Source organism: Plectropomus leopardus, chromosome 8, assembly GCF_008729295.1.
Source record: "Plectropomus leopardus isolate mb chromosome 8, YSFRI_Pleo_2.0, whole genome shotgun sequence".
Taxonomy (NCBI): domain Eukaryota; kingdom Metazoa; phylum Chordata; class Actinopteri; order Perciformes; family Serranidae; genus Plectropomus; species Plectropomus leopardus.
In genome coordinates this window covers 18630871-18692059 of record NC_056470.1, presented here as the reverse complement: position 1 = coordinate 18692059, position 61189 = coordinate 18630871, and the positions used below count along the sequence as shown (strand labels likewise).

The following is a 61189-nucleotide window of genomic DNA, read 5'->3' as shown; positions in this document are numbered from 1 at the left end:
TCTAGTAAATGTATGGAAGTTACCCAGCCACCTGCCTCGAAAAACACCTCTGATGGGGGAGCGTTCAGTCATATTCTTCAAACTGTCCCATATTCAGATGTCTGCCACCACTTCTTTAATTAGTGTAACTCAACAAGATTAATGAGCCTCTGCATATCACTCCCAGTACTACAAATTATATCACAGAGGAGAAGAGAAGCGAAAGCCGTCACCCATGTGACTGGTAACAAGGGAGAAGTGAAGTTCAGCCTACTTGCGTGTTTTGATACATTCAAATCATGAATATTCATACATGAAAATTAATCTCCAGTCAAGTCAGAATGCGCAACCAGAATCTTAAAAATTAACTTTTTGCTATTTGGCTTAATCGCATGTACAGGGAGAGAAAGATTTGAGAGAGAAGGAGAGAAACTAGTTAGGGGGGGCAGGGAGGCAGAGGTATGAAAAAGGCTAAAAACTTGTGAATATGTGACTAGTGGTGTCTTTTATAGGGTGGCTTAAATGGGGAAATGTGCTACAGGCCACAGCATTTTTATTAGGAGAGAACTGCTGCAGCTCCAGAAACTATGTCAATTCAAAAATACACATGAAATACGACAGAAATACAACAACAGAAACATACTGCAAATTAAAAAACACGCTGCAGGAAGCCAAATAAATACATTATCAGCGTGTACGCAACAGATACATGATCAGAAAAAGCAAATGCAAAAGAACAAAGCTGCAAACAGTCAACCCAGCGGAAGTTCTCCAGGCCTCTTGGGGCTGGGTCACCAACTGAGGGTTGCTGACCCCCTCTGGGTCTTCAGAGTCACTGCAGGGGGGCAACAAATTACTGTTTGATCATTTAAGATAAAGATAACTTGGCTTATTCATAAAAAAAAACCATTTAATTTATGGAGCATAACATTATTGATAAGCTACCTGTCACCCGTGAATCCTTGTGCCATCATGTGAGCTCGCTAACTCTAAATCCCTGTGCACGACCTGTTCATGACAGCAAGGTGAACTTGTTTGGTACCAGTTGCACAATTAAACACTGACCAATGAGCTGTATTATTATTACGAGTGTATGGACATTAATGGTAGTCACAATAGATCGTTTGGTAGCTTTTCAAACAAGAGACCCTGAAACACCATCCACCTCAGAAACCACTGACAAAATTGCAGTGTGTGAGGCTACCTGGCAATGCTACAATTGCTGCTGAATTAACGCAAACAAGAGACGACCAGAAGTCAGAATTATCTCAATTATATATGTAGAAGGGGTCCCTGCTCCGTCATTCTTTCAGCTAAGGGGTCTTTGGCATGAAAAATGTTGAAGATCCCTGTACTAAGGGGATTTTCCAGCCAATTGTTTTCTTGTTTCTTTTTGTTTTGCTTTCAACAGGATGAAAAGTAAAGAGGTGAAATTAAAAGGTAGCATTCCTCTTTACATTTGAACTTTAACCATATTTTGCAACAGATATATACAACTAAATCAAGCTACTCAGCACTCCCCCGAGAGGCATGGAGAACATCTGTTGTGTTGACTGAATATGGAGCATTTTGTTGCATTTGTTTTTGTCTGTGTTTTTGACTTTTGCACTGTTTCTGTGTTTGCAGTGCCTTTGCTGTAAATATCTTTATTCTGGCTTTCAGTAGCACATTTTTTTCATTTATTTTTTGAAGCAAGTTACCTTTGTTTTTGTTAGGAAATGTGAATGTCTTTTTTTAATTTGCAATGTTTCTAAAGCTGTAGCGCATTTGTCTTTGTCAGCCACTGTAGTATGTTGAATATGTCACAGTGTAAGTAATAAATGAATGACGGCAATGGGTTTCTACTGTGCATGGGACTGCCAGTCCTCAACTCAAACAATGACTAAAACATCTGCCTCAACTACAAAAATGTTAATAAAATACAGCACTCACAAAGAGAGGAGGGACAAAGCTGGGTGCCCAGAGGCTGCCTGCTCTCCTATGCACACCTCTGCTAAGGGTCTGCATTATGCAGATATATTTACAAAGATCAAGTTCAGTTGAGCAGGACCTTGTTGCTGAGATTTATTTGGCCACACAGAGTAATCCACATTCCCCTTGACAGGATGGACACCACGGCGCCCTGCCGACTGTGTAAAAATCACTTTCCAACAGAGGTGCGTTTAGCCTCGACAGATACATTAACATGCCTTGGCCTTATGCCTCCCTATTAATCTAAAGCTTGTTGGGACACGTTTGGACTGAGCAGCTTCTCCGGGAAACAACCAAGCAGCCACAACAAGAGTCCATATTTGGGCCTCAGAGGTGCTGGATGCTAACTGCACTGTGGAAAGTCATGTTTATCTGGGAAGCAGCGACCTTTATGTTCCACATACCAAAAACACACTTAACAGATATCAGGAGAGATGAAATTAAAACCGCCCATTTCTACACTAGTATAAATTTAGCAGAATGTTTTTCATGACCTCAAAACTGCAGATTTGCAAAAAAAGAACCCATGTTAACGATGCAATTTTGTGGGTCCAAAAAGTATTACAATTTTATATTCAAGTCATACTGCAAACAGCAGAGCAAAGACAGATGATTCTGCAGAAAAGACTGAGGGAAATTGTTAACTCTTTACAGGTATATCTGTCTCAACCTCTTCTAACGCACCGCCAAACTATCCATCATTCTCCTGAGTTCAGAGGGATCATGTCTCCTAAAGATGTAAAACCTGTTTTCTCTCTTACATGGCACATTGTCAGAGGGCATGCTGTGTAACCCCAAGTTATCAAGTTCATGAGAAGGTCTCTGATGAAATTATGCAATCCCACTTGACAAGGCAAGTCCAGGGCTTTCCTCTCTCTCTTCATTTTCCGACAATTTTCCACTTGAGCAGACGACCTCAAGTGTGAAGTGAGAGAGTAAAGAGAGGGATTTGATATCCAAGGGAAACGGAGCATGAATTCACTCGGGGTTGATAGACAGGGCAGGGGCGGCCATGCTTTTTACCCTTAAGAGATTTCCGTAGGTCAAGGCTGTTACAGGGCCGTGCCCGCGTGCCTCTTGATCTTGTCAGGAGAGACTGTCAGGCTGATGAAGAGATAGGCTGCAGATAGATGATGGCGTTGCACGAACGCTGGGGCTGCAGTGAGCAGATACAGTAGTCCCACGTCAAAGTGACTTTGGCAGTTTGCTGCTGTTGATCACATATGAGATATATGCATGATTTACTTGGTCACTTAAGATCTTCTGACCCCCAAAGTCAAGCAAAAACCTGCAGAACATAAGAGATGTGGAAAAAAAGAAGACAAATGCACATTCCCATGCAGGTAGAAAAACCTCAAATTAAAAGCAAGATGTGACTGGAGGCATGCAAACGTGCACAACCTAGCACCTTTGTCTCTCTCTTCGGCATTTAAACATTTATTGTATATTTGTATTGACTTAAAGCATTTGTGAACAGACACTTAGCATTTTATCCTATCACACATTTTTCTGTTCTTCCTCTGTGCTCACAAGAAGGTCTCTTCTCCTCTCATGACGTCAGGACTATTATACTCCAGCGCCACCTCCCTTCGGGGATAAGATTTTACGATTGCAACCTGACACCGTTTCTGTGTCCTATAAGTGACAGAGCTGTAACTCACTTCAAAGGCAGGAGGCATCAAATCACAGCGCACCTATAAATTAACCTGTCAAGTCTTGGCCAATGAGAAGGCAGCATTAAATCTCTGCTGTCACGCTGGCGGCCAATGGAAAGACGATGGCAGTAAATCTGTCAGGCCCGCGTCTGTTAACGGTGTTGTGGTGTGGTTGGGGAATCCATGGGGAGGGAGGGGAGAAAGTGAGAAGGAGCGGATGACAGAGGGAGGAGGGAACAAACTGAGGGTTCAGAGCAATGCAATAGAAAATGCCTTTCTTTGCATTCTCTGATCCTACTGAAAAACTACATGTACACATGCGGTTGTAAAACAGTGGAGGGCTTACAGTGGAGGGCTTGCAGAGGAATTTTTTGTCGTGCAAAACAAGACTAAAAGTGGCCAGGAAAAAAAAACAGGGGAAACAGAGAATATGTTTCCCTGATGGATGCAGAGGGAGTTGAATAACACCAGCAGAAACACTCATAAAGCTTTATGGCCAGAATGGCTGTGTCTGATGTTGACCGTCTACAGTGAAAATGATGGATGGCCGTCCTTTAGCGCTTCTTTTGCATCATCGTGCTGCCAAAACTTTGTCTTTACTGTTTGATTAAAGCAGTAACCCAGTAACCTCTGACTGTCGTGACACAGCACCATCAGTAGCAGCGGCAGGCGCCCGGCTACACGCTGCCCTCTGGATAACAGGCAGGATCCAGTCGAGCCCATCCCCAAACCAGATGTGCCCCAGTTGTGCAGCTTTAGAGGATGATGGAGTTGCCCCTGCGGCACAGCAAACCTGAGCAGCTACGCCTGAGGATTTTATTTTGCCAGCTAAACACAAAGAAACACAACATGCCGCATCTAACCTGCACCACCTTTGACCAAAGAGTATTTCCACATTCACAGTATTTCCACTATCACTCTTCTAAAGCATGCTTTCAGTGGAGAGTAATGCACTGCACTGGCACAAGAGAACTGTGGGGAAAACAGCAGAGGGAAAACACATCAGGTAGAATATTTCCTCCATTAACAATGCCCTTGGTGGTGCACTTTCATTATCCTATCAAAGTTGAACATTTTCATGTAATAAATCTTACAGGTATCATAAAATAACTGGTCTTGCAAAGGCAATGCAACTCCAAACCAAAGAAAAAAGCTTTCCCTTAACAAAGCCCACAATTTTTTCACCAACCTGTAACGACATCCAATAAACCAACCACGTTTGTGGTGACATTTTTATCTTACATCAACAAAAAAAATTAAACATTAGCATCAGAATTTACAGTCATCTTATGTCATTACTATGAATGCTTTTTTTTTGCTTTAGAAACATAAACAGCGTGTTGAGTTATGGCATAAGCAGGCAAGAGTGCAATGGTGGAGGTGTTGTTTTTGGCTGGCTTTTCCTGGAGTGGCCATGATTCTCTGTTCTATGGGAATCCATAAACAGACCCGGAGAGGGCAACCGGGGCCATAAACCACGTCAGGCTGCCGAGATGCTGCTGAGGCAAAAGGGAGCAGGCCTGGGCCCATACCTCCTCCTTTCTGCACGCACACAACCATATGCACACTGAGCAGCCTTTAATGACCTACTTTAAAATGCTGTTTACAGTGATTCTGCGGACATGATGGTGGTTTAGTTTACTTTAAAAACAGAATACAGGGTTCCTATAGCTTAAAGCAAATTGGATTTAAGACTTTTAATGCCACTTGGAATGAAATTTAAGATACATTTTATAATAACCAAAAACTGATGAAAAGAATTCTTTAAAAAATTATAATTTTATATATATATATATATATATATGTATATATATATATATTATTATTACCAGTCACTTTGAGATTATACAATAACAAAATATACAATATCACCAAAAAATCCTAAAATCCTACTGCAAATGACATTTTAATACAAATTAAGGCCTAATTTTTAGATTTATGATTTATTTTAAATGCCTTTGAAGACATTTTAAATGCCAATGAAATAACTTTAAGACCAGTTTTACAATAACACAAACTAAAATATAAATATATAAATTAATTATTTTTGCGTGTGTGTGTAAAAATGTTACCAATTATTTTAAGAAAAATAAAATCATTAAACCCTACTTCCTATGTTTTAATATTTTTGATACTTGAAAGATTGATTTAACATATTTTCATGCTACATGAGGCTTTATTTTTAGATAATGACCTCACTGCCTTTACAGACCTTTTTTGAGGATTTGCAGAAACCCTGAAATAAATGCAGCTCACCAATAAGCACTTGAAGGGCTGATTTCCAAATAAGGTAATTTTACCACATATTACATTAATATTATTGTGTCTTAAGTCTTAAGTATCACCTACTGGATGGTAATGTGAAAGCAGCAGAGGTAAAATGGCCCTGTTAATTTTAATACACCAGGTCATTAAACATCATGTGGGGCTTGGCCTTTGTCCTGCTCAGACAATATAATGACACTTCCTTTAATATGTTTACTGTGTTGCATCCAGCATGCTGTCATTGTTTTCCCCAGTGTTGTTTCTCTTTAGCAGGGCGAGCCATTGGATGGGTGCTCAGGCCCATTGACTATGACATAAAGACTCTGTAAGCTTACAGATGATGATAATTTATTGACCCTAATTCACACAGACCACTCGCACACATACACACAAGAGAAAGAGAGCGACTATTTCACTGTATGCATCGATCAATTACAAGGCTCTCGCCCACACGTCTCTGACAATTTTACTGCATGTTATGTACAGCATGTCAAGCCATGGCGTTTCAAACTGTTATACTCATGCCTGTATAATTAATATAAATTACCTCGCTGGTTTTTTATGATGTGCAACTGTAATTAGCGGATGAAAGCAAGTCCCTGCGCCCCTGATGGTGTTGCAGGGGCTACCTCGATGAAAAGCGACGGTCTGGACAAGCAGCCTGGGTGGGATCTGTTTTAACCCTCTCTCTCTCTCTCCAGCCGTGCCCTCGCTGGGATCTCATCTAATCACATTTACTGCTGTCTACTTCTGCTAACCTTGTCCTCTTTAACCTTCATGTTTCTCCTTCCTCACTGAAACCACACACTGAGACAGAAGCTGTCCTCATTATACCAGCAAACTGGTGCGATAACAGTAAACTGGTGCGATAATGGAGTCCATTTATAATGATTACCCTTTCCCTTTCTCACCGCTCTTTCTCCAGTAAAACACTTAGAAAGCAGCATCAACATAGCCTCCATTCATGCTATCTGTGCAGCCATAAAGAGCCACAGATTCAAGGGCTGAATCAAACTGGAGCAAAGCCAAGACAATAGGTCCACAGGTCACAGCCAATAACAGTTTCATTGACTACACTCCTCTCTGTTATGTGAAAACATCAACCCACATGCTTGGCACAAACACACACACATTCTGTTGCCTTGTTTTGTATCAGCTGCTGTCTGCCAGCAGTTAACTGTGATTGATACACAACATGCAGAGAGCTATTTATTATTTTATGTACCGTAATGTTGAGCTGAAATCAATTAAGTCATCTGGCTCAGAATAATGCAAATGTAATTTACTTATAAAAGAAATACTGCAGTGTATGCATATTAAACTGCAGTATCTCTGTGCATCAGTATACCATGACTGCATTCCTTTGTGCTGTTTTCTGCCCTACATGTTGGTGATTGAGATTTGCAGCTCCCATCAAATTTCACTCAGAGCGCCATAACAGCACAAGTTAACTGTTTATTTGCCAGTGGAAGAGGTGTGAAATTTCCCGGTTGGAAAATAAAAGTGCTCTAATTTACATTCTCCATTCTAACATTATCACTCCGTCTCATCCTTTCCACAAACTGCTCCAGGCCATAGACATCTCTACACCAAGAGTATTCACTTCAGCTGCTTCTCACTTTGATGTCTCCGCCAAATGACTCATTTAGATGCTGATAAGAGAAACTGGAAAAAAGCCAACCTCGTTATACATGTTTGTGAAAAGGCTACAAACAGTAGCTTTATGACCTTTGACCCAGGCTGAGACATGTCCCAGCATGCCAAGTACAGGAGGTGGTGTCTGAATGGACAAGGAGGGAGGACACATAATCTGTAACAATACCAGCTACCAAATGTGGTCCAAATTAAGCATGGTTGGATGTTTGTTGCACACTTAACACAAATCTCTCTAAACAAGAAATACCTTCAAGTGATCATAATGACAACATATGTGGGCGCCTAGCTAAAGGAATGTAGATTGATCATTTCTTCTCCTGTAATATGCATCAGGTACCAACATGATGTAGTGCCCTTTCTCCTAACCGTTTCTCTCGAGTGTATCCTTCATTTGCATTACAATGCGAGTACGAGGTTAGTGTGTGGCGGTGGGGGTGCAAACGTCGAAAGCGCACAATTCATGCTGCATACAGTGGCTCACTGCAGAGCAGAAATGAATCAAGTATGACTCCATAAAACTTATCTGCATGTCACAGCGACACAGTACAGTGTAAGCTCCTGATCATAGCGGCATGAATGAGTCTCCTCCCATCACTACCTTCTTGTCTATAATATTTATGTACCTCAGCCTTGCACTGTGCTGCAGACGCCAGGAGATGGAGCCCTCGCTCTAGTGTCTCTGGCTCTTGCTGAGGTCTTGAAGAACAAAGAGCTCACAGCACGGCAGCTCTGAAATAAGAAAACACTAACTCTTAAAAGCCTGCTACATTTATTGCCAAAAAAATTTGAGAAATCATATCTATACTATAAAAAGCTGGTCTGGAGTTGGCATACCTGGAAAATTTTGTTAAGAATGCATTGTTTAACACATAACATATCGGTGTCAGCAAACATTTATTATAAGTATCTGCATAATGGAAGATCCCCGGACAAAATATTTCCAAAACACACCTCTGTGATCAGTGGTATGACTACAGTACAGGTTGTACACCTTTTTAAATCACAATATTCATGTAAATTAAATGGTAGAGACAGTGCCTCAATACTTTGTACAGTAAGACTACGTAGTGCTGTCAAACGGCACAAATTCTTGTTCAAAAGGACACGTGGAATGTTGCCGGAGGCTATGATGAGGTTTATCAATGTTTTATAAACAGATACACTGGTTTAATAAACACCCAAATAATCGGCTGATACTGGAATGTACACCATATCTTATAATTGTGTTGATTATGTCACACAATGCAAAAAAAGAAAAAAAGGAAAACAAAATGAAACTTTGTGGAGCAGTAGTCCCGGGAGTGTGACTGGATCAGCCAGCGGCACTCCTCACAGCTTTGATTGAAGGAGTAGATATCAGAGGGAAAAGGAGTATATGGATCAGTGCCACAAAGACTGGGCTGGACAGCGGCTCACTGGCAGACTGGAGAAGAAGTGACTATCGTAGAAGCGACCACTTGATCTGTTCTTTGGCAGACTGAAGAACCTGTGGAGGAAAACTCATTTTTTGACCAAGCAGATCACTTCAACAACAAAACCAGAAAATCACTATTTGTGAACAAGAGTCACTCTCCCTCAAAGCCAGAAATCACAGACGTAATGCTGCAATGCGTTGTAGAGCTTCTAATCAATTAATCAATTAGTTAGTCATAAAAAAACTAATGCCTAACTATTCTGATAATTGATTAATTGTTGAAGTAATTATTCCAGCTTGTTCTTGTGAGAATATGCTGTTTGTCTTTGTCATTTATGACAGTAAAATAAAGACTCTTGGGTTTAGGACTCGAATGAACGAAAGAAGAAATCTGAAGGTGTTGCTTGGAGTTCTGGGAAAATCGACAGAATTGGTAGATTAGCTGATAATAAAAGTAATGTTTAGATGCAGCCCTAATCCACTGTACGTGGGACTTGGAAATGAATGACCTCCAACACGAAAAAGTAAACGGAAACGGCCATTAAAGATGGAAATCTTATTTAGAAACACGGTAAAAATCCATGACATTTTCATAAATTATTGTATTTTATGTAGCGTTTGCTTTGGAAAAATGCTGTAACAATGTTGAAGCTGCCAATTCCATTCAGTTGATTTTTGCTTGATAGAATTAATTGTGAGCACGCGTATCTTTGTCCACATAAAAAGGAATGCACACAATTATATTATGCCATTGGCCTTGGCAGCGTACACTATTAAACTCTGCACCCGATTATACAATTTTGAGCTACTGCACGTTCTTTAGTTGAGCAAAGACGAGTACGATATTTTATATGCTGTTTCTTCACGTTAAAGACGTTGTGGTGGTGTTATCGGTCCTCTGTAAATGCTTGTGAGTCTTGACATAAAATCATCAGTTTGCTGTGGTCCTCCATGTTTTCCTGAGCAGATGCACAGTAACACATTTGTATCTCTATATATGTTTCTATAATGTATACATTGTATACCCTGTAACATCACAAGTTTGCGTTTTATTACTCGAGATTTTAGATTTGGGAGAGAGTTGTTCATGTTTACTAATATTTCGGACCATGTTAGGACCTGCACACAAATACAGATATTTTTGGAAACAAATATTTTTGCTCTACATTTTGGCCTCTTGTCCACACACAAACTCAGTTTTAGGTCACTAAAATTGAGATTTTTTTTTAGACATCTTCTAGGTTGTCGGTGAGGAGTGGATGGTAATCTTTTGCATCTCCAGAGCATCACTTGTATCTATGAGTGCGCTCCTTCGTCAATACACTGAATGGGAGTAAAAAGTGATGTGATCTCAAAAAGGTGTTTTGAAGAGACTTTACTGCCTTTGTGATGAAGAGAGGCTGCTGAGGATCGCTAACACTGGTGAGACTTTGGGGTTGTTTTTGCTTTGGATGGATATGTTTTGTAAAACAAAGGTCATGTGGACACAATACATTTTTAAACTAGTAGGAAAAAAAAATTCATATTGAAAAATATATGTAGGGGCGTCGGGTGGTTCAGTGGATAAAGCAGGTGCCCCATATATGAAGGCTGTGTCCTTGCCTTTGCTGCATGTCTACCCCTCTCTCTCCCTTTCCTGCTAGCAATCTCCTGTCCTATCTAATACAGGCAAAAATGAATTTCTTTTTTTTTTTCAAATTAAGAAAAAAAAAGTCTGTATACATCTAAACTGCCCTTTCATCACGGAACTAACATGTATGATTTTTTTAAATTGGTGAAAGAAAACAGACGAAGAAAACAGTATCACATAAAACAAAATGAAAAATTAGTGGCATCTTGCTTAAGAGGTTAAAGGGAAAAATTGTAAAAAATGTACATATAATTGTTTAAAACCAGAACAAAGAAGGGTGAATGAGAATGTAAATGAACAGAAATATGCATGATCTAATTAATCATCTTAATTCATTGAATGAAAGACGAATCATAACCATAAAGTATGGGGATTGGGGACAGCCATTAATCATGGCCAGAGGAGGGATGGCGGTAGCCAGTCTCAGGCCTCTTAAATGACAACATTAATCAAAAGGAGCTCACACGCAGGCAGACTCATGTAAGAACTAAAAGACAGGAACCACCGTTGGCTACCATACCACCTTAAAGCTGAATAATTAGCAATCATGTACACCGTCATGCACAGAAGATAATGCAATATATGACAACCTAGAAGCCGATGACAAAGTAGGAGTAGAGGAGAATGATGCTATAACAATGTCCTTGTATTCATAAGTACTGAAGTAATGAGCTTTAACAGTCAATAAACTAATGGAGCTTTTAAACTTTATAGGAGAGAGAGGAGCAAGGAATGTTTTTCTCACCTGGGTGACTGTCTGCTCTGTCAAAGGCACATCATCCCCCTATAGGAACAGTTAAGTTACGTTTACAGCTGACACAACCAACATCAATATCATAATTATGAATATTTCTGAGAAGAGAGCAGCTTACTCTGAGAGCCACACGGTGCACAACTTGTTGTGGGTCACTCTCCAAGATCACTCTGCAGGAAGCAACAAAGAGACAGACCAACAATTAGTGCTGCATTAATACTGTAGTCTTTCCACAAGACCTGGCATCAAAAGTTTCAAGACATTCAATTCTTACTTACCCTCCATCTACAATCTCATCCACAGCCAGGAAGAGTCCCTCCATATTCTCCAACAAAGCCCGCCTCTCAACATTTTTTCTACAGAGTAACAAAAAAACATATATGTCAGGCGTAAAATCCGAGATATCAAAAAAGATCTGTAAAAAATGAGTTTTGTTGAAGAACTGTAGAATAATAATAGCTGTCGAAACATACCTCAACATCTGACTGAGTGAATCAAACAAGCAGTTTAGAACCGCCATGAGCATAAGCTGTGAGAGTAAAAGAATATATTAGATTCTGTTCATGTCTAATGAGCCCACATTGTGTTTCTGTCATCTGGGAAAAAAAACATCAGAAAATAAAATGTGTGTAATCACTAGTTATGGCTTTTGCAATATTATTTTATGACCTTTAGGCAAATCATTTTTTCCCATTTTCCACCTGAGCCAAACTTGGCATCAGTTGTTGCAGTCTCTGAACTAGTGTTGTCAAAACATATTTTTCTAAATATTTGAAATGGTTTAAATACTCATTTTCCACAGTACAATAATATCAATAACTTTCTTATTCTCTCCTCTCATTTTAATTCAGTTCAATTCAATTTAATTCAGTGGGGCTTTTCAGTATGTATATCTTCAATTACATTGTCAATGTTTGAAATAAAAACTAAAAATATATACTAGTAGAGATAATAAATGAATGTTTTGTGTTGTACTTGCACTTTTTTGCATTTTGAATGTGACAATCTCAGAGGCTTTGAACCAGTGCACTGCTGCATGAATATTCTTTTCATTATTATCAAACAGTTTGACTGTTGTTGAAAAGTTGTTGTTTTCATGGCCTTGTTTTATCCATTTATTTTATTATATGCCTAAACCTAATTTTTCCCCTTTTGTATCAAATATCATTATTTTTCAACATATGATATCAAAGTAATAGGTTCCAGTATTGTGTCAAAACCACTCTTAACTATTGTGGTTATTAATGAAAAACACATGAAGCTTACATAAACATCCCATTTTATAAGGAATGAAGTTACTTTAATAAGTATTTAATCTTTGTAAAAAAAATAGAAAATAAGTAAATTTCTAAAATCCAAATATTGATAATTTACTTCACACTGACACACATTACTACTTTGTTTCTACAGCAACAATTACCAAAATATTGATATACCAAATAATCACAAACTACTGAGTCGTGTGGCAACACTGCTGGTAGTTAAGTCAAAGCCAAAACATCTCTGATCAATTTTAACCAGATCATTATGTTGTTGAAAGATTCATATGAAAAAAAAAGTATGATGGGTCCATCATTTGTTTTTTAACTGAACATTTATCTGTTGTTTACATTCATGTCATCCTGATTTGGAAAAGCCAACAACAAATTAAAAAAAAAAAAACACAGCCACAAATGACTTGTAAAAGTGACATGAAACGGTACTTCAACTCTAAATAGGCAAAAATGCAAATGCACCGTCACAATGAAACGGCAGACCACACAGTGAATTCTAACAGCAAAGTGCAGTTGACAAAAAGTAAGAAAAAAGATTATATGACTGCAAAATGTAAACTGTAAAGACTCAGTTTAAGAGACTGCTCAAGCTTGGTGGTTGGTATTTCAAAATATCATATTACTGTGGTCAAAAATTACTGTCTGATCTGCTATGTCTCAAACCACTGCTCATTGTTTAACGGAAGGTTTACAGATTCTTTCTTGGAATGTTTTATTACAAAATCCTAAAATTAGGCTTACCTCATTTTCATGGGAACTTCCAATCACATAAAAGAAGAGGTCTATATTGCTCTTGTAGACAACAGTGAGGCCCTCAAGTAATGCTATCTCACCTAAGGACACACAAAAAAGAGCCATGCATGTTATTAGACATAAACTAAGACTGAAAAAGTGACTGTCTTTAATGTGGTAAAGATGTCTTACTGTCTGTCCTGTGTGTTTTGTTGAATATGTTCTTCTCAAACGCCTTCTGCTCCTTCACTGTCGGGTATGTATCATCATAATACTGTAAATAAATATAAAGTGAAGTTGTTATAATATATTTATGTGTAAATCTATTATCAGAAGCACATTTTAGTTTGAAGGGAAGTTTAAAGGACAAGGCTGGTAATATATATATATATATATATATATATATATATATATATATATATATATATATATATATTTTTTTTTTTTTTTTTTTAAATTGATAATAAATCCATTACAAAGATTTTTTTAACAACAACAACAACAGTGCATTAATCGATCTCTCAGTACTTTTCAACTTCCCCAGTCAGTCTTCGACTCAAAGCCCAAGCCTGTTCAATCTTACTAAAAAAAAATAATAATAATTTTTACACATTTTTTAAAAATATTAATTGTTTCCTAAAACAACTTGCACTGTTTTTAAAATGTGACTTAATCTGGTGCATTTACTATGGACTTTTATTTAACTGTAAATTTAGTGCACCTGTGAGTAATTACAGCACAGTGAATTTGTATGTGGAACTGACTCCAAATAAACTACAGTGCCCATGTTAGACTTAATTAAAGAGCATGTCACCCTGTGCAACAGTATGACTCGGAATAATTTTTAATAGTTTTGAACGAAAATCGAGGTCTTCGGCACAGAGGAATATACTCTCGGTTTGGCAAAAGAGACTGTGCTTTCGGGGAGCTTAAATGTCTTGGTGGTTTCAGTGTTTGTGTCGGATTTGTTGATAGATATGTAACATCACCAGGCTTATCCTTTCGTGCAGGCGGCTCAGGACCGAGAAGTTTAGCAGGGAGGTTAAGTAATTTTGTTTAACAACTGTCGTCATCATACCTTAGCATAAAGCCTGTCTCCGTCGTTGTCCAGAATCAGGACTGCTTTGACAGTGTACAGCGATGGTTCCTGTAACAGTAGAAGAAATAAAGCACTGACTTTATAAACACAATTATGTGAAATTATCAAACGTATCTCAAAGCCATGATGAGCTAGTGACAAGAAACTCTTACAGGCCGGTGGCGTTGGATAAGCGAACATGAAATGAATTAAAGCAATCCCACCACAGTCACTAATGTCACACAAAAAGTATTTACGACTCCTTATTCCCGGAGTTCAACGAAGACATGACACTTCCACATCACCAACATACACACGAAGCTAAATTATCCGAGGCTAACGTTAGCCGGTTAGCCAACCCGTTTACTTCAGTTAGCTCCCTGTAGCGTTAACTCGTATTTAAATTATCATATTTCGCTACGTTACGAGAAACAACAACAGCATAGAGTTATGTGAAATAGTTGTAACGGGGAGCTTGAATTACATATATACTGTGTCAAAACAACACATATGCTAACATTACCAGTATGGGAGAATCCATCTTCTTTCTTGTTAGCAAACCAGCTAGCAGGCGATCAGCAACGAGCTACGTCATACGTACAGTAAATGAGGCTCTTTCCTATTGGCTGACGCATTGCCTACGTTGTGCGTACAGGGCAAAGGGCAGTTCACTGCAGGGCGCGGAGCCAGACGAGAAAATAGGCCACATCTTATTTCTGTTTCTTGTTCTTTTTTCAGTTTATTGGCCACAAACCCGTTGACATTTCATTTACATCCAGAGTGAACTGATGTGGCCAGTCTCAAAGTACATTCAGACTCATCGGCATCTGCAACAGATTTACAGAGGAAAAGATACAACTTCATAATGTCCCTCAGGTAAAGCCAAACATTGTGATCTTCTCAAACTTTCTGTTACCACAAAAAAAAAAGATGCCTATGCCAAAACAATATTTAAAGGTTATCTTTTCCCAAGTGCATAGGGACTCTTTTCTACATAGTACCATACTTTAAAATTATTTTGGAGGATGTTAAATAAAATTCATGTATAGCCTATCATTTGAATTATACCTAAATAGGGCCTATAATCGTCAGCAAGTGAGATAGTTAACAATGGGTAAATTATACCTACTTTACCTACTAGGCTATTTGTTAACAGAAACAACTGCAACTTAAAAAAAATTAAATATATCCCAAGATATTTATTTGTTTTATTGTATTTATTTAAAATAAACTATGTATAGTTTAAAACATAAATGTTACAATTTGATGCGACGAGATTATAGCAAAGGTCAGAACAAAGACACAGCACAATAGCATAACAATAGAAAGTTGTACAAAAAAAAGAGAAAAAGAACAAAAACCCACACAAGACAAACAATAGCACTCGATATAAAGTGGTACGAATTGGACACAACACAGACAGTGCAACATAAAACTACACAAAAAAGCACATCACACACAAAACACACACAGTGGTGCATCACAAGTGAAAGTTTGTCAAATTAAAACAAGTAATTAAGTCCTGAGTTCCAGGTCAGTGATTACAGAGCTGAGCAGCTTTTAAGCGTCTTTTCAAGGTGGTTTTAAAAGTACTTATAGAGCTGCAGCTCCTCACATCATTAGGCAAAGTATTCCACTGATTTACAGCGTTTACAGAAAAAGCAGTTTGATGAAATGGTATGTTATAGTCTCATTCAAAGTATAATCCTGAGGATCTAATGGAACTTACTGAGCGAGTATACACAAAGTCACATAGTGAGGGAAGGGCCAAACTATTAAGAATTTCATAAACCAGGTGTACATTTTAAAAAATAATCCAAAATTTATCAGTAAATTGTCTTGTGTGTATTATATATATTGTTTAATCCCTGCAGCATTTGCATGTGTAAGTGCCCATGCAGAAAAGCCAAAATTATTTTCATTTGTGGGACTTGAGAGTGTTGAGCTGCATTCAAGCAATACATGTGCCTACATCTCCTAGATCACTCTAATCACTTGAGCATGGTGTGGTCAATTGGTCAAAAAACTGACATAATCAATAGCCTATTGTATCAGGATGTAAGGTGGTACAGTGGTTAGAACTTTTGGCTTAACCCTCACAAGGGTTCTGGGTTCAAACCCACCATCCCAGGGTCTGTGTGGGTTTTCTCCAGGTTCCCCAATTACCTGCGCCAGTCCAAAAACATGCAGGTTAAGATAAATGGTGTCACTAAATTGCCTGCAGGTGTGAATGAGTGTATGTATCTATGTGTCAGCTCTGTGATAGTCTGTCTGTGTCCAGCGCGTACCCGCCTCTCGGCCAATGTCATCTTGGATAGGCTTCAACCCTCCATGCAACCCTGTACTGCAACAAGCAGTTATGGAAAATTGAAATTACATGAGTCGTATTGATTAGGCTACTTATTAAAAAATTCTTTTAGGACCTTTTTCCTCAAGACATGACATGAAATTTAGTCGGACAAAAAGTGCAAAATGTTACCTCACATTTATTGAGTATTATTATTATCATTATTATTATTATTATATATGTTTGTTTTAACAGTGCATTGAGGTTAATGACAGGGTTCAAATCCACAATGTGAAGCCTACAGGAGTCAAACTAAATTATTATTGTGAGCCATTAGAAATTTGGCAACTGAGACAGCTGCTATTTTTTCCATTGTTTTAAAATTGGACGGCATGGTAACAAAATAACAACAAAAAAAACATCATTTACAAGCCACTTTAGCTTGCTTGTACTCATCAACATCTTTTTTCAGGATCCTCCTACATTTAACCAACTCCAATTATCTTAGTTCCCACTTCTGGGAAGCATCTGGAAACCCAGGCTGATGGGGATTTCCCTCTATCTCACTCCGTAAATGACATCACTGCCTGGCCTTACTGTAAGATATTTTTGGGCTTGAGTTTGAAATAATACTGGAATATGTAGCCTCCAGAAAGCAAGTGGTGTACAGCCATTATTTAAATGCAGAAAGTGTATGGTAAAAAGATACAAACTATTCATAACACAACTGCGGGCAACCAAAAAATGTTGCAATACTGCGCTATGTTTACACAATTCAGCCACTAAGATTTCAAAATTACCCTGACTGGAGAGGAAACAGTGTGTTGCCTTGAACTAGCTCTTACTTATAGGTTAAAAGATCAGATGTGATTGCACGCCACATCACGTTAGAAGTCAAACACATTCATACCCTTATATGTATTTAAAAACCATCACAGTGATGATGATGATGACTGACGGAGTTGGTGATGATGATGAGTGAAAGTTGCATAATGAATCAACATGTATGATGAATGAACATGCAAAATGTATATAACGATCATTATATATTTCAGTAGTAACAGTGGACTTCTGATTATGATGGTGCTGGAAACAAACCATCAAAATCATTTTTTTCAAATAAGTTGTACAAAATGTTCAGAGCAACACTTTATAGAAGAATCCTAACGAATAATGCATGAGTGAAGCGTACGGTGATCTCTTCAGAAAATCTTGAAGCGCAACATGAGGTTACGGTTTAGCTGCAGCTTAAACAGGGGCATCATTTTGTGTTGAAAAGTGGTGGAGACATGAGGGCTTTTAAACATTGTCAGCATATACTATTTTATGCATAGAGTAATAGAATAATAGAGTAAATAATTACAGCAGTTTGCCTGAAAACAAGAAAGCCATTTATATCTACATAGGGTGTGGATCCTTGTCTGCAGTGCATCTTTATGTTGCACTGCCATGTTTCTACAATAGTCCAGAACAGACAAACCGAACTGGCTCTAAACAGGGCCGTTCGTGTTTCTGTGTCAGCCACTGTAGTTAGCCGCCCCTCCTTGGAGAGCAACATTGGAGAAACATTGATTTATAATGTGAAACTGCTTTATTCACTGTTTTTACCGGTTTAAATCACCAGATCCGTTTGTTTAGGAGAGGAGACCTCTGTAGATAATTTAGCTGCGGGTGAAAACTTCCTGAATGTCCAGATATTAAGTTGTCAGAGAAAAGGTTGCACACACATTAGCATGTGCTGGGCAAGCTGCCTGTCTCAGACACGTTACACAGCATGCAGAAACAATGGTTTGTAACATGAAACTGCTTCTTTCAGTGTTTTTACCTGTTTTTATCTTGTTTTTTTTTAATGGTCTTGGCTTTAATAACTCATATGTGCTGTCAAGTTCATAGAGAGAAGGATAAACTGTGATAAGAAGAAGAGGAGGTTAGAGGGGACTTTTTTAACCTTACTTTTTTTGGGGAAGTACTTTTTGTAATTTACATTGTATTGTATGTTTTCTTATTTTGCATATAAACGTAAGCTATTTTTCTGAAATTTTCTTACAAACTTAAAAAAGGTCATGATGACGAAATCAGTTATCTCAAAAAGTAGGGGGCACATTTCTGTAATTTCCCCACTGCAGATGACACATATGACCTGAAAGTTCAGCAGACATTAACCCTATAGCACTGTGTTACAACCTGCATAACACCCTGTTTATTGCTCTCAAAGAAGTAGAAAATGAATAACATATCAAAATGAATAACATATCAAAATGAATAACATATCAAAAGAGAGAATGAAGTAATGTGATAGTACTGGCTGCTCCCCATTTTACAGCTTAAGCCAGCAACCACAGCAGTTAGCAGTTCCCTTCCTAAGAACCAAGAGCTCCTTTTATCAGCATTAAGCAGAGCTTCCGCCAGCCAACATCCTCCTTTCCTTACCTTCCCTCTCTGTGTCTTTACTACCAACCAGAAGTGAAGTGCATGGTTATAAACACATTGCTTAATCACATGTATGCAATTGTCTATACACGCATGCATATAAATATACAGCTCCTTAAATAAAAAGTAAGAACGTTTTTTCTGTTCAATTTTTGTTTGTTTGTTCTCTTATTTGTAGCCTATTTCACAACACCAGTTACATAATATGTAAATTTATAAATGTAAACACGAAGGGGAAAATCTGAAAAAAACATTTTAGAAATACAATGCAGCTGTTACAAAACTTTATCTTCACCTAAACATCTTGAGATGGGCGCAGTGACACTCAGAAAAATGATGTTGCATATTCAGGTTCCTCATTTTCAGGTAGTGACAGTGTGTGACCAATCATGATAGACATTTTAAAGGAACAACAGTGGAAAGGTTATCTCTAAATCCCATTTCCATCTGCATCAGTTGCTCTGAGGAGGACTGTGCGCAATAAACATCGTTTTGCAACCTGCTTATATGAGAGATTATAAATGCTCAAAATAGAATATGCATCTTTTAATATCATCCACTAGGATAAGGTAAATACATATCAGATGAACAGTGCACTTATACTGCTGCTGGATCAAATTCACAAAGTTGAGAATAACACAATGACTGATGTTTTACCCTTTTTATTTCCCTTTTTTCAGTGTTATTTTTTTATGAAAATTACAAATTAACAATGGAAAAATAAGTTTAAAAATCCTTAATTTTAAAAAAAAAAATAAATTACCCCTAGTTAGTTTGTTAATATAAGAAAAATAATAATACTCCATCTGCTCTCTCTATTTTTTTTTTCCTTTCCCAGAAGCTGACTCCAAAAATATTCTCATTTTGATACCACAACCCAAAGCAGACACTCATTTTGTTTAGTAGTGAGGTGGTTTTTCCACTCCTGTCTGATACAGCCTTCTGGATGCTCAAACAGAACCAAATATGCCACATTCCTCCATCTTTAATAAACAAATGAAATGCCACGGAAAGACCAGAGAAGGTGGGAAACAACCAAACGGACGAACTTGTCTAACCATTAATTTCACATACAAATTCAACACAGCCTTGTGTAAAACTCAATGATCATTAAGATTATTTAAGTGAGTCAACTGCGGGCAGTTCCCAGCCAACATGTCCAGTCTATTTAAGAAGCAGAGTTGTTCTCTGAGGTGCAGAACAGGAAAAAATCTAACAGCGCTGAGAGGTTCAGGCAAGCTGGAAAGCAGAGATGTCAAAGATTAATTGAAGCAAACAAACACAAACAGGGAAAGTGGGCGTTGACCTGGGAACTGTGTCCAGATTCAAAACCGCTGTGGTCGCAGTAATAACAGGGTGCTCTTTGGCATGCTAGGGCAGTGGTTGAGTCAGGGGCTGGGTGCTAGGAACTTGGGTTGGGAAGTCCCTTCTTTGATTCCTGGTAGACATTCACCTTTCTTGACTCTGTCAGCCACCTACTTTTTTTCCATCTTAGAACAATGACAAAGAAAACATTGAGATTTATGTCTCCGTGGGATGTGATATTGTAATGGACCAGACAAAACCTTCCATGTTCTCATGGTTTTTGGATATACAGTGCCTTACTAAAAGTCTGAGCTCTATTTTTGTTCATTATGAGCACAAAAATGTATGTTTATTTCACAATAAATTGTCAAACTTCTGGTCAGTATACAGAACAAACATTTAAATAAATTTGGCTATCATAAACTTATTTGTTAGCACACTCACACCAGCTTTATCTTTTGATGTTTAAACATAATGCTGCTGTGAATCCCATAGAACATACACTAAGTGTTGTATATCTATATTAGACTTATTTACACTGTAGCTCCAACTTCTGCACAACTACACAATCCCTTCATTGCACCTTTTGTACATACATTTTGTGTTCTTTATATTCTTTTTTCATTTATATTATTAAATTGCTTCTATATCTTTATCTTATGTCTTATACTATTTAAATTCAATATTTTTATTTTTCCTTTATGTTAGTTGTTTTGCAGTAAAACACCAAGTCAAATTCCTTGTATATGTAAATGTACTTGACCATCCTGTACATTTTTGTGTTGTTTTATACATTAAAGTCATCATGTGTTATTAATATAGAGGGTGAACACCTCCAATCAGTTATTTTAATAATAAAATAATTAATTATTTAAAGTGTGTATATTCTTCTTTATTTGTACTAAGAATCGAAAATTACTAACAGTTTCAACATACTGTGTGTGTGCGGTTCATTGGAGATTAGTTTAGACTCAAAGCACTTTTGGTCTCTGTTCAACAGTGTCAAAAAATAAAATTCTCTTGCTACAATTCAAGGAAGAATGTTATTCTGAAATCTTTTTCCAGCTTTGCATTTCTGAGAATTAGAAACTCTGTGTAGTTTTAAACGCTTTCTCACATTAGTACTCTGCGTACATTTGTTTCACACTTTACTACTGCTTTCTGTGCAAAGGACTGCAGACTTGTTCTCTTTATAAAAAAAAAAAGAAAACAACAGATTAGGGATCCTTTATATGAGGATAATTCTACAAATATGCCACTTTTCATCTGCTTGTTTTAAAAACACAAGTATATTTAAACTGTGATATTTGTGAATTTAAAAACCAGTGTATGGTTGTCCAAAGTATGACTTTTATAAAATTTGGGCTATTTTTAACTTAGACTGTATTTTTTTATCAGTATATTTATCAGAAACCTGAGTATGCTAGTTGGAGTACTTTGAAAGCAACCACTATGAATTTTGGCAATATGAATAACCTGATTTCTCTGTACTCATGTAAACACCATATCCTGAATACAATCATAACTGGGATACGCTTTATAAACGGGTTATTCATGTTTATATTGTTCACAATGCTCACAGTAGGGAGTCTTTCTGTGGGCATGAATATCTTGAGTATTTCATGTCATGCCAATTAGTTTCTAAAGTCATCTGTGTCGCTGTGAGACAGACGGCTATCTATTACTGTGCATAAAGATAAATTGCTCTATAGAACAATAAATACGCAACATCTTTACTATCAGTAATTGTGTGAAAGCTGTGGCACAATAGAGCAATTCTGCACAACACATAGCCTTTGTGAGTTCCCTGCTCACAGTGCTTCAGATCAGGGCAATGAGGGGATTTTTTTGTGAGGGATTTTAATGGTCACTTGCTATGTAAGACACGCTCCCCTCCATTCTCCCCCTGCTCCTCTCTCTCCCTTGGCGGTTGCTCTGCCAGATAGAGGAACAATGTAGTCTTTCTTACCTGTCGGAGGGTGTACATTCCATCTCCGCTAAACTAAGTCTCAATCCTGCCTCCAACCCACTCCTGCACCAACAGGGCCCTCACTGCAATGCCGGCTCCAGGTGCTCCACATCACACTCATACCGTTCATTTGGGAGGATTTGAACGGACGCAGTTTTTGTACCGTTTGGCCAGGACAAAGACAACAATCGGGCTAGGTTGCACTCACATTTAGTTGTTTAATGAGTTTGTGTATATTATAGTAACAGCATAATTAGAATCCAAATCGCCTACAGCTTTTTTTTTTGTTTTTGTAAACACCTACTACTTCAGTGTGGCCTGAGAGAATGATTGTCGTGGAGTATGCCAGACTGTTGGTTTGTGGTTTGTCATGTGGGCAAAAGGGAAATTTGGAGGTTGGGGTGCAAGTGTGCTATTAAGGATACAAGAGTGCAAAAAAATTGTGGTGTGGGTGCATTACAGGAAGATTGCGTTTGTCTGCACAGAGCCATCCCATTTATGCCGGTGGCTGTATGTGCAGCTGAACAGACAGACACAGACAGTTGAATGAGAGATAGAGCAAGAGGCCTCAAGTCAGCAACACCACAGCATATGTGGAAAAGGACAGTCTCCTTTTACTTATTTTTTCCTTCTCACCACCAGGATTGTGCTTCACATTTTAAGTTTTTGTTCTTGTTTTTTTTTTTTTTACTCATCACTTGTTGGAGAAGCAGAGAATGTTGCTCAGGTATGTTCATTCACATCTTTGTTCCTCTCTTTTTTGATTGTTTGAGCTTACAACATTTCCACTTAAATGAACTCTCCATTGCAGTATATTAAGGTAGATGTAACACAATATATAATGACTTTACATATCATCATGTAACAAAGTGAGCTATTGAGCAATGTAATTATACTGTTGCTGAAGCTTCCAAGCATTTAAGTTGTAAATAACACGGTTAAATACTATAATGACACAGTGAAATTGATTTTCGCAAATTAGACCTTATTTTAACTTTTGTGCTAAATTTGACTCACTGTTTTCTTAAGCTTCTTCATTTTACTGACTGAACCAATGAATAGAGTTTTGAGCTTTGACAGTGAATTATGATAAAGGAAACAGCCTTAAGAAACTTACCACAAACACAACGCCGGTTATAGCAGGATATAATTGTTATAACCCCATATTTCATAACCTTTAAATATTACAGAATAATTCATACATGACAGATGACAGCACATAGCCTCATAGTTTTCACTGAAATAATAACAAATTTAATGCACCTAGTTCATTTAAAAGGTCAGTGAGAGGAAATTAGAATTTAAAATCTTAAAAAAGAAGAAAGCATTTCTTCATGGATTACACCATTGCCAAGTAGAATTACTTGAAAAATGTATGTCTGAGGTGAAGCACAATTTGATTTTCTCTATCAGATCTCAGGTAGTGTAATTGATCCAATCCATTTAATTCTCGTTAAAGGCAAAACTTGCAAGACCGCACACTTCATTGTGACACAGCCTGTTGTTTCACTCCAATTAACTTATGATAACTTTTAAAAAATGTAATTGTTCTGACTTCAAAGGTACCTGCATCCACTCCCTTTGCTGTGTAGTAACCACAAAGCAGTTATTGTATCATTGTCAGGACTTGCTTGAGGGTGCCACTTGATGACATCACACTTTGTCTTTATTCATGGAAAAACTCCTGATTGTTTTCTCAACATTTTTATTGAATGGACATTGTATACGGAATGACATATGCAAATTATTAAAGTGACCTTTCAACAGTCAAAAGCTTGATAGTAAAGCCGTAATTCCAGCCCGCGCAATAGATGAATTCTCAGTGACTCAGGCAATACAGCAGACTATCACCAATATTTTGTTTATCCGTGTATTTAACAGGGGTACACAGATAAGCACTGTTACACACAAAGAAGCAATGCAACAGGTATAGGGCTTCTAAAGGTCTAGCCAGTTTGCATTCCCGTCTGTGGTTGGATTTTAAATTTGTCAAAACACCTTAACAACAGATCGGACTAAACAGAATGTGTTTATCGTATATGCATTTGTGTTCATACAGTGCATGTATGAACTGACGTGTGCAAATATGTGTGAGCATAATGTAAGCTACAGTATGTAAACCTTTAAATTCTGATTTTGTTTTTTAATGCCGTGCAATATTTTCAAAATTCCGATATACAAGTTGGAAAACCATTTCAAATAATGTCTTTTGTTTGAGCGTAACCAAAACAGTTTAAGGATAACTGCCGACATGTTTGCTTTACACCAAATTTTCCAGAGCAGCCATCAGGCCCCAGTGTGTCTTACAGAGCACACTGTTTTCCCGCAGATTGTCTTATCAGGGGTCGGCATAGCTGCACCCAGGACAGCTAATGGGAGGAGTCAGCTCAACTGAACTGAACCCTTCATGTGCTCCTAAAGACCCCACACAACAGTCATTTATTTGGCAGCGACAGATCTACCGATGTATAATGTGCTGTATGTATTACAAATGTGTATAGTGTGACTTCATGGTTCACAGATGTCTTCTTTTTTTTGTGTCACAGTTTAGATGCTGCAGGTCACAATAACCGTCTGTTCTATGTCCTTACCAGCTTGATCTGTTGCAGCAAAAGCCTGTTCTGAATGTGTTCAACTGCCAACTGTGTTCTCCCTCTGAGGAGACCCTGTGAGGTAAGTCTGTCCAAGACACCATGTCACAATCAAGCCTGAAATAGATTTATGAATGAGATAATCAATTTTCTTTTCTATTACAAGGTATTAGGTACTCCAGGCAGGCTTTGTGGGGGAGTGTCCATGTCAACTAATTTCCCTGGAGCCAGGTCTCATGGAGCTGCTCAGGACGCAGAGATGGATGTGGCTTGGCAGGAGCTGATGGCCATCACAGAGCTGCAGGTAACTCTTCTGCACTGACACACGCAGAGCACAGTGAAAATCTAGTGTTTTTCCAATCAAGACAATTACAATTTTATGCTTTTCAGAACACACCAAGGTCTAGGTACACACGTAAGACACGTGGGACACTTTTGGTAGATAACCAAGAAAACCAGCTTAAGTTCTGAAAACAACCCTAAATTCAACTTTTGAGCTTGCTATGTATCGGTACTATCTTTCCATAAAGAAAATATGTTGAAAAATATTTTTAAAAATCTAGACGCTAAAACACAGCAAGATCCCCTTCCTCAGCATTCCCCTAAAATGCTGAAATACATTTATTTAGTAGGTCATTTACTCATTAAATCATCCATATCACCTAACAATTTGTGTATATATATATATATAGAGAGAGAGAGAGAGAGATATATATATTTATATTCCAATTTTTCTGCCATACTTTCCCAGTTCTTTTGTATGTGCCATACTGTCCAATATGGACCTGCATGTGTGTGCTTGTCTGTTTGTAACAATGCTTGCTAAATCTTCACTATTGTGGTTGACAAGAATTCAGTGCATTATCTTTAATATTTTTTAAGTGACAAAAATATGATGTGACAGGGTGGCACACCATAATAACTTAATCATTTAATTAATAACTTAATTATATGGCACATGGTAGCCTAAAAATTTGCAGGTTTTGCTTCAGAAAAATGTCACATTTTAGCTGAATGTTCTCCCTAAAAACCCTTTCCAATTAAAACATAAATGTATTGTAAAAAAAATATTTTGGATTACATGTCAAACGGTGACCAAAATTCAACATCCTTACATACATTTAAGGTGTTAAACCCTTGTTGTTTCCGCTGCGGTTCTCTTATTACCAACATGAGAAAACCAACATGCCACATGGCTTTTCTGAAAAGTTCTGTTACTGGTGATTTGTGAGTATTTGTGCTACCCATGATAGTAAACTCAGATCAATCAAAATTACATGTAAAGCGTAAAGTATAATGTTTTGTTCCTAATATTAAAAGATGTCAAAACTGTCCCATTTTACTTGATGTCCCACATTGACTGACTGCTGAGGCCGACACAAGGTGGAGTGACTCAAAATGAACGTATTTCATCAATTAATTCTAACCAGTGATGAACATATGTAGTTCTGTGTCATGTTGAAAGACAAGTATGACATACAATTGTAAAAATGTGGCTCTTAATAATGACTTCATGAACAGAATATGTGCTGCATTCTGCATACTAACTGTTAAAAAACCAATACACAGTCAACAGTGGGAGGCAACAATGAGCCATTTGAGTGATGGCAGGATGAAGAGATTTTGAGAGGGGGCAAGTGCTGTATGTTGCTAGCGGCCCCCTGCACCGCACAATACCCATCTGTTTCCAGGTGAAACCTGATCACGTCTATGAGAGCTCCTCATAGGCGATGGGTGGCGTGCTGAAACAGGGGGCAAACTGTGTGCTATATAGTGAGGCAGATGAAATGTGAAAAAGACACTAATTTACTTAGAGGTCTTGTACTAAATTAAATTAAATGTAGTAATTGCCTTCAGTCATTTAATTGCTGGTAATGAGGTGTATACAATCATATTTAGTATCTGCTTCTTTGTGTTGCAGGAGTTTGAAGTCCCAAGTGAAGGCTCCTATGAAACAACACAATACCAAACCATGGAGCCCATGGTACCTATGGGAGGATATGGGATGGCTCAGCCACATTCAGAGCCTCCTCCTGCTGCCACTGAGCTCAACTCTGCCCACACTTATGATGGATGTTACTCTGGAGAAGTGCCTGCCTGTCGTCTAAACACCAACGTAGAGTTGGTGTACGGACACTCGGACTCTCAGCTCAATCAAAGAATGCTCCCCATCTCTTCTCACACGCAGCCCTCACATGTTGCTGTTAGGGAACAGATTTCCAGTCAGGGGCACAGGAGGGCCAACGCTTGCCTCTCTCAGGACCTACGTCAGCACATGCTGTGGACTACACATGGACCAGGTTCACACTCTCGACCAGCTGATGATCTAGAGTCAGACTCTGGTCTGTCTCTGGGTTCTAGCCCACCTTTAGCCTCCCCAGATAATCCTGTTGGTGGTGCCCCAAGTTACCCGAGTGTAGAAATAGGCATGACATATAGTGATGGTGAACCAGACATCATGGCTGAGCACACCAGAAGAGCACACGTCCATTACCCCATGGACTACCAGAGTCAGTCTCACTCGTATATACACTCAGGTGCCCATCTATCCTTTTATTCATCCCATCCCATTTCATCTCAAACACAACCCAATGCTTTGACCCCTCGGTCAGTGAAACAGCAGGGCCAGACCTCTGCGCTAAGCAACATGTATATTGACTCTGGAGTGTCCAGCAGAGGGAGCCCACAACATAACATGTACATGAAACCACCAGGAAGTATCTCCACCCCGGCTCCGCTGAGCAGAGACGAGCGGCGCGCCATGGCTTTGAAGATCCCATTCCCCATGGAGAAGATTATCAATCTACCTGTGGATGACTTCAACGAGCTTTTGACACAGTTTACTCTGACAGATTCTCAACTAGCACTGGTCAGGGACATAAGACGGAGAGGGAAGAACAAGGTGGCGGCTCAGAACTGCAGGAAAAGGAAGCTTGAGAGCATAATTCACCTTGAAAGAGAACTGAACCAGCTGCAGGCCCAAAGAGATCATCTGACACAGGAAAGACTCGAGTTCCAGCGCAGCTTGTCCTTTATCAAGTGTCGCCTTACAGACCTATATTCTGAAGTATTTTCTCACTTAAGAGATGAAGATGGACAGCCCTACTCGATAGATGAATACAGCCTACAACAGACACCTGATGGTAAAATTTATTTGGTACCTCACACAACTATGCAAAAAAGGGAGCACTGCTAAACACATTATTTAATGCCCTTACAAAAGGTAAACTGCCTGATTGTGCCAACTGAAAAAAACTGTCTGGATGTTACATTTCATATGGTTAGGACTTAACCCATTATCTAAAACTTGCCATACATGTATCAATGGACATTTTTCATGCTCTTAAAAGTGACTGAAACCACACCAAAGTGCCATAGAAAAATACTTTATTAAAAAAGTAAGACACTGCACAGCAGTCTGTGGTAAAAAGGAGATAAAAATGTATATAAAAAATAGTCTTCATCACCAGCATAATTGTTCAGGAAACCTGTGAAAAAAAAAGATTATAATAAAACCAACTCTGAAAGACCAAAAAAAGTGATGTGCAAGGTTTCAATGATTTTTACCTGATAGACCCATGTCACTGAAATGCAGAAATGAAGTCAGGTTTAGGAGACCATGTGAGGAGTTTTCCTGGAAAGCAGAAATGTTAAGTGAGTAAAAAGCAATCTTTTCCACAAAAAAAAAAAAAGTTCATCTTTCTTAACAGCATGCAATATGTTGCAGGACCTCTATGCACAAGGAGGCCAATTTTACCAGTCAACATTGGTGTAAGTCATAATAAAACTTGTTTGCACAAAAATGTTACGTCATTACTTGGCTACACAACTTACTACCAGCTACATAACAAAATCAAGACATACTATCAGTAGTTGAGAAGTCTGGTCTTACCTACTGACAGCACTTAAGCCTTTTGGTAGCTGCTGCCTGCTAGCCTCAGGCTTCTGTTCTCACTCTCCCCTGCTTCAATGATCCTGGCGGTGGTTTTGCTACTTCTCTCCCTCAGCTGGCTTCCATGACTAGCCTCAAAGACTTTGCATGTAAGCTAGCATCTTCCAGATGATGTTTGCAGAGCTCAGGGTAGTCTGTACCAAGTGATGGGCTCTTTATGACGAAGCATTGTGCACCACTTCTCCTTCCTCAACCGGTCAATGCATTGACTTATGGTGTATGTCGTGACAGTGCAGGGCTTCTCACACATCACAGAAGTTTTTTTTTTTTTGGCTCCTCACATACGTATAACATGTCCCTGATCCCACATTGTGCATCACCTAATAAGTGAACCCTCCCTTTCCCAAACCACTCAAGAGGCTAACAAGACTTTTAAAAAACTGAAAGATGGTTTATTTCAGCTTGATTGGATGCAGTTACAAATAAAAACCAGAAAAAAAATCTACATAAAAACCTCATTGGAATGCTTGCTTTCCAGAAACACATTTAGATGGGGAAAAAAACAAAAAAAAAAAACACAAAACGTTTAAATGAAGACCCTCTGTGATTTATCTACTGTACATCTCTTCTTGCAGCAGCTGTAACCTGCCACAACTGTTTGGCTGAGCAGATTTAGGAGGTAAACCTGCAGCTGCCCTGTCACTTCGCTTGCTCTCCTCTCCTTGCTCTCCTCTCCTAAGTACTCAGTCCTGTTGAACAATACGGAACAACATTGTTAACTGTGCACTGACTTTGTATGACCTGAGATCCAGAGTGAATTTTTTTTTTTAAAGATTAACTACACTTAGCGAGTCCCTGCAACTACAAACTCTGGTTTTATGATACAAATTTAATGCCATCCAGTACTTACCAGTTCACATTTCAAAATCGTCCCATACGGCCACCATATCCTCCACCGCTGTTGGAGCCACCGCCGTAGCCACCTGGAAACAAAGAACAGAAAACTCAGCTTACAGAAATTTGCAGAACAGTATGCATCCTTGTTTTTGCTTGCTCCATCTTACCATAGCTCCTGCCACCACTGCCGCCACCACCACCACCACTGAAGTTGTTCTTCATTGGGCCAAAGTTGGAGTTGTGGGGGTCGTACTGGCCCATGTTGTAGTTATTGCCACTGCCGCCGCCGCCACCACCACAATTACCTATGAGATTTTATTCACAAGTAAGAAAGACTTAACACATCGGGAACACAGAATGGGTATAACATGTTACTGGTACTGAGGCTTGTAAGTCATCATGGCAGATGAGGGGATCCAAAACACTTACTATAACCGTTGCTGTCATAACCGTTTCCACCATAGCCCCCGCCTCCTCCACCACCCTGGTTGTAACATTGGTTATACCCTCGGTTGCTGCCGCCATTATTATATCCACCAGGACCGCCGGGACCACCTCCATAGCCTACAACACAAAATCTATCAGTATTTTGACAGGCTTTAATAGTTAAATAGTTACTGAAAAAGTTGCGTACTTACCGCCACCACCGCCACCTCCGTTGCAGTTGAAGGGACCATCATCAAATCTGCCCCTGCCACCTTTGAAGTACAAGTATACAGAGTCAGGCTTCACACACAGCATATCATTTTAGATTATTCATGAAAATTAACTTACCTTGATTGAAGCCTCTATCGTAGTCATAGGGTCTTCCACCACTGCGTCCGCCTAAACCAAAACACAACCATTAATTCTTAAATAATGAAGATTGTGCCAACGTTTTGAAACCACTGTTAGAACACTAATCTGGATTAACCACAAACTGGAGCTTACCTGCTCTCATTCCCATGCCTGCAGTCTGCATCTCCTGTCTGGTGAGGGCCTTCCTCACTTCACAGTTATGGCAGTTGATTGTGTGATATTTCTGGACTGAGGAATGGAAAAGGTTTCAATTTACAGCTCAAACCATTTTTTTTTAGGTAGCACACTGCAACGAAAGCAGAGAACACTTCTACTTACTGACAATCCTGTCGACTGAATCGTGATCATCAAATGTCACAAAGGCAAAGCCCCTCTTCTTCCCCGTATTACGGTCAGTCATGATATCAATGACTTCGAGCTTTCCAAACTGCGAGAAATAATCTCGCAGGTGTGACTCCTCTGTATCTTCCTTGATGCCCCCAACAAAGATCTTTTTCACTGTTACATGGGCACCTGGTCGGTTTGAATCCTGTGATCAAAGACATTTGTCAGCGATAACTATACACATCCTTTTATGCAGACTTCATTTATTTCGGTTTCAAATATGTGATGTTTGACTTACCTCCCTGGAAACGGCTCTTTTAGGTTCAACAACTCTCCCATCAACCTTGTGAGGGCGGGCAGACATGGCAGCATCAACTTCATCCACTGATGAGTAGGTTACAAAGCCAAAGCCCCTGGACCTCTTACTGGTGGGATCCCTCATGACCTAAAGAAAAAAACGATTTACTACCAGTGTTGCATACTAATCCCTGCAAATGCGGCTATAAAATATGTGCAAAATATAAAAATGTGACGGGGTGATGTTAACCCACTTACCACACAGTCTGTAAGGCTACCCCATTGCTCAAAATGAGCACGCAGACTTTCATCTGTGGTCTCGAAGCTCAAACCTCCAATGAACAGCTTGCGAAGCTGCTCCGGCTCGCGTGGGACCTAAACAAAGGACAGAGCAATATACAGGCATCAGGGCGCATCCGCCCGCATTTAAGAAGCACACGGTGGCTTTTCAGTGAAGAGATTCCACAATAAACTTCCACTTCAATGTAAAATCATTTGTTAATCTTATCCTGCGTCATATTTTGAAAATTAGGACAGGGTGGGGGATGGAGAGCCGCCGCCATTAACGTTGGGGGGACAGGCCTGCTGGTATAGCGCGCTTTCAGCCGCAGTCGTATGAAAACACAAAACACGCGTGTCTGCTAATATGGCGTTTGTGCATTTCGGTTATTATGACTTAAGATATGCGTTTAGTGATTTTTTTGTATGTTTATATAGCTGCCCGCATGGACAAAAGGCCACGAGGACCAGCTGCAACAAAATGGCGGCTTTACAACGCTTGATAGCTGCGGTGGCTGGAAAAAAAGTAGTCGGCATTTAGCATTACGTGTTATCAATGTTTTCGCATTCGCGACCGTTTGTACATACCTAACATGCACGGGAAAGACATTAAACGTTCAGTGAATACAAAACTCACGTTATTCGCGCTATTCGCCATTTTTTCAGGCAAATCCTTGAAGACTCCTTGTGAACAGGCCGGAGAAGCGATCTGCGTCAGTCGAGCACAGCCAGACTCTCGACAGTAGAATAAATAGCAAAGGAAACTCCTCTTCTACGCAGCGATTGGTCAGTAGTTCCCGCTGCAGTCTGTCGTCAGCGCTCTTTGGATTTTGATTGGTCCAAATTTAAGCACATCACGAAGAACGGCCAATCACCTGGCGGTAGGCGGTACATACAGAATCTGGGCGATACAATCTGAGTTGTGGATATTTTATGTAACCATATGTGAAACATGCAACTAAAACAATAGGGACAACAAACCGAGGACACAAAAATCAGTACTTTACAACAAAAGATAACTATTGCATGAATATGAGCTTGGCTTGCGGATGGAGCCTCTGTCACTGTAGCAACCGATAGACATTTCACTACTCCAACGTACATATCTAATGCGTATTTCATATCGAGACAAGCCCAGCAAATTAATCACCAATAACGTGTTTCAACTTCTTGAAAGGTACAGTCAAAAACACGACAGGAGACATATCAGCAAACCAATGTAGGTCATCAGCTGACCGAGGGGCGGGTACATTCTTTGTGCGTCGCCTTTAACGCGCGCTTTTTACGCACAGCATCTTTGTGTGATCCAAGCTAGGTGCTAAAGTAGCCCCACTGTTGGCCTCACAGACCACGGTTCCACAAAAGACACCCGTTATCGCTAAAGTCCACTGGTCAAGACCGGCGGTCCACACACCCAGAGGGTAAGAAATTGTTTTATTGCATCAAGGTGCATTATCCTGCTACGAGTATCGTTATACATTTGCGTTTTGGTGTCAACGTTAGCTAATGTTAGCTTGTCGGAGCGTTAGCTCGGATGCTAACGTTACCTGCTGCAAGCAAGTTTGCCTTTCATGCCCTTTGGTTAGCTAGTTGCCCAGCAAACACAACATTATATCTTCACTACTATATGCACGTAATACGTTTGGAAACATTATTTTCAACGTTTAAATAGTCGAGCGAGTAGACGGATAACGTAAATAAGGGGTCTTCAGACCTCCAATTAGCTTTTTTCCAGTTTTTCGTGCCTGTTGCAGACCGGAGAAACGACAATGAAAATATGTTTTTTCTTTGATGCACGGTAGCATTTAAGGGATGCAGAGGGGTGCTGCTTTGTGCTTTTCGTTATATAACTTTATGTATCGACTATAAGAGATGCTTATTCTCTATAACATTAGCATCGCAATAATTTTCCTGTGCGTTACAGGGAAGTGCCATTGGCCTGCGGCAGCGTGGTGTTCAGCAACAAACTACACTATGGGCAAAAAGTCTCGCGAAGAGGACTCCTCCTCCTCTGATGAGGAAGAATATGTTGTGGAAAAGGTGCTGGACAGGAGGGTGGTGAAAGGCAGGGTCGAGTTCTTCCTGAAGTGGAAAGGATATTCAGAGTAAGTTGTTTATCTGCTGGTGTGCTCACCAGAACTCACACTCACACCTCTACAAATTTAAGCTACATCATCAACCCTGTGCTGGGCTTTAAAAAACATTAAATACAACAGGTATTTGATATTTTGGACAATACTGTTGGAAATTTTGAACCTAGAAGCAAACTTTCACCAACAGGCAGGTGTGTGGGTGTTATTAGCCAAGCCAGCAGGGGAATTTACTGCCATTTACTTATTCTTTTGAGTCAGATTCAACTAGAGTAGCAGCAGTATACTGTGGAAAGAGAAATTATGGGTATCATACTAGGGTTCGACATATTATTTTGCAAGGGCTAATACAGATTATTAGTAGTTGCTGATAACTGATATTTGGGAACGATATGCATTTACAATAAAAATGAAAATATTTGTCAGAATTTGGAATAGAAGAAAACGCAACACATTCTTTAAATGCCTTTAGCAAATATTTAATAAAAACTAGGACTTTTAAGATCATGTAAAGCAAGTTCCTTGCATCTTTCTTTTATTTTTTAAAAAGTTCAGTGAAAATTTAAATAAAGAAATGAATGAATCAAAATAGCTTCCGTACTGACACTTTATTTGCATGTATTGCAGGCTGCCTTCCCTGGTGTTAGTTGAGTGAAATGCGCACACTTTTTCATTAATTTATTTTATTGCTGATCATCAAAATAAAACACTGATACAGATAATTGGCAACATGCAAAATTTTTGCCCTGATAATCTTGTGACCCCTATATCATACCATGCACATTTTCTTATCTACAGTATTGACAAACATAGCTGCCGGTCATACAATCTCACCTGTATGTGAGTTTTTACATATATTTCCTTTAAGAAAAAGTTTCAGTTATAATAAGGTGTTTGTTCAATTGAAAAACACTTATGGTTTCATTACTTTAAGGGTAATTGTAACTCGTAATAATACTGATTTTGTGATACAATGATGTTTTCTGAGATGTTTTTGTGTCTATTATCCTAGACAATTATCCGTAGTTTCTCTCAGGATTAATAAAATACATAGAGCTATCATGCTGTGAAAAAATCCCATTCTTTTGCAGCCCTAGATACAATGATAACATACAAAAATGCATTTGCCTACTGTAAGCAAAATGCAGACGAGGAAAGTAATAGCTAATCAAAGTTAGAAAATAAATTATAATCGAATGAACATCACAGAATATATGAAGTTTGATTATTAATCACACAAGATCACCTCTTATCTGTGCTGTTAATTAAGAGCTCTACTGGTTCTGACTTTGTGCACTGTGTTGTGGTTTTCCTCAGAAAACACAACACCTGGGAACCAGAGAAGAATCTGGACTGCCCTGAGCTTATTTCAGAATTCATGAAGACCTACAAGAAAAGCAGCAGCAGCAGCAGTGGTGGAAGCTCTACGCCCAGCAGCGGGGCCAGCAAATCAGGCCCCTTGGGACGCTCCAAAGACTCCAGTAGCTCAAAGAAGAGGAGCTCAGATGATGATGAGGAGGGTGGAAGTAAGCCCAAAAAGAAGAAGGAGGTGTGTAATGTGTCTAGTTTTATCATGGGTTTAGATTATAGCATTGGAAGTCTGCAGTGTATGGGATATAATTCATTTTAATTTGCACGTGTGAGGTTAATATCTTTTTTGTGCTTTGTGTGCTGCACTGTGGGGGCTTAAAAATAGTATTTCCACTCTTGTTTGAAACAACTGCTGAGCTTTAGATTAAAACCTCATTATTTGTTAATGAGCAGCTGATGGGTATCTCATCTTGGAATAGAGAAACATTTTCTTTTACATAATCCAAGGATTCAATTTAGCAACTGGTCATTGATTTGCCAGATCTGTTGACAGTTTTCTTGGGCATACAGTTAACACATATAAAATGGGTTTTGTCCTAAAGTGATGGAGAACTTCACCTTTTATTAAGATGATTTATTTAATATTGGAAAGCCAAATATGAATAGATTTTGTCTAAAAAAAAAGGAAACTTACAACCAACTGAAACAAATAATAATAAACTACAGTGTATTTTTTTGTAATTTAGAATTGTATAGAACTGGAGTCCATTTGTGTATATTATGCATCTATTGCCAATATATCCATGTGTAACTAGTCAACAGTCTAAACATATTGTTGTACTCCAACAAGTATTTTTTAGTGTACTGGAGTAACATTTTGTCGTCTCTTTGTTTTTTTTCAGGACGACATTCTAGTTGCACGAGGCTTTGAGAGAGGCCTTGAGCCAGAAAAGATCATTGGAGCAACGGACTCATGTGGAGACCTAATGTTTCTTATGAAGTGGTAGGTTTTGTTGATATTTTCATATCTAAAAATATTTTTGGTTTTTATTAACACTCAACCTTTTTATCTTAAATACACTTTACTTACAAGTATGACAAATATATTATTTTGCCCTTTGCCCGTTAAATGTTTTTTCAGTATACTTGCAGCTGCCACCCTAGATACCATAACCCCTTATATCTGCTTACTTGGTTACGTTCTAAAACCCTGTGCTCCAGAGCGTCCCTCCTGCTGGGCTGCTGACAGTGCTGTCAGTTACTCTGGACCACAGTGGAGGAGGTTGTACCAGCATCTGCTTCATTGTAGTTCAGTCCAGTAGTTCCCATTTGGTCCAGCCATGGGGTCCATCTTTCTCTCTAGTCAATAATTCAAGGTCCATACATTAGATAAATTGCTGCATGTTCAATTTTATTTCATAAAATGTAAGCAAAACTGTGGCTTAAAAAAAAGAAATACAACATAATGCAGGAATAAACAGAGATGGCACCTCAGAATAAAAGCTATGTGCTGGAAATTTACTGTACTCCAAAGTGTTTTTTACAAATGTTCTCGAGTCACTTGCAGTCCATTCAGAATGGACCCGTGACCCACTTTTGGACCGCGACCCACCAGTTGGGAACTGCTGGTTAAGTTGACTTCACTGATAGTCACCACTGGAGCTGAGGTTGTCTGAGACACAAACAGAAGTCGCGCTGCTCAGCATTACACTGTCTAGTGCTGTGCTGCCTTCTGTTTCCATTATCCATAACTCTTAAACTGTGTTGTTACAGTTTCTTAGCATTCTGCATCTACAAATAATTAAGGTTCCACAGGCGATACTTGAGAGAAACTGAAAAGTTCTGACAATCTTCCACATACATTTCTTTATTTTTTCCAATAAAGAAATAACAAAAGTTAATTTGATATGTTTGAATATTGTAGCATGTGAAGGCCAGGCTTCAGTGCATTGTATGGGTGCAGTTTTTAAGCTGCAGTTGTATGGGTAATGATAGTCTACTGCAATTATTGAAAAGCCCCAACTTCATTCTGCTAATGATAATGGCATTAATGAGACATAAGTACTCTTCATCCCTCTTTCCACTTACTCAGGTACCTATTATCCGTATTTCCTCTAAAAAAAAAAAACGGCACTGTGGGATAAAAATTCTGTATCAGACCAGTTGCGTGAGATCCTAGGTATACTGGGACTCGTCAAAGATTACACACAAAAAGCCGAGCTGGTCCTGGGGGCAGAAAAAACTGTCTCAATATTGCATTTAACTTCATACAGTTCACATTCCCCTCCTGTTGTAGACCTAGTTGGCAGTGCACTCCTGTTATTACATCCTCTGATTTTCGACTTTCTGACACCATTATTTCTTGAACTCAAACTCTGTTCTATGTACTCACCTTCTCTGGTACCATTGTTTCTCATCTTCTGAACATTGTGACATCACTATGAGTGCAGATGGCAAATGCATACACCAATAATTTGTAACTCACTTCTAAAGTAACAAAAATATTTAATTATGTGTCAGCTGGTTCTGATTGTGCGATTTCTTTATACATCAGGGTGATCAAAAAATAAGTATGCATTTCCCACAGTATTAGTCCTCTTCTGGTTTCTCGGTCTTAACCCTTTGGTACTGCGGGTGTTGTCTGCAGTGGTTTCCGTATGAACTGCTACTACTTGTGACTTGTCATGGCATGATTCTTTTAAACGGCAGCTTTCAATGTGCCAGATTGCTGCTGACAAATTACCCATTAGCAGCACTAATAGCCTTGCTGTCCATTCATATACAAACAGTAAGCCACACCATAAAATTTTATGTCATTGCATATTAGCTAGAAGGATATATGTGTAGTACCTCGTCACTCATGCCCGGTCAAGCTCCATTCCAGAGTGTGTGCAAGCGCAAAACGAGGCAACAGTGGCACCTTAGCTGTGATTTGTTCATTTAATTATTTAAATGAGGGGGGGTTACTGGAATATTAGGAAATAAATGTAAATATAAACATCGCCAATCCTAAAATGGTTCGCAAGCTCCACCTAAGAAAGATGTATAGTCTTGTATTAAGACATCAGACTCAAATGAATGAAATTTCACAAAAATTTCCATCTGTGAATAAAGTCCCACCCAAAGAAGATAATATTTTACTTTATGGTTAATGTTCACTGAAGTTAAATTAAATTAACGGAATTATTATTTTTGAATGATGGTTTGAAGAGACTGACTTGCTAATGGCGGTTTCATTCAAGCCTAATTGTGAAAGAAAGAATTGTATAGCGACATTTAACTAGCACCCCCACTGGAGGGGAAAATAATTCATTGCTCTGCACAGACTTGGTATTGCTAAGGTGTCTCCTTGTCATTAACGTTTGCCAGCAAACGACACAAAAATACCTAAAAGCTACTTTACGTTGGGATGCTTTCCCAATATGGTAGAGAATACATAACTAAGTTTTTACAAGCTGCTGAACCAAAAAAATAAACTTTTAAACAGTAAGATGTGCAGCACCAGCAGAAGATATATGGGAAAACTGTACACTCAGTATGCTGTAAACAGCAAGCATTTTGCTGATTTTTGGCAACAAACTGTAGAGATCTAAGCTAACTAAGCTATGTCACACCTGATCTTTATTGATCTTTGTTATTTTAAACGGTGATCTTACCGAGTGATTTAATCAAATTGCGGTAAACATCAAAGTATTTCACTTCTGGCCATTCAGTGGGATCATTTCTGCAAGATAAGCAAGGTAAGCAAAGACAATACTGAGACAAACTGACAATATTGAGTTTGTTAATATAACTTTTCATTTCTGGGAGACATAGGTTGCTAGAATAATCATTTGTTATGCTGATACCTTATGTTTTTAGCTAGCTACAGGCACTTTGTCAGCATTTCAGCCTATTGTTGCATATTGTGGCGTTGGTAGTTTTCACTTTGGGTGGGCATGGTATTCTGAGTATGACATTTTGCGCTCTGTCTCTTTAGCTGTGTTGTCACATTTTTATAAAGGCGTTTGCAAGGATGACTTAAATTATATAATCACTGCTTTAATTGATTATTTTTTTGTTAAAATTATAAAGTTGCCATAGAAGTTCACATTCATAAACATAATTAAAACACGTATTTTTAATAACAATGATGTATAAGCTTACAAAAGACTATTTGTATATGATGTACACTTGTAATGTATATGATATTAATAGTTGCCCTCTTTAAAAAAACTACAAGACAGATACTACGAGTAAGGGGATAAATGGGAGTGTGGTATCTAACTTGTGCAGATGAACTGTTCTCAACTGATTATAAACACAAACTTTGGTCTTTTATCTCTAACAGGAAAGACTCTGAAGAGGCTGATCTTGTGCTTGCCAAGGAGGCCAATCATAAGTGCCCACAGATTGTCATAGCCTTCTACGAGGAGCGTCTGACCTGGCATGAAGACAGTGACAAGAAGGAGAAGGATGCTGTCAGTGCGTGAGTGCATCACCTCGGGAGGAAACGGGGACCTCCTCCACTGCAGGGACAACCTTGAGTCAGACATTTTTCACACCCAAATCCCAAAAAAATATCTCCATCCATGCCCCATTGGAGCACAAGGGCCCCAGACTGCTGAGAAGGATCCATCAGACATGAGGGGAAGCTGTAGCGGACATGGGTGACATGCTACTGGGGAGGGTTTCTGCTGTTCTGTCTTTGTAATCTTTACCTTCTTTTTATTGTCTTAACACATTATGTTTTAGTGCTTACAGGATACAGTTGTGTCAGTATGGTATGTTGCATCCAAGAGCACAGATGGCCATCTGTTAAAACTCAGAACATAGTCTCAAGAGCCAGAGTGAGTATAAGCAGTTTTAACCATGAGCTTGTCCTGTGGCAGGTGCACAGCCCTCCATCATAAAGTCTTTATAGGCAATGCACCTCTTTGCTTGAAGAACCCACTAACACCACTGAGGATAAAAAAAAAAAAAGTAGAAAGAATATTCAGGAAGCAACCACCGCAGCACTTTCCTGACTGCATAATCACTTCCTTTTTAAAGACTTTTTATCTCTTGTAGATTTTTTTTTTTCTTTTTCAATTTTCCCCATCTACCGTGACATAATTACTCAATTTGAAAACTTTCAGACGACAAAGGCCAATTATGTCTTTTTAAGTAGTGATGATATCTTGTTCATTTTTAAAAAATGTCATTTTTTTATCTCTTATTTCCGAGTTTTAACGTGAATGTTGTGTGCGGTTTTTTTTTTTTTGGTTTTTTTTAATGTCATTATGCTATCACCAGTTAAAGAAAATGACAATAAAACATGTTTTGCTCAGTTTTGTACCCCCTTTTTTTGTTTGTTTTGAACTTTTATAACAGTCATGTTGGCAGATTAGATCATCTACACTGTATCCACATGAAATGAAACCAGCATTCATCACAGTCATTGGGGTCTGCCACCTTGTGGCTAAAAGATAAAAATCTTTTGGACTTTGTGACCAATCTCTATGATGACAACCCTGCAGTTTTAATGGTGTTATTGATCTTGTCGGTTAGTGATACTTTGACTTTTTATTTTATTTTATTTTATTTTTTTTTTACACAGCGTAAAGTGGAGAAATCCACTCTACAAGTAGAGTATTTGTTGTTGATCTCATGTACTGTTAATTTGCAACATTAAAACCAGTTTCATATTTGATTATTATACCCTGGGTTTTATTGTGATGATTAATTTGATTGTTTTTGGCTGTCAGTATTCAGATTTTAAGATGGACAGTGTTGCTACCTGGCAAGTGGACGTCAGTTCTTATACACAAGGTGGATGCCGGTTTTGTTTTTTGGTCTGTGGTGCTCCAACATGGACTCTTAGGACCAAATGTTAAGCATCTACCGACATTCTTTAAATCAGCATTGTAAATGAGGCCTGTTAGTTTTTCCCCTTTCATACATACAGTACATTAATCATGCCACACAGGCTTATGGCTTTGGTGTATTTCCTTTCATTAAAAATATTTTGTCCTTTCACACTGTTGAGCTTTGTCCTCAATTTTTGGCAGTGCAGAATTTTTAAAAAAGAGTATTTCTTGTGTCAACTAAATGTTACAAATATGTGTACAGTAGCACCCTTTAATAAACATTTCCAATGTTGAAGTTGCTGTCAGGTGGCTTTTGTTTCAGCATGTCAAGAGATCATTCAAATACCTGCAAAAAGAAAGAAGAAAAAAATAAGTTACATTAATTCAAACCTACACTGCAGGATTTGATAAATCACTGAGTTGAGAATTTTAAAAAAATGTCAAAATGACTCAATTAGTTGGGATTATTTTGGCTGAAACGAGTAGGAAAACAAATTGCACTAAACCTTGCGCAACATCAGGACGTTTCCTAATACCATGAGGGAAAAACAACCATTTGTCCTTGGGGAATAATAAAAACTCATAAGTCACAAATATCATGAGACCAAAGCTGTTTAATGTGGCCTCTGTTGAAATGAGACCATTTTTTATGTTTTCTTTGTTGAAGAAAAATGTTTCAAGAGCATCGGCCACTCTCACCCAGCAGATGGCGCTGTTAAACAAGACCAATGCGAAAGTCATAACTGCATTTTAGTGCAAGTCATTCACAGTTCAAATACTTACACATACAAAGTACAACAACTCATGAAGTAATCAATTCTCAGCAGCCTTTATAGATTATTATGCACCTTTTAGCGAGGCATGGATTCATGTTGTGTTTACTGACTAACACCAAAGCTTTCTCCAGGATGCTTATTGGCTTCTCAGTCAGTTTTGCTCCTCTTAACATCTGCTGAACCCACCTGTAGGTCTGCAATCCTACGCTGTGTTCAGACTCACACAGATTTATCCTAAATTCTTGCGTAGTTTTGAAATACAATATGTCAGGCTGACGTGTCTAAAATAAAGCACATTAAGAATACATAGAATATGCTTCTATTTGATAAAATATATTATAAATGTTATTGTTACTGTTTATCCCAACAGAAGCAGAAATTTTCCTCTGACAGGGCTCAGCAATACACACATTCACATTTAAAACACATTACAAACATAAAAAAGGGAGTGTTAAAACAGCAACTGATAAAAGCAGATTAACATGCATAGTCCATTTTATATTGTTCAGGGTTTAGTACAGTTGGTGTTTTTTTTTTTTTTTGGCATTTCATTCCTTAATGGATATCAGATAATAATCCACAAAAACGAGGGGACAGAGTGAAGGAGAACAAAAACGACCTGCAACAAAAGGTCTCTGGCCGGGTGAAAACCAAGGACATTATAGTTCATGCATGGTTGGTGCCTTAACGCCCCAGGCCCCCGCTGAGGCATCCCACTTCCATTTGATGTAATGATGCAGCCATAAAAAATGATGTCAGTGTAAGAACCACAAGGCTTGAATGACAAACCCAATACAGGGAATATGTGATACTGTATGATTTTGGGACTTTTTTTTTCTTAATTTGAAAGTGATTCATCAAATATAACAAGGGAGCAAAACCACTCATGTTTAAAATGTACAGACATTTTGTCACAATCTGGCCACCATGACAAAAACAGGAAATAAGTCTTTTATTATAATAAATAGAGTAGTGACCTGCAGTGAAGAACTACTGCAATATCAGTAATAAACTGCAGTGAAGGTTGAGTCTAATCCTTGTTCTTCTCTCACCACCCTCTTTTTCTTTCTTGCTGCCTTTTATCGTGACTCTCTCTCTTTGTAACATACACACACACACACACACACAAAGTGCTGCTCAGCTACGTCTAAAGTGATGGAATTTTCCTAGCAAAAAGGCTTTTACACTCCAAATGGAATGCAAAGGTCACTAGTAAATTTCCAGCCCCTGGGACCATTAAGCTGGGCAAAGGGAGCGAGCAGCAGGCTGTTTTATGGAGCCTGGAGCTGTCTGCTGACAAACCCAGGCCAGTAGGTTTGGTTGGGAAAGCCACAGTGGCACTCATGGGAGCTCTGCCTGTGATGTGTGTGGCAAATACAGATGTAGAGGCAGTGCTGGTACGTGGTCAACGGGCGTGCAGAGTGAAGCTTCAGCGAAGCTAAAAATCTAAATGAGGAAAATCGGATTCAGGACTCATGCTAGAAATGAGTGCTGTGTGTGTGGCAAAGTCAATAAGAAGCTGTGTGCCTTGGTTAACTAAGAAGTGTCAGCTCTTAAGGATGCAAGGGTTTAGTTTTAACATTGAGGGGACATATATGAAACAGAGGTATTCCAGGTCGTCCGCTATTTAAAAACAATCTCCTGCAGTCTGATGATTTTTTATGCATCAGTTTGTGCATTTTCTGCAATAATGTATGGTAAGGTCCTCTGCTACTTTCATGTTATTATTTATGGGATACAAATGCCCATTGTGTCCACCCCCCACCCCCAAATCTGTACCTATGTCAGGAGGATGCATTCATAGATTTTTGACATTGCACTGTAGAATTATCTGATATTTGTGAATACATTTCTATAAATTAAACATGCATTTTAGTGTAACTTGCAGCAGTAACTTGCACTTGATTTCAGTTGACAACAGTAATACTACTTTTTAGCCAGATGTGTCTTGCAAACTACGTTCAATGTCTCAGCGGGGACTATGTGTTAATATAGTTGCATTTTTGGTGTAAATTTATTTATTTATTTTTTGCAACAGCCTCTCTGCACTTAAAGTCCCTCCTGTACCAGCAACTTCCAGTGCAAATGAGTTCCTCAGGGGGCTGCCCACGGCAGAGGTGGGTCGTCTTGCAGCACATTACACCAAATGAGTGTCAGGGGAGCTGTGGCGAAGGAAGGGACTGCTGCAGTGGGCCTCATCAGTGTTACACAGCTTGTTCGAAACAGCAAACAAATAAATGTGCACTCATACAGATAACACAAATGCAGGCCGAAATGTGTTGCTATCTAGTGTATGAAAGAAAAAAAAGAGTCATAGTCTTCAGTTAGTGTCCCTTAGAAACCGAAAAATGTCTCTGAAAGTGTTGTAAGTCACGAGTATCACAGAGGCCGATGTAATTTGATGTGGCCTCTCCTCGTGCTGTGATCATGGAGGCACAGCTGCCCAACAGCTGTGCCTACATTCTCGTGTTGCAACCAGATTACAAAAAAGTCTGCAGTGACGACTGCTGCATCATTTCTCCGCGCAGTGCACTGATCTGTGTGAAGGTGATTGCGATGTGATGCTCTAATTTGGGTGGCTATCACACTTAATGTGCAGTAAAGCCCCATAGACAAAGCTTCTTCGTTCTAAATGCCCCCTCCACTGCGCCACGGATCTCCCCGCCAACCCTCTGCTGGCTGTGTTTCCCCTTCTCCCCCCACTCCTCCCTTCATCTCCTCTCCCCACCAGGGGAAAGAGTTATAGCTGCCATAAAAGGCAGGTAATGCATTGTTAACTAATTCTGTCTGCTCAGAGCTGATATATCCTCTGCTCTAAATCTCCGTGCTTCCAATAAAATGCAAATGCTAATGCTTGCCCTCCATGAGCTGATATCATTTTTAACAGGCCAGAGGTAAATGCTAGAGGAGGGTGGGGTGGGCCAGAGGTAGTCTGTGACACGGTGGCGCTCTGAGCCTTCATGGTACATTCTGGCGGAAAGGAGACCTCCAGACCTGATCCACACACCCCTGGCCAACAGTGTTCACATGTGGTATGCACAGATTCTGCAACGGTGCATTTTTGATCATCTAGGGGTGTGTGGTATCTTTGTATCTAGAAACCAGCATTAGTAGCATTTCAGTCAGTACCCATTTCCCATCAAATAACACCAATTTGCCTGTGGATGTAATGCATCATATTTCCATGTTAATAGTATTGTCATACTTTGTGTAACCTTGGGCTGCTAAATATTGATCCACTTCTAGATTTTCAATTATCCTGTGCCGTTTTTCTGCCATCTGGTAAGGACCAGTGATTTGTGTTCCTTCATATCTGGAGGCTTGTCCTGTAATTAGACCATAAATTAATTTGCAGAGAGGAGAGTGAGCAGGAAAGATTGAAGGCATTAAGTAAGTCCTCCGTGGTTGGAGACAGAAAATCATAGGGAACCTCGGCGCAGTGTTTTATTCAGTAGAATAAGATAATTGGATTACAAATTCCAACACCATAACTTTCCTGTCCCTGCATGTGTCACTTGTTTTTCTTGCAAGTATTTAAAACCATGCTGCTGCTAATGATTACTTGTAAGTCAGTTCTTCAATAAATGGCGAGAAATCATCCACTGACATAATTATACCTAATTACTTGCAGTGCAGCAGCAAAATGATTAGGAAAAATGGGGCATATTAGTGTCAAAATGTGTGTGAAACTTTGCAGTGAAATGTGCTGTGAATCCATCACTGGATTTAAAATGACCCCCCACGCAGGCAGACAACAATTGGAACCTAGCTCTTATTTACAGCACAGCTGAAGCGGAGGTCCTAAAAAACAAAATGCATTTTGATTGATTTTAAATTGGGAGTATACACTCTCCTGCAAGATTAGCTCATTGTCCCCTGCTGCTAAATTACACAGTGATTGGGGCTGTCGCTGCACAATGTCTGAGCGCTACTGCCGCTGCTCTCTTTGCCATGTGGAAATTCACATTAGACAAGCCTAAGTTACTCGTTAAAGCAATTAGGAGGAAAGTTATGTAACAGAATTGGCTTTTCTTGTGGCGGAAAATGCTAAATCAGCAGGATCTGAGTTTAAAACACTGTATACAGACTGCAAGATGTTATGAAGTGGATGAGGGTGCAATTACAGTAGTCTGTCGCTGCAAACTGCTCTACCTGCTCTACATGATACCTTGGGCGCTGTCCAGGCAAGGCCACAGCTGCCAGCATACTCTGATCATATCTTGTGGGGCTTGAGAGGCAAGGTCAGCCAATGCAGAGCCCACCTGCTCCCCCATTCTCCATCACACAGTCCCTCAGCCCTGGCCTCCCGGAGGAAACACGCCTGACTGCCGCGCTGCTACAGACAGCATGTGTCCCTGAATTTATGATGGCGACTTATTGGCGGCCTTTCACGTTAAAAGTCATCTTGAGTTTCCCAGTCTGGCTGTATGTGTGGCGAGCGTTAATCCATTAACATTCAGGGCAGACACGTACAGAGCCTGGCTCTCTGCCAGCCCCTGAGCTCTGACAGTCTTTGACCCACCGCTGACCACAACATTCTCCCACTCCTGCTCCAAGCCATAGCCAGCCTCGACATAATACAGCGCCATAAACTATCTAATGTTACACTGTATATGAACGTGAAGTATTATATGCTTGAGGTCCAATATGCAAGGCTTATAACTGAGTGAGAAGAGGCCAGCTGCCTCAGAGAAAAAAAAATCACATCTGTCTACAGAAATCTTAAGTTTTAATCGTAGGATGTCAAATGAACATAAAGTTTCAGTCCTTTCTATTTCCATCAAGGATTAGAGTTCAGAGAGGCCATGAAATCCCTGGGATTTTCTGTGGCGGTATTTGTTTCAACAGGAGATGTTGAAGTTCATATTAAGTGATCCACAAGGAATAGCTCTGGCAGAACTTAAAATGCTGCAAGGCTTGCCCAGGCCTCGGAAAAGAGAGCTTTCAACAACATGGGCTGGTCTGCTGCTGGAGGTGGCTCCTGGACTGATTATAATTTTAGTAGCTTATAAAGCCTTGATAAATACTTTATAAAGCCACGTTGCATAACAAATCTAACACATAAAAGAAGGCATAGATGTTACTCCACACTGGATAAAGGGGCTCTTGACAGCTTCTTGAATAGGTTTTATAATTCAATATTACAACCGCCACCCTTGTAAGGGCCCTGTCATCTCCCAAGGCCCACAGGATATATACGTTAAACACACATCCAAGCGCTCACAGTTGAGTCCATTACACTGATTAGCAGTAAACACATTTGTAATAAAACTTAGTGGAATAGAGGAGGATGGCCTGTGCGCTGATTCATGGTAGAATCTCGGTGAAATATAAAGTGTCTTAGGTGTCATGCTTCAAAAGCCGCAGGAGTGATACAGGGCTTTACTCACAGGATCTGTAACGCATACGAGCTAATTTATCCAAACAGCTCATGTCTAAACATTAAGTCCTTCATCTCAAATGTTGGCCAGAAATAAACCCAGGCAAAGCTGTGTGACAGGGGTCCAGTAAACGTGAGAGAATCCGGCAGGCAGAGCAGGCCAAACAGATGTCTTTCCATAACATAGACACCTCCTACTTCTATGTCTATCCCCCACTTTACCTGACTGTCCATTTGTCTAATTCCCTCTCTCTTCTTACTGTGGTTGTGTTGCCTGGTTTGAAATCTGTTCGCCATGAACCACACCGCACATTACATAAGCATTGTTGGAAGGTTTAATGGTCCATTTTAGCACTTTTTTTTTTTTTTTTACTTTTACCAGGCCGCGGTTATTAGAGGAAGACGAGCAGGATGGAGAAGAAGAAAGGGTGGATCATGTGTTTCCACTTTTGACCTCTCCACTGTGGCATGTACACACCTGGTTCAGTTTAGAATGCTGTTTCTGTGGAATAGCTGACGGCAAAGCGGCTGGTGGTTTCATCTGCAGAGAGGAGGTCTAAATGTTTACACCACAGATTCCCTCTTAAAGGTTATTCTGTGTGCAATCTGAAATTAATGTCAGCAGCGAAGAGATGCAGGTACAAAAAAAAAAAAAAAAAACATAATCAAAGACTCAGTGGTGAGCCTGGGAGCCAGTGCTTGAGAAGTTGAAACCTGAAGAGAGTAGTTTCACCTTTAGGCAACAATCTTGTTAAAAAAAAAAAAAGTTTCATAAAGATGTTAACAGGCCAAGAAAAATAACCTTTGATAAGTTTTGTTAGTGTGGCTGCATTACTTCAAAATGACATCTTTAAAAGGCATATTTTAGCCCCAACTATGTGAAAATGTATGTCAGATGTGTTGCCTTGATGACTTGAAGGGCAAAGCACGGCCACCACAGACTTGGAGCTACTCATCTGTTTCCTATTGGAGGAAGTGATTCTGGCAGGAAGGCAGGGGCAGCAGATGAAGGCAGGCTGGGAGAGAAGGATGGTTAAAAAAGAGAGAGAGAGAGAGAGAGTAAAAGGGTAGAGAAACAGGAAATGGCAGTGTGACCCACTGGGTCCACTTACCACCTTGCCAGAACCCCCTGGCCACAGCCAACCTACTGGGCCAGCAGTTTCCATCACCTGCTGCTTCTGGTTCCCCCACATAAATCCAGGTGCTCCTGAATAAAGCTCTCTTTCTGCAGGAGCCACAGGGAGCCGGAGGGGAGGCTGCACACCGGAGGGGCGGTGCTGCCACAGCAGAGAAGCTCAGCCTCCTTGTGAGAACATGTTATGGAAAATATTGCTCCAAATAAGGCTAAGCTAAAAGAAGCAGAGAGTTGGGGATTTCCATCAACCCCCCTGCTAGTTCAAAGCTCCACTCCTTCATTTTATTAATTCTGTCTTCTAATTAAAAGAAGCCGGACCACTCAATATAAAGTTGCAGCATCTTTTTATTACTGTTTCCTACCTGCTTGAGATTAATATAACCCTAGTCCATGGGGAGGGAGAATCTCAGCCCTCCCCAGCTCCTCACTGCCCCCTGGCATCCTGAATGGGCGCTGCAACCACTGAGCTGATAAACCCTAGAAATCATTCCCGACTCCAGCCAGAGCTCTTTACAGTACCTTCAGCGCTCCCTGGTGATGGATTAATGCACTGTTGTTGTCATTTTATTGCCATTTTATTGCCCTGGTGCAATTTACCAGGCTTTATGTGCCTCTGCTGTCCGGTGGAGCAACGCGCAAGCGCACGAGGCCAGCATTCCTAGACAAAGGCCACCGCTCACCCCGATCACTGCGCATGTGCGACACACAACCACCGCTCAACACAAGACACACACACAATCTAAATCAAAAACACGATTCATTTAAACACGAATGGGGTACTATTCAGGCGAGCAGATGAAAGCATCAGTAGTGAATCTTTCAGCTGGCTGATGGACTTCACATTCACTGCTGCTGTTTTACTCTCTCACCACCGGAGGCAAACATCACTCAGCCGGCCTGCAGCTGCAGCCTGAAGCAACAACACCCAAAGATAATATTGTGTATTGGAATATCAATGCACGACTGCTTAGGTCTGCAACATTTAGCATTTGTTTGCAAATATAAGGGATGTTGCAATTTCTCGAGAGGCCTATTTATTGCGTTTTGCAGAGGTCTCATATCTGGGCTGGGTCTGGTTCATTTTCATTTTTATAGTAAAGATATTGACATTCTAAATATTCTGCAATAATAATAAAGCTATTAGTCCTTTCAGCAGCCCTCATTTCACAAGTAACACAATACAGCAAAACACCAATCAGGTGTTAATTTTAAAGTAAACACACAGGCAGCTACTGATCTGAGGTCGTTGTTGTAACATGTGGAGAAGTTTTGTCAAATCTCTTGCCAAACTATAATCTCACCCATGCAGCAGGAAAAACAGCCTTACAAACACAGCCAAGTGCTTTTGCATGGGACAAAATGCTCGCTTTGTATTCTGTTTACATGTCTTTATAGTGATATAACGCACGTTATTTAATAGTAGTCTATAATTTTAAATCTGTGTTAATTGTAATAAAGACAAAGTATAACCTTATTTGGTTATTCTAATTGTTAGTGGTGGTACTACATGTATGATTGACACAGAAAGTTAACTCGTAGTAAACTCGTAGTAAATTTAAATTTATTCTTGTTTCAGACCAAATGAAGAAAGAGTCATAGAAGATCCAACTGACACATGAAGTGATCATGGCGGGGAGCAGCCACCAGAGGGAGCACAGATGCTGCTAAATCCAAAAGAAGGTACCTGACAATTAAAAAACCACAAGGCCTGCAACTTAAAACATTAAAAAGATACATCATTGTTTGCACTCATTCTACAATGAATTACCATTGCAGATGCATATCAGCTGCTATGAAATTATTCCAACATCAAACAACTCCAACAACTCCCATCCCTGCCTGGAAATTTATTTCATGTCTCATGTTGCCTGAATGGTTTAGGGGCGTATGTGGAAGTATGCCTGTGTGTATATTTCTTTCACATTTGCAGTGTAAAGCACAATCTTTGCAAGGACCTGTAACCTCAGAGTCTCTTACGCCCTGAGAGGTGCTGATCCATCACTCTTAATGGAAGAGGATAAGTTTCAGCCAGTGAAAGAGAGAACAGATAAAGGCGGGACGATTTATGGTAGACGGAGAAGTGGAACTCCTGGCTGTGGGCCTTGATCTGAGCTGTGCTGCGGCTAGGCTAAACTAGGCTACGCCCCGGGCCAGGGTCATTCACATGCACACTCACTCACGCACGCATGACTCCAGGCCAGGAGAACTTCAATCCTCGCACCACATTCAAAACCCAGACCTTTTCTCGTAAGCTTTTGAAGTTCCCCTGCCCCCTTTCTTCTGGACTAACTTTTGCACGTCTATCTTTTCCAGTGAGTGCTGAGCTTTGGGTGGTGAAATATGGAGTGGAGACCTGTTACATGTTAGCTTAGGAGATAGCCAAGGTGTAAATTATGTGGGAGTCGCTGGCCAGCCTTATTTATGAGAGGCCTGTCAGGTGTTTAGGTGTTGGAGTGAGATGTGCGGCTTAAACCGTTTACTTCGCTGTAAATCAGGTCATACGGGCCACGTCTGTTTGGACAGTATGTGTTTACGTGTGTGTGCCTGTGTTTGAGGCCTTGTTTTTAGCTGGGAAACAAGGGTAGTGATAATGTCAAGGCATAGGTGTTACTGCTTTGCAGTGAATGTGAGGGCGTGTGCACGGGTTTGTAGGTCTGCTCTGTCTGGAGGCCATCACGGCCGATGCAGATGGGTTGAAACATTAGCTATAGTTATAGTTATTATGCTGTCTGACGAACAAAGATGCTTTTATAGATCCCCTCAAAACCTACACCTGCCGTCACCATTCTGCATTATGGGCAAACATGACACCTACTCAAGAGTTTTCCTGTTTCTTTTTTGATGTCCCTGTCTGTCTTTATCCCAGACATATCATGTAGAGGTGTAGCTGTGAATGTAGCCCATCTGAGGACATCAGGTATCACTCAGCAGGTAGTTAGAGCTGTCACAGGATGATGGATGCCGGCTCTTAGACAGAGGAACTGCAGCAAACAGGTTGCATAGTCCCTGTATTTGTTACCATTATTCCCTCACAAGGTGCCGCCTATAGTGTGAGCCACATCTCCCCTTCTGTTTGCCCCATTGTGCGTCCTCTGGCTCAGCCTTGTCTCGGGACACAACAATGGCATGGGACTCGGCTGGAGTTTTTTGTTCCCCCCAAGTGGGAGAGCATCAGTCCTTAAAGTGAGACCAAAGGGGAAGAGGGAATGGAGGAGAGATGAGCCGAGTTAAGGTTGAAAGGGGTTAAGAACATGAGACAGATAACTCTGGAGAGAGATCGAGAGGATAAAATGAAGAGGCGGAGAATGAGGGAGAGGACGAGGGACAGAGGATGATGTGCTGGAGGCAGGTACATCTGCATTCTCTCCAAACACAGCATAGGCCTGTCTTAGGTGTCTCTATCCCAGCAGCACTCAGTGGCAGATTTATGGCCTCTCTTTGTGCATGTGTGTCTATGTGTGTAGGAGCAGTAGGGATAAATTGAGAGCGAGAGACACAAGGTACAAGAAAAAGAGTGCATGTGAGTGGAGGCGAAGGGCGGCAAGCAAATAGCGGCCATGTTGCATTCCATCGATATCACAGCCCCCCCGCTTCCCAATCTCAGCCGTATTTCATCCGTCCTCTCTCCCTTTATCCTCCCCTTCTTTCCTCTCCTCTCCCTCTCTGTCTCATCACCCTGCTCTTCACTTGGCGCTCTTGGCCCTTCCATTGCTCTGCTGGGTCCCAGGCTGTAAAGCCCTCTCAGGGGGAAGGGTGTAAATCTGTCTCCCCGTCTCAGGAGATTTCCTGGAGCTCAGCAGACTCAACAAAGCCTAGCCGGTGTGGAGGACCAAATGTTTCACACACACATGCACACACACCCACACACATGCACAAGGGGAAAAAAAAACTTGTGCACATAATACACAAAAAGCCAGCATGTGTGATTCACTCACACAAGCTTGGCCTTGTTTGGAAGCTTCTGTGAAAACAAACAGGTATGCCTCTTCCTTGTCTAGCCGAGTGCCTGGGAAACCAGTGTTTGTATTTGTGTGAGTGTGTGTGACCACAGGAGACCCTACCCCCAAACCTTTTGTCCAGAGGGGCTGTCCAGACGAGCTTGTTGTCTCTCTTTATTTTCTCTCTTCCCCCCTTCTTTTTTCACCACTTCCCTCTCTGCTTTATTGCACTTGATTCTAAGCGCGTCCATTCCTGAGATGGCCCAGATAGCAGCTGAAGCTAAATTGCCCGTCATAAAGCATCTGCAATAGCAATGGAGCTCTCGGGGTGGGACTGCTGCAAGGGGGTACAAGGCGGTTAGGGCCCACTATGAAAATACAAGGTCCTCTTTTTAATCTTTAAATGTGGAATATGAACTCTGTTTCAACATCCACAAATCATAAGGCCCTTCCTTAAACATTAAACGATTCTGTTGCATGATCGATTTCCTGAGTGCCTCCTAAATCAGTTTTATGCATATAATTTTCAGGAACATTTGGCTATTTGAGTGTGTGGGTTTGGGAGAAAAGTGACTGAAAATCAAAAGTAAAATGATCTAATGGTATTTCGGGACGCCGAAATGCTTCTGCATGATACTACTAATTACTCACACAAGACAGGCTAGTTAGAGTGAGATGCTGTGATTTATGGGGGAGTCATATATTTGGCTGTGCTATGTTCCTGTCAAATGGTTGACAGATAGATGACTGCTGGGCTGTAATTGGCCTTCCTGTTTGTATCTTTCCTTCTTGTAACAACAAAGGCACTTCCCAGCCTTGACTGTAGAGGGTGCACATGTGAAAGTGCGGCCTTGGGTCAGTGTAACAACAACAGACTTTTTAACAGGAAGAAGAAACAAAGGAGGAAAAAGGAAGGATGAGGAAGTATTAGTTACGTGGGAAAGACACAAGCAAGGTTATTGGAGTGCAACTAGGGTGAGGCAAACTTGCAGGGAGAGAGAAAAAGCAGGTCAGATCAGTTATGTTCCTGCAGGGCTCTGCATTGACTCATCTCTGAAACAGAGCATCTGTGTGTGGCATTTGTTGAGAGAAATGTCTCATTATCCAGCCAAAATGGTCCCACAAGCTGCCAAATTAATCTCAACAAAGATTTGGTGCAGTCAACACAGCATCATGGCCAAAAGATAGAGAGATAAAAACACAGACCTGTTGTGTATTCAAGTAGGAAAATCCCTGTCTGCTTCATACTGTCATCTACAGTGTGTTCTATCAAAGCTGTAATGTTATTGCTCTGGAGCTGACTGAGAAGGAGAAGAATTCCTAGGGACCACAGGAGCAAGACAGGGCCAGCAGCCTGCTTGGCAGGAGCTCCGGTGTGATCATCATCTATGGGAGGAGTGACGCCCCTCACTCCTGCCTCCTCCTGCCTCCCAGCTAGCCTTGCCCTATGACAGATGAGCCCAATGACAGCAGGACGCAACAACCTGCAATTGAACATTCCCCTGCGATCTGTCAATGTCCTGGTGGCGTTTCACTCTCAGGAAAATGCACAGGGACACACGTAGCTTCGCACACACACCCACACATTAAGTCATTCCCTAGGTATTGGAAGAATCATGGCCCGTAACGCCTTCTCATACTTGTGAAATGCTTCAGATACCTGTTGCAGGTGTCCTTTGAGGCTTGTGGGGTGGTGTGTGTGCGTGCCTTACTCTTGTTCCGCATGGGACGCATTCTCTCAGCTCAAAATTGCTGATAATTGCAGGCTAGCTCTCTGCTGAGACAGGTTGCATTGTACAGTATGTCAGCTGATCTTCCTTTTGTGTTTGCTAGATTTCAGCAGGAGGTGCGATTCTCTGCTTTGACCACAAGGTGTCACCTTGCTCACAAAGAGCAGATGGCTTCAAGCATGATAGGGGCTTTATTTTCCGCTTTGGTGGCAGTGCTGTGGTGTATCACGGCAAAATGAAATAGGAAAAAATCAAAATAGGACATAAATGTGTTTGCCACATACAGGGCTTAATGAAGTCAGCCTTGCCAGTACATTAGGAACAAAGGCAGCAGAGAGAAAGGCACTGAAGGACAACTCACAAACAGTTCCAAAATAAAAAGGGAGATAAAGTATGAATGGTGAGCCTCCTCAATGAAAAGCAGTTCATCCCTTGTCAAAGTAGTGATTTATTTTCCAAGCAACTGGCTTTTTATGGTCAAGCTCCTCCACACTGGCGAACAGCAGTGCGTTGTAATATGGCATGTAAAGAATGGGATTCAATAGAAGCAGTCCTCCATTTGTCATATTTAAGGGGATAGAATAATGACCATTGGCTGCCTCGTACTTGAATCGCTCAAGATGGCTTATTTTTGTGTGCAAAATGGAGGATGAAGACGAATGGACTTCATACATGACTTTGCACAGTCCAAGCTATCATATCATGTCATATAACTTAAACCAAATAGCTGGTAGCTTATCATTATCCTAAGCCTGCAGCAGTAGTGCTTTGCTATGTTTCAGTGGAAATTATAAAACAATCGGGCTGTCTTCACTTGGTTGTTGCAAACTAATGATCGCTTGGCTTCTCAGCCATAAAAGCACGGTGCGAAATTAATTATTTCAATCAATCAATTGGTCAATTTCATAGCCATCAAGCTTTACCCAAGATCATGTGCATTCTCTACCCCTCTCCTTCAGGATGAGCCTGGAGAATGCCACATGATTTATGGCCTCTGTGAGTGCTGCATACATATACAAATACTATACACACATGCTGACAAGCATACACACTCAAAGAGGCAAACACATGCAAACATGCACGTTACCACATATGTGCACACATTCTAAGTTGATGACACATAGCAGGAGGTGGATCACGTGAGGAAGCAGGATGAGCAGAGGAAACTCTTCAGTGTATGCTAAGCATGCCTGTGACACATGCAGCTAAACATAGCACATGAAACACTACCCGCAGCAATGACTGAATCTAGAACTTGTCTATGTGTGTTCAACCTCCTACATGCATTCATTAAGCATGCAAATGCATGCATGCATGCATACAAACACTTGCACAAACACATGCAGGCCTGTGCATGCATGCACATACAGTATACACTGAGAGCCAAGTGCAGAGGCTTGTTGTTAGCGTGTTGTTCCTGTGCTGTGGCTTGTGGGCCTGTCTGCAGGGCTGATCGATGATCTTTTACTGCTTCCCCAGGATTATCGGTCGAGTTCACCGGGAGGGGAAGGCAATTCATCAGAGCACAGCGGAGAGAGAGAGAGCGGAGAGGGGACAGAGAGAAAGGGAGAGAGGGATGGAGGGAGAGAGAGGCGTGGGGGGCGTCAGTATGAAAATGGAAGGAAAGATAGGAGAAGGCAGGTGGGAGGAAAAACAGAGGGGAGAGGAGAGAGGGAAGGAGACTGAGAGAATAAGGAGAGCAAGATGGAGACAGAAGGGAGAAGGAGGAGATGTGCAGATGTGCTTGTGATACTGCATCACCTGGAAATGTATGGAAAAGATAGAGGAGCAGACGTAGATGAATATCACGAGATAAAACGATGGAGTGTTAGGGCAACCTCAGATTGAACCCTCCTCATACTGTATATTCAGCATCAAAAAAATATGACAGCACGTTGTAGAAATGGTAGGAACAGTGTTGTTTTTATTGCAGTCAGATGTTGTGTTTTGCATTTAGATTCATTTATTTGACAGCTGAAGAAAAAAATGGCTGTCATTTGCAAGCACACTCTTACAGATGGCAGGGTAGCATCTCCAGAAATATTGCTCTCTTGCTGCTTGGTATTAACTGTCGAAACCCTTAATAGTCTATAATCACATGTAATATCACACTTTAAATTAAATCATCAACATATAATATGTCAAAGATGATTACAATTGTCATAGCTCACATGCAAAACACAGATGGAACCTCAAGGCAAATTCTGAGAAAAATATCACACATTTCAGCTTTTCTTTGAAGATGATGAACATGTTTTGCAACAGGGAAGCATCAAACTAGACTGGAACACCTGCAGAAAAAATGCATAGAGCCAACTGTTAGCTCAACTCCCAGAGGTCTCAACTATGTGTGCCCACATAGTAACACATTTTGCAGGGGCTGTGTAACACACATGTTCCAGCTCATTCAACCCACAGAATGACATGGGGGGTGGGGGGGGGGGGGGGGTGGAGAGATGATTCAGCATCAGTAGCTACACCGGGAGACAGATGATGAGGGGACAGAGACACACAGATGAAGGCTAAAACACTCTTTCAGTTTTCAGGGAGACGGGCAGGTAGTGCACGTCTTTCCAGAAGTACATTTTCACTAATCACCAGTATTGGGAAAGTTACTTTTGAAATGTAATAGGTTACAGATTACTAGTTACCGTGTACAAATGTAATAGTAATGTAACTATTTTAATTATGTCATTGAAGTAACTTATTATAATTGATTTTGATTTGAATTTGATTACTTTTTAAAAAAATATTTTCAACTGGGCAAGAAACCTGAAAAGTAAAAAAAAAAACTCAATTTAAATCAGGTAGTGTAAATCTCACAACAATACTAAAGTAAAATTCTAATCTTAATCTCAACACTGATTACTGTCAAACCTTTATTAAGTATTCTTAGATAAAATGATGAAAATAAAATGTATTCTGCATATACATTAGGCTTTTTACAGAAAAAAAAATATATAGATCTAATCCATTTGTAATCACCAACATTTAATTAGTTACTGATTTAATCACATATTTTCTTCTCAGTACCTAATGGTCACAATTACATTAATTTTATAATTTGATCACGTAACTTCATTACATGTAACTTGGAACTCCCCACCCAAAAGAGCTAATTATATTACTGACCAATAAGCAGTGTGGACTATTTTGAAAGTAAAAGTCCTGCGTTGGAAATGCTACTTACGTAAAAGTAAGTAAGAAAAATGTATCTAAAATATGAAAAGTAAAAGTACCCAGTGCAGAAAAATCTAAAAACGGTTTATGAAACAAATAAAAAAGCCCTCAAACACCCAAAAAACTGACAATTCTAAAAAAAAAATGAAATGTGTTTATAAAAAATACTTGCCAATTGATTATCTGTCAGTCAGCTTATTTCTTAATCAACTAATTTATTTCAGCTGTAACTGTTAAGTAGTATAATTTATAACAAAACATCAGAGGCTATTTTATAAACTTCCTATGTAAAGTAGTAATTTAAGGTATCAGATATTATGCAGTGAAGGAAAAGTACAATATTTCCCTCTGAAATGCAGTAGAGTAAAAGTATAAAGTGGCATGAAAAGGAAAAAACTTGTAGGCTACTTAAGTGCAGTATTTGAATAAATTAGGGGAAATACTAGTAAAGCGGGAGAGTTAAGCTTTATCATTTTTATCAGTACGTCTATATACTTACATTAGCAAGTATGTGATTAAAAAATAAAGGTTATGAGGCTATGACATCACTGCAATTATTTACTTCATTCTACTTCAAAGAATTAAACATTTTCTGTACAGTATAGTAGAGTTTTTGTGCTATTTGGAATATATCATATGAAGGGCTAAGACATTAGGATCATGATTGAAAATGACACAGAAGTTAAATTATCAGAAAGTGTCCTGCTAAACCAGAATTCACCCCACATTCCACCACTGCCAATAACTGTGCTGAGAAACACAGACCCCGAGATCATGAGCTGCATAGAGTATTTACTTGTCCTACATAAACTTTACATGTGTTGTGTAATTGAATTCTGTATGTCTTCTCTTAAATATATTATTTCCTTTGTGTTGCGTGCAGACGACACTCAATCCCAATTCTTCTCCTTCTCTTCACATCTTCACATCTCTATCTCACTCTTCACAGATAGACAACCACCTCCTCTCTCTCTCTTTCTCTCTCTCCATTGATGGATGGACAGATCATGTATATCCAATCTAGCAGTGCTCCTGATGCGGTTAGGGGCTGTGACAAGTCTCCGGGCGGGGGAACCAAGCGGAGCGGAGCGGAGGAACGGGGTGACGAAGAGGACACGACATCTGGAGAACATGCAAGAAAAAAAGATGCAGCGGTGAGTGTAAAAGTGTGTGTGTGTGTAAAGTGTCTGCATAGCGCCCCAAGCATGTTTGTGTGTGTGTTTATGTGTGGAAACAAACACACACCCTCTGCCATGCCCTCTTGGCTACTGTGTGGGCCCCAAGGTTGAGAATCCTGACTGACTGGCTCCTACAGTCCACACCAGCCCATGATAATGACAAAGATGCAGGAAAATTATAGAGTTACATCTGATAGTGCTGACATATTGCGTGTATCAGATGGAATAGGCAGTGTTAGAGTCTCTCTTCCATAGCTACTGTATGGACCACAGAGTGTTAGGGATGGAGATTGATTGTATGGTTAGCTGTTGACATTCACTCATACGGATGAGTTTCAGGGTGCTGTTGCAAACATTAGCCACTAGGGGGTAATCTTATCCTCACAGTATTCAAACGAGCCACTGTGGTGCTTATTTCAGGCAATAGTGAGGTGATTTCCTGGTTCGTATTGGCAGCAGGGTTGATGATAATGTATGGTCACAGGTTGTAACATTGCAGGAGATGGTGGTGTGTGTCTGTAGGTGGGGGTCATCTCTTCTGCCCCTCCTCTCTGGCTCCATTCTCCTTATGGATCCTTTTTTCTTTCTTGATCACTTAAAGATTTTGCTAAACCAATCGTCAGCCCATGCACGCTGAAAACTATTGAAGATAATTTAACGCACACGTTCAGGTAAACTAAATTAAAACCACATTTCATCGTTGAGCAGAAAAATGTAGAAGGATGTCAAATCTTTGCTTTGGGAAATAGCGGCTGACAAACGCTGATGAACAACTGCATACTTTTAAAGGCCCCTAGGTATGAGAGCACACAAATCTTCAAGGTGAGGAAGTTGTGTTTGGAGCTAACCTACAACTGTCTGACCTCTCAGAGGCAGAAGGGTCAGGGGTCAACTCACTTGACCCCCCCTCGACCATATCAACCCCTTTGACTACATACTAAACACAGATAACTCCTGTCCCACATACCTTTACTCTCCCCAGACGGGTTGTACACAGTCAAGGAGAGAAACACTTTCTCTTGTGGTCCCAAAAATCAAAAATCAAAAAGTGGAAGTCACTGAGAATCCTTCCCTGCCTCAAACTGCTTGTCTCCTTCCCTTGTCCCTTGTCCCCTGCCCCTTAACCCCCTCAGCTCAGCATGCACCCACAAACAAGACAATAAACCATGAACTAAAATTATGGAATATAAAATAAAATCCACCTCCATTTTAAAAACAACGGGGAAAACAGCAGCCATTTTCTAAAACTCGCCACTCACACCCCCACCTCTTGATAGTAATCAAATTTGGTCTCATCTTTTCATTTTCTCATCTCTCCTCCCCATCTGTGTGGTGTAACTCCTCTCTTTCTCATTCTCTCCCCCATCATCCCTCACTGTCACTCGGCAGCTCTGAGCCATTGACCTCCGACCCCCAGGCAGGTTCACCAGCGGGTCAGGAGCCTGGCGGGGGGAGACAGGGAGAGAGGCGGGGTGGAAGGTCTGTTATTGGGGGATGCCAGCTTCCTCCTTTGGCCATGGATACAGCCTTCACTGCTGCTGCCATAGCAACTGGACGAGACGGCAGAGAGAGCAGACTGCGGAGAGCTGCTGGGATGGAGCTCTCTCGTCTGTGATCTGGCTGTAACCTCCATGGGCACTCACACATGTTCACACACACACACACAGTCACACTCACATGCACGCATAATGACACACTGGCACACACACGCACAATCCCATACGTGCTTGCAAAATCTAATCAAATTTCTTATTTGGACTGCCAGGCTGTGCTGGAAAAGACTTTTTCAAGTCACAAGATTGATGGGCATTCCATGTTGGCTGCAATTAATTGCTGCATAATTAGACTTACAAGTTATTTATTGAAGCAATTTGGAGAATACAAGAGCCTGGGGATATATAAAAACCATTTGATCACGGGCCGCATAAACTTTAAAAATGTCCTCTTACAAGCATTATTTGGATAGAAATTAGCAATACAATCTCATCCCCCCACCCCCTCCACCCTAAAATGTTTCCCATGTTAATAAAATGATAAATGATAATAAATCTGGACTAAAGTGAGTGATGTGCTGGAAGCCTCACGAGGTCAAATAAAGGTGAGAGTGAGCGATGCAGATAATAAAAAATAATAAGATGGTGGGAGAGATAGTGGTTTGTGCACATTTTTGGGTGCATGCAGGTGTGTGAAGCTCTGAACCAGCATGCTTAGCTTGGAGAGCCTCAGGGGTTAGGGCTCAGTCCAGGTGGCGTCCCACTACAAACAGAAGTGTTAGAAATCTCTGTTGCTGCTTGCTATTAATTATCTCTCATATGACTCTGCTATTTAATCACTTTCTAGGTTTCTCTTTTCTGTTTTTTTTAGCTGCTTTTGCAGTCTTTTCTGTTTATACATCTGTTGTTTCTTTCCACCCTTTTTAAAAAGTGGTCTAGTTCTATTCATTTCCTTTTCTTTATCTGACTTATACTCTCTTCCGTCTCCCTCTTTCTCATCTTGCCTTACTCTGTCTCTCATTGCTCAAACAAATATGATAAATGAGGCTATTGGTGTCTCTCAAGAATGAGCTGTGATCAGAGAGCCTTTGATGTTTGACAGCTTTAATGATGTATCTTGATGAATCGATGTACAGTAATTTTCACTTCATGTGACACACTGTTTTGCTATTGAGCGCATTCTTTTTTCTTTTGCTGCTGTCAATGACACTACTATTGAACTCTGTGTGTGTGTTTCCTCCCATTTTTCTTGACTCTCATTCCTGTGCCTTGCATGTTTGGCGACAATGTCATGTGCACTTAAGCCGGCGAGCTTATCTCAAGTGTTTCAAGAGGCTCTTATCAGTTCTCTTTGTAATAACGGAACAAACTACTTTTAGTGGCACATGCACACACGCCTACACACGGGGCTAGCTGCGGACACAAGAGTTTGCTCACTCACACACATCCAAATCTGCATGTAGGTTATTGTATATGCATGTCTCCACACACAGACATCTGGAGAATCACTTATGCATGAAGCATTAAGGAAAAATAAATGTTTATTGATTGACAATGCAACAGAAAAAATATATATTTATGCATTTTCCAGTTTTATTATGTAGCCTTGCTCCTGCAGCGATGATCTGGCTTCATTAATTGGTTTAGGTGTGTGGTTCAGCCGTGGCCTTTCT

The 61189-nt window shown here is 40.1% G+C and overlaps 4 protein-coding genes across 4 annotated transcripts; 2 read left to right on the top strand and 2 right to left on the bottom strand.

The window, feature by feature from the left end:
* Window positions 1–8403: 8403 nt before the first annotated feature.
* On the bottom strand, window positions 8404–15012 carry copz1 (COPI coat complex subunit zeta 1). Its single transcript, XM_042491274.1, has 9 exons — window positions 14932–15012; window positions 14409–14477; window positions 13523–13604; window positions 13340–13431; window positions 11798–11853; window positions 11603–11680; window positions 11443–11494; window positions 11316–11354; window positions 8404–9012 (listed from the first exon to the last, which is right to left on the bottom strand). The coding sequence occupies exons 1-9, from the start codon at window positions 14947–14949 to the stop codon at window positions 8965–8967; spliced, it is 534 nt and encodes a 177-aa protein (XP_042347208.1). The 5' UTR covers window positions 14950–15012; the 3' UTR covers window positions 8404–8964.
* Window positions 15013–22871: 7859 nt separating this feature from the next.
* On the top strand, window positions 22872–29081 carry nfe2 (nuclear factor, erythroid 2). The gene is made up of 4 exons (XM_042492583.1): window positions 22872–23126; window positions 24994–25072; window positions 25157–25294; window positions 26912–29081. Exons 2-4 carry the CDS (start codon window positions 25025–25027, stop codon window positions 28184–28186), a joined length of 1461 nt encoding a protein of 486 aa, XP_042348517.1. The 5' UTR covers window positions 22872–23126; window positions 24994–25024; the 3' UTR covers window positions 28187–29081.
* Window positions 29082–29312: 231 nt separating this feature from the next.
* Window positions 29313–32203, bottom strand: hnrnpa1b (heterogeneous nuclear ribonucleoprotein A1b). Its single transcript, XM_042492584.1, has 11 exons — window positions 32115–32203; window positions 31457–31573; window positions 31200–31346; window positions 30896–31106; window positions 30710–30805; window positions 30554–30604; window positions 30418–30477; window positions 30209–30343; window positions 29947–30084; window positions 29793–29865; window positions 29313–29631 (listed from the first exon to the last, which is right to left on the bottom strand). The coding sequence occupies exons 1-10, from the start codon at window positions 32133–32135 to the stop codon at window positions 29804–29806; spliced, it is 1038 nt and encodes a 345-aa protein (XP_042348518.1). The 5' UTR covers window positions 32136–32203; the 3' UTR covers window positions 29313–29631; window positions 29793–29803.
* A 542-nt stretch (window positions 32204–32745) lies between these two features.
* Window positions 32746–40434, top strand: cbx5 (chromobox homolog 5 (HP1 alpha homolog, Drosophila)). Its single transcript, XM_042492585.1, has 5 exons — window positions 32746–32898; window positions 33402–33582; window positions 34885–35116; window positions 35781–35881; window positions 39209–40434. Exons 2-5 carry the CDS (start codon window positions 33452–33454, stop codon window positions 39348–39350), a joined length of 606 nt encoding a protein of 201 aa, XP_042348519.1. The 5' UTR covers window positions 32746–32898; window positions 33402–33451; the 3' UTR covers window positions 39351–40434.
* The last annotated feature ends 20755 nt before the right edge of the window (window positions 40435–61189 follow it).

Coding starts and splice junctions, on each gene's coding strand:
- copz1 (XM_042491274.1), bottom strand. Junction 11,854..13,339: donor GAAGTTCCCATGAAAATGAG/GTAAGCCTAATT, acceptor TTACTCTCACAG/CTTATGCTCATGGCGGTTCT. Junction 11,681..11,797: donor TCACTCAGTCAGATGTTGAG/GTATGTTTCGAC, acceptor GTTACTCTGTAG/AAAAAATGTTGAGAGGCGGG.
- nfe2 (XM_042492583.1), top strand. CDS start 25,025: ATGTGTTCAACTGCCAACTGTGTTCTCCCTCTGAGGAGACCCTGTGAG. Junction 25,073..25,156: donor CTCTGAGGAGACCCTGTGAG/GTAAGTCTGTCC, acceptor TTCTATTACAAG/GTATTAGGTACTCCAGGCAG. Junction 25,295..26,911: donor TGGCCATCACAGAGCTGCAG/GTAACTCTTCTG, acceptor TTTGTGTTGCAG/GAGTTTGAAGTCCCAAGTGA.
- hnrnpa1b (XM_042492584.1), bottom strand. CDS start 32,135: ATGGCGAATAGCGCGAATAAC. Junction 30,344..30,417: donor CGGAGGTGGCGGTGGTGGCG/GTAAGTACGCAA, acceptor TTTGTGTTGTAG/GCTATGGAGGTGGTCCCGGC. Junction 30,085..30,208: donor TTATGACAGCAACGGTTATA/GTAAGTGTTTTG, acceptor AAAATCTCATAG/GTAATTGTGGTGGTGGCGGC.
- cbx5 (XM_042492585.1), top strand. CDS start 33,452: ATGGGCAAAAAGTCTCGCGAAGAGGACTCCTCCTCCTCTGATGAGGAA. Junction 33,583..34,884: donor AAGTGGAAAGGATATTCAGA/GTAAGTTGTTTA, acceptor GGTTTTCCTCAG/AAAACACAACACCTGGGAAC. Junction 35,882..39,208: donor CTAATGTTTCTTATGAAGTG/GTAGGTTTTGTT, acceptor TATCTCTAACAG/GAAAGACTCTGAAGAGGCTG.